At 43.5% G+C, this 68886-nt stretch overlaps 2 protein-coding genes, 1 long non-coding RNA gene and 1 other non-coding gene across 4 annotated transcripts in view; 2 read left to right on the forward strand and 2 right to left on the reverse strand.

The window, feature by feature from the left end:
• Window positions 1-12207: 12207 nt before the first annotated feature.
• LOC118975678 (uncharacterized) lies at window positions 12208-31076 on the reverse strand. Its single transcript, XR_005064110.1, has 4 exons — window positions 31066-31076; window positions 25317-25320; window positions 13116-13522; window positions 12208-12218 (listed from the first exon to the last, which is right to left on the reverse strand). It is a non-coding gene; the product is annotated as an uncharacterized LOC118975678 (long non-coding RNA).
• A 900-nt stretch (window positions 31077-31976) lies between these two features.
• On the forward strand, window positions 31977-34576 carry IZUMO1R (IZUMO1 receptor, JUNO). Its single transcript, XM_037029774.1, has 4 exons — window positions 31977-32249; window positions 33015-33203; window positions 33638-33773; window positions 33930-34576. Exons 1-4 carry the CDS (start codon window positions 32112-32114, stop codon window positions 34196-34198), a joined length of 732 nt encoding a protein of 243 aa, XP_036885669.1. The 5' UTR covers window positions 31977-32111; the 3' UTR covers window positions 34199-34576.
• A 26058-nt stretch (window positions 34577-60634) lies between these two features.
• Window positions 60635-68886, reverse strand: part of GPR83 (G protein-coupled receptor 83) — a 9961-nt gene continuing 1709 nt past the window's right edge. The window contains exons 2-4 of the mRNA XM_037029775.1: window positions 66276-66401; window positions 63926-64059; window positions 60635-61367 (exon numbers count right to left, since the gene is read on the reverse strand). Coding sequence (XP_036885670.1) covers window positions 60743-61367; window positions 63926-64059; window positions 66276-66401 — 885 coding nt within the window. The 3' untranslated portion in view covers window positions 60635-60742. The remainder of the gene's footprint in view (window positions 61368-63925; window positions 64060-66275; window positions 66402-68886) is intronic.
• On the forward strand, window positions 61933-62052 carry LOC118975730 (small nucleolar RNA SNORA61). Its single transcript, XR_005064121.1, has one exon. It is a non-coding gene; the product is annotated as a small nucleolar RNA SNORA61 (small nucleolar RNA).

The following is a 68886-nucleotide window of genomic DNA, read 5'->3' on the forward strand; positions in this document are numbered from 1 at the left end:
ATATATCAATGGTGACGTGACATCATTCAAGAAGGTACCTTCCAAGGTCACCACACACCAGTCGTCCAAAAGGGTCTTCACTATGGAATAATCCTCTTTATTATCTCAGAAGTGTTTTTTCTTCTCTGGATTCTTCTGAGCCTTCTACCACTCAAGCCTAGCTCCAACTCCAGCAGGCATTACCCTTCTAAACCCACTAGACGTCCCCCTTCTAAATACATCCGTCCTATTAGCCTCAGGACTTTCTATTACCTGAGCCCATCACAGCCTTATGGAAGAGAATCACAAGCACATACTCCAATCCCTATTTACCACAATCTGCTTAGGCCTATATTTTACCCTCCTACAGGGATCTGAATATTACAAAACCCTCTTCACAATTTCCGACGGAGTTGACGGTTCTACATTCTTTATAGCCACCAGATTCCACGGCCTCCGCATAATTACTGGCGCAACTTTCTTAATTGTATGCCTCCTTCAACAATTAAATTCCACTTTACATCTAGTCACAATTTCCGATTTGAAGCTGCTGCCTGATATTGACACTTCGTAGATACCACCTGACTCTTCCTGTGCGTATCCATTTATTGATGAGGCTCTTATTCTTTTAGTATTAATTAGTACAACTGAATTCCAATCAGTTATTTCCAGCACAATCTGGAAAAGAATAATAACATAGCCATCACACTACTGACAAACACATCACTGGCCACCCTACTTGTAATAATCGCATTCTGACTACCCCAGACAAATACCTATACAGAGAAAGTAAGCCCATACGAATGCGGCTTCGACCCCTTAGGGTCATTTTGCCTGCCCTTTTCAATAAAATTCTTCTTAGTGGCTATTACATTTCATCTCTTGGACTTGGAAATTGCATTCCTCCTCCCTCTAACATGAGCATCCCAAACTGATAACTTGCAAACTATACTCCCAATGTCTCTAATCTTAATCTCTCTCCTAGCTATTGGCCTAGCCTACAAATGACTACAAGAAGGACTAGAATGATCTGAGTAATGATAATTAGTTTAAATAAAACAAGTGGTTTCAACTCACTAGACTATGATAATAATCATAATTATCTAATGTGTCCTACCTACGTAAATATACCCCTAGCATCCATGATCTCCCTAATAGGTCTGTTGATATATCGATCCCATATAATATCCTTTCTCCTCTGCCTGGAAGGCATAATGCTATCTCTATTTGTAATAATAACAGTAACTATCCTATACACACACCTAACCCTAGCAAGCATACTACCTATTATCCTCTTAGTCTTTGCAGCATGTGAAGCAGCCCTAGGATTATCCCTCCTAGTGATAGTATTTACCACCTATGGAATAGACTATGTACAAAATCTCAACCTCCTCCAATGCTAAAAATTATCTTCTCTACTATTATACGTATCCCCCTCACATGATTATCCAAACCTAAAATGATCTGAATTAACTCCACAACCCAGAGCCTAATAATTAGCCTTCTATGACTTCCTCTCAATCAATTTACCAATAATAGCCTCAATCTCCCTCCCATGTTCCTCTCCAACTCTCTATCCACCCCCCTACTTATAGTAACAATGTGACTTCTCCCCCTAATAATTATTGCTAGCCAATCCCACCTCACTAATGAGTTTCTTACCTGAAAAAGTTGTACATTACTATATTAATCTTACTTCAAGCTTTCCTAATCATAACATTTACAGCTACAGAACTTACTATATTTTATATCCTATTTGAAGCCACACTACTTCCAACCCTAATCATTATCACACGATGAGGTAATCAAGCAGAACGCCTAAATGCAGGGCTCTACTTTCTGTTCTACACCCTAGTAGGCTCTCTCCCACTACTTATTGCATTAATCTACCTCCAAAATCTAACTGGTACCCTAAACTTTCTACTAGCCCAATACTGAACTATACTCCTCCCAACCTCCTTAAATACCGCCCTCCTATGACTAGCATGCATAATAGCCTTTATAGTAAAAATACCTTCATTCGGGCTCTACCTGTGATTACCAAAAGCCCACGCAGAAGCCCCCATTGCAGGTTCAATAGTCCTTCCAGCAGTACTGCTAAAATTGGGGGGCTATGGCATACTACATACCACAATTCTACTTGAACCCCTCACCAAATTTATAGCTTACCCCTTTATAATGCTCTCACTATGAGGTATAATTATAACCAGCTCAATCTGTCTATGCCAAACAGATCTTAAATCTCTCATCGCCTACCCCTCAGTAAGCCACATGGCCCTAGTTATCATTTCCATCCTAATTCAAACTCCCTGAAGCTTTACAGGAGCAACAGCACTAATAATTGCGCATGGCCTAACCTCATCAATACTATTCTGCCTAGCTAATTCAAACTATGAATGAGTGCACAGTCGAACTAGCCCGAGGCCTACAAACCCTCCTCCCCCTAATGGCAGCCTGATGGTTGCTAGCAAGCCTTACTAACCTAGCCCTCCCACCAACCATTAATCTAATTGGAGAATTATTTGTAGTTATAGCAATATTCTCCTAATCTAACTTGTCCCTTGTTCTCTTAGGATTAAACATTATTCTTACAGCCCTATATTCCCTATACATATTAATCATAACCCAATGAGACAAGCATACCCAACATATCAACAATATTCTCCCCTCCTATACACAATACCCTCATGACTATACATATCCTCCTCCTCCTCCTACTATCCATCAGCCCCAAAATTATCCTTGGGTCTTCCTACTGTAAGTATAGTTTAATAAAAACATTAGATCATGAATCTAAAAACAGAAACTCAACTCTTCTTATTTACCAAAAAAGTATGCAAGAACTGCTAACTCATGCCTCCACATCTAACAGCACAGCTTTTTCACACTTTTAAAGGATAGTAGTTATCACCCTGCCTGGTGTAGCTCAATGGATTGAGCATGGGCCTGCAAACCAAAGGATAGTAGTTATCCATTGGTTTTAGAAAACAAAAAATTGGTGCAACTCCAAATAAAAGTAATAAACCTAGTCCCATCTACAGTACTCCTATTGCTAATTATTCTAATTGTGCCCATACTAGCAACAACCCTAAACCCCCCAAATTACCCTAACTACCCTTGCTATGTAAAGATGATGGTCTCCTCTTCATTTTTTGTCAGCATAATCCCTACTATTGTATTTATCTGCTCTAACCAAGAGATAATAATTTCCAACTGACACTGAGTCACTATTCAAACCCTGAAACTGTCTCTCAGCTTTAAACTACACTTCTACTCAGTTCTATTTATGCCAGTAGCACTATTTGTAACCTGGTCTATCTAGAATTCTCAATATGATACATGCACTCGGACCCCAATATCAACCGGTTCTTCAAGTACCTATTAATATTTTTTTAAGATTTTATTTATTTATCTTTAGAGGGGAAGGGAAGGAGAAAGGGAGAGAAATACTAATGTATGGTTGCCTCTTATGAGTCCCCTGCAGGGAACTGGCCTGCAACCCAGGCATGTGCCCTGACTGAGAATCGAACTGTGATCCTCTGGTTCGCAGGCCCACACTCAATCCATTGAGCTACACCAGACAGGGCCAAGTACCTATTCTTTTTTTTTTTAAGATTTATTTATTTATTTATTTTTTGACAGAGAGGAAGGGAAGGAGGGAGGGAGAGAAGTATCAATGTATGGTTGCCTCTCGTGAGTCCCCTGCTGGGAACTGGCCTGCAACCCAGGCATGTGCCCTGACTGGGAATCGAGCCGCGATCGTGTGGTTCGCAGGCCCGCGCTTAATCCACTGAGCTACACCAGCCAGGGCCCTATTAATATTCTTAATCTCAATATTAATCTTAATAACAGCCAACAATCGCTTTCAACTCTTCATCAGCTGGGAAGGAGTAGGCATCATATCTTTTCTCCTAATTGGGTGATGATACGGACAAGCAGATGCCAACACAGCAGCCCTCCAAGCAATCCTCTACAACCTCATCCGAGATATTGGCTTCATCCTATCTATAGCATGATTTCTAACCTACTTTAACACATGAGAACTCCAACAAATCTTCTTACTCAGTTCAACCACAACCTCTCTCCCTCTCATGGGCCTAATCCTAGCTGCAACAGGAAAATCAGCCCAGTTTGGACTCCACCCCTGACTCCCTTCCTCCATGGAAGGTCCTATTCTCGTTTCAGCCCTACTCCTCTCAAACACAATAGTTGTAGCTGGCATTTTTCTCTTAATCCGATTCTATCCCTTGATAGAAAATAATTCTACAATCCAGACAATGGCCCTATGTCTAGGAGCAATACTACCCTATTCACAGCAATATGTGCACTCACTCAAAACGACATCAAAAAACTTATTGCCTTCTCCACTTCAAGTCAGTTGGGACTAATAATAGTAACCATCAGAGTCAACCAACCACATCTAGCATTTCTATACATCTGTACACATGCTTCCTTTAAAGCGATACACTTCATATGCTCTGGCTCAATTATCCTTAGTCCAGGCAACAAACAAGATATTCAAAAAATAGGAGGTCTGTAGGAGACAATACCCTTTACTACAACAGCTATAACCATAGGAAGTCTAGCACTAACAGGCACCTCTTTCCTAACAGGCTTCTATTCTAAAGACCTGATTATTGAAGCAGCCAATACCTCTTATATCAACGCCTGAGCCCTCTTCATAACCTTAATCGCTACCGCCCTTACAGTGGTATATAGCAACCAAATTATTTTCTTCGAACTACTAGGACAACCCCACCTTCCTTCCCTGCTTCTAATTAATGAAAACAACCCCCTACTACTCAATGCCATTAAACGCCTCCTTATTGGAAGTATCTTAACTGGTTTCCTAATCTCCAAAAATATTCTCCAATAACTGTTCTCCCAATAACTATACCCTCTTACCTAAAACTTACAGCCTAGTAGTAACCCTAACTGGATTTATCCTAGCCTCAGAGCTTAATTTAGCATCACTTAACCTACAATTCAAAAGCCCCTCCAATACATTCAAATTCTCCAACCTTCTTTGGTATTTCCCAGCTATCATTCACCATCTTCCACCACTAATAAACTTAACAATAAGCCAAAAATTTGCCTCTCTCCTTTTTGACCTCACCTGACTAGAAATCTTCCTCCCTAAAACAGTTTCCCTTATTCACCTAAAAAACTTCTATTCTAGTATCAAGTCAAAAAGGACTTATTAAGGTCTCCTTCCTATCACTTTTTTCTTTTTAATATATTTTATTGATTATGCCATTACAGTTATCCCATTCCCCCCTTCATCCCCCTCCACCCTGCACACCCCCTCCCCCACCATTCCCCACCTTTATTTTATGTCCATGTGTCACAAGTTCTTTAGATTCTATATTTCCCCCACTATTCTTGCCCTCCCCCCTATTTTCTACCTACTGTGTATGCTACTTATTCTCTGTACCTTCTCCCCCCTTCTCTTCCCCTGTCGCTAACCCTCCATGTGTTCTTCATTTCTATGGTTCTGCTCCTGATCTAGCTGTCCTCTTGGTTTGCTTTTGTTTTAGGTGTGGTTGTTAATAACTGTGAGTTTGCTGTCCTTTCACTGTTCATATTTTTCGTCTTCTTTTTCTTAGATAAGTCCTTTAACATTTCATATAATAAGGGCTTGGTGATGATGAACTCCTTCAACTTGACTTTATCTGAGAACTACTTTATCTGCCCTTCCATTCTAAATGAAAGCTTTGCTGGATGAAGCAATCTTGGATATAGGTCTTTGGCTTTCATGACTTGGAATACTTGTTTCCAGCCCCTTCTTGCCTGTAAGGTCTCTTTTGAGAAATCCACTGACAGTCTGATGGGTACTCCTTTGTAGGTGACTGTCCCCTTATCTCTTGCTGCTTCTGGAATTCTCTCCATTTTAGTCTTGGCTAATGTAATTATGATGTGCCTTGGTGTGTTCCTTCTTCGGTCCAGCTTCTTTGGGACTCTCTGAGCTTCCTGGATTTCCTGGAAATCTATTGCCTTTGCCAGATTGGGGAAGTTCTCCTTTATTATTTGTTCAAATAAGTTTTCCACGTACTGCTCTTCCTCTTCCCCTTCTGGTATTCCTATAATTCAGATGTTGGGATGTTTAAAGATGTCTTGGAGGTTCCTAAGCCTCTCTTCATTTTTTTGAATTCTTGTTTCATCATTCTTTTCTATTTGGTCGTATTTTTCTTCCTTCTGGTCCACTCCATTAATTTGAGTCCCAGTTTCCTTTCCATCACTATTGGTTTCCTGTGCATTTCCCTTCATTTCAATTAGTTTAGCCTTCATTTGTTCCTCTAATTTGTGACTAAAATCAACAAGTTCTGTGAGCATCCTGATTACCAGTATTTTGAACTGTGCATCTGATAGGTTGGCTATCTCTTGGTCGCTTAGAACTATTGGCTCTGGGGCTTTAAACTGCTCTTGAGCCATAATGTTTTGGTCTGTTTGTGCCTGTTACATATGAGGGGCAGAGCCTTAGATGTTCACCAGGGTGGGGCAATCCAGTTGCTGGGTTATGATGCTGTATGTAGGGGCAGGGTCAGAGAGGGCAATGGCATTTGTTCTGCTCTTTCTTAGATTTCAGTACCTTCAACTGCTTCCCACAAGCAAACCGGGTCCCCCTGGTGCTGGTTCCTGGGTGTGTGGGCCTGTGCACCCTCCAGAACCTGTGGGTCTCTCCAATGAACTCTCAGTGAGCCTGGGAGCTTCTCCTAACACCTCAACCCTGAAAGTTTTTCCAATGGTGCTTTTAGGCTTTAATTCCCATCCCTGTGGTCCTAGCCTGCATGGTCTGTCTCACTGCTGGCTCCCTCGCCTGGTTTATCTGCACGTGAATGTGTGACCATGGTCAGCCAGCCACCTTGTGCCCTCACTGGGTCCACCCATTGCCACCCCACTCCTGGAATCTGCCAGCCGCTACCTGCTTGCCTGTTGGTCCACGCTATGTCCGTCTGGCCACTTTTTCCTGCCCAACCCTGTTCTGCCAGCTGCTGACTCCACCCCTCTTACCAGTCTGGCTGAATGGTTCTTTGTTGTCAGACTGCCATACAGTTCAATTTTCTGTGTGTTGGTGGTGTTTTTGTTATGAATACTTTGTTGTCTTTAAACTTGGTTGTGCGAGGAGGCACAGTGTTTCCACCTAAGCCTCCATCTTGGCTGGAAGTCTACCTACTTCTTATCATTTTTAATTACTCTTTTACTAGCCCTTGTCCTATTTACCCACCACGTGTAGCCTCTATAACTACTATAACAGCAACTAGCAAAGACCAACCAGTCACAACCATGAATCAAACCCCATAACTACACAAGCCTGCAACTCCCACTACTTCTTTACTAACAAACTACTCTCGTCAGAAGTAACCCAATCTCCCAGTCTATTGAACTTAAAAACAACCTCCAACTCCACCTCTTTTAACACAACAAAAACTAAAACAAACTCCATCACAGTCCCCACAGTAAAAGCCCCTAAAACTGTCTTACTAGATATTCAAGCCCCCAGGTATTGCTCCGTGGCCATTGCCATAGTATAACCAAATATCACCAATATCCCCCCCAAAATAAATTAAAAATACTGTTAATCCCAGAGACGACCCATTAAAGTTTATTACGATACTGCATTCTGCACCCCCACTCACAATTAAACCTAAACCCCCATAAATAGGAGAAGGCTTTGAAGAAAATCCCACAAAGCTTAACACAAAAATAGTACTTAAAACAAACACAATATACGCTGTCATTATTCTTACATGGCTTCACCCACGACCAGTGACATGAAAAATCACCATTGTACTCCAACTATAAAAACAATAATGACCAACATTGGAAAAGTTCACCCCTTGTTAAAAGTTTTCAACAGCTCATTCGTAGACCTCCCTGCCCCTTCAAGTCTCTCATCATGATGAAACATTGTCTCTCTTTTAGGAGTATGCCTAGCCATACAAATTATAACAGGATTATTCCTAGCCATACACTATACATCTGATACAGCTACCACATTCAACTCTGTTACCCATATTTTCCAAGATGTAAACTACAGGTGACTCCTTCACTATCTCCATGCTAATGGAACATATATATTTTTCATGTCTTTATTTCCACGTAGGCTGAGGCTTATACTATGAATCCTATACATACTTGAAACATGAAACATCAGCATCCTTCTTCTCTTCACTGTTATGGCCACAGCATTTATAGGTTATGTCCTACCATGAAGACAAATATCCTTCTGAGGAGCCACTGTCATTACCAACCTTCTCTCTGCTATTCCCTATATCGGGACAGACCTTGTCCGGTGAATCTGAGGGGGCTTCTCCATAGATAAAGTAACCCTCACCCAATTTTTTGCCTTCCACTTCCTACTCCCTTTTATCGTAGCAGTTCACCTTCTGTTCCTACACGAAACTGGATCCAATAACCCAACAGGCATTCCATCAGACCCAGACATAATCCCATTTCACCCCTACTATACTATCAAAGACATTCTGGGCTTTCTAGTGATACTTACTGCCCTATCAACTCTATCTAGTCTTGTTCTCACCTGATCTCCTAGGAGATCCAGACAACTACATTCCAGCTAATCCCCTCCACGCCTCCACATATTAAACCTGAATGGTACTTCCTCTTCACCTATGCAGCCCTACGTTCTATTCCAAATAAACTTGGAGGTGTACTAGCCCAAGTATTATCTATCTTAATCCTAGCTGTCATACCAATACTCCATATGTCCACACAACAAAGCATAATATTCCATCCCCTTAGTCAATGTTTATTCTGACTTCTTGCAGCAGTCCTATTTATACTAACATGAATCAGAACATCCTTACATCATCATTGGCCAGACATCATCTGTCCTATATTTCCTAATTCTCCTAATCCTCATGCCCATGACTAGCATCATAGAAAACCATCTCCTAAAATGAAGAGTCCATGTAGTATATTTACTACACAGGTCTTGTAAACCAGTAAAGGGAATAAATTTCTCCAGAGACTCAAGGAGAAGGCACCAAGCCCCACCCTCAAGACCCAAAGGTGAGATTCTAATTAAACTACTCCTTGAACTACACGAGCCTATGTAATTCATGCATAAACTTATCTACCCCTAATTAATAATGTACATATATGTATTATAGTATATTAATATCATGTCCTCGTGAATATTAAGCAAGTAAATTAAGTTAATGTATTCATGACATCATACTGTAGAGTGACATTATATTAAATCAAGTGCATGTCTATGTATGAATGACTGTTTATGATTAATCAACTGGGAGTACATGCATTTAATAATGATACATACACCATTACATTACGTTTAATCCTTGTTCATATGACTATCCCCTACCAAAGGGTGTCCCTTGATCTACCTACCTCCGTGAAACCAGCAACCCACCCAATCAGTGTCCCTCTTCTTGTCCCAGGCCCATTTAACTTGGGGTTTTCTAACTTGAGTCATAAACGGCATCTGGTTCTTGCTTCAGGCCCATGGCACCTTAGAACTGCCCATCCATTCCCCTTAAATAAGATATCACGATGAATTAATGACTAATCAGCCCATGCCACAGCATAACTGTGGTGTCATGCCTTTAGTAGGATTTTTTTCAGGGGTATGCTTGGACTCAGCTAAGGCCATAGAGGCTGGGGGTCAGGAGCTCTTCCAACCTGCTGCACCTTTTAATGTACTTTCTCTACCCACATGAGCAAGCAGGTCATGAAGTCAATGATTCAAGGATATATCATGATTCGGTTGCTAATTTTTATTCCTCATGAATATGGACCATATGGGGATTATAGGATTCATGGTTCCAGGACATATACACATTCATATTCTCACCTGGGAATGCACCCATGTGTGCACACCTGCACCCACGTGTGCATGTGCTCGGCAGCAAGAACATGATCTTTTAAGTCAACAACCCTCCCTACCCCCCATTGAAGCCCTTCACACAATGCATTACTTAATCTTGCCAAACCCCCCAAACAAGGAAAATACTAAGTGTTTTACGAGCCTAGCCTAAAATAGACAATAACATTACTTGATCAAGTAAATTTCCCACTGATTGACCCTTACTAATTGAACGCTGCCACTTGGAGGAATTTATTTTCCTTAGACGGAAAATAAATTCACCTCTCTAGATTTGTCAAAATTTCTGAGAAAATTCTCTCCACACAGTCTATTGGCAAATGTTAATGTAGTTTAATCAAAGCAAGGCACTGAAAATGCCTAGATGAGTTCATAAAACTCCATAAACACACAGGTTTGGTCCCAGCCATTTTATTGGCTGCCAGCAAAACTACACATGCAAGTATCCGCCCTCCAGTGAGAATGCCCTCTAAATCACCTCAGTGATAAAAAAGAGCAGGTATCAAGCACACCACCAGGTAGCTCATAACACCTTGCTCAACCACGCCCCCATGGGAGACAGCAGTGATAGAAATTAAGCAATAAAGAAAAGTTTGACTAATTATGCTTGCAAGGGTTGGTAAATTTCGTGCCAGCCACTGCGGTCATATGTTTAACCCCAGTCAATAGACTTACAGCATAAAACGTGTTTAAGGACCTCCTCCATAAAGACAAACCCTAGACTTCCGCCAAGATGGAGGCATAGGTGGAAACACTGTGCCTTCTCCCACAACCAAGTTTGAATACAACAAAGGTTTGGAGAACAAAGACACAGCCAAAGGACAGAAAATTGGATTATACGGAAGTCCAATTACATCTACCCCTGCAACCGGGACGGTAAGAGGGGCAGAGCCAGCAGTGGAACAGGGTCGGGCAGGACAGATCCCCCGACCTAGGCGCACAGGCAGCCTGGACATAGTCAGGGTGTGGGGCAGACTGACCTCGGTTGCACATTCGCACACAGTGAGACGGACTTCGCAGGCCCCAGGGGACGAGGGCTGACGGCGGTGGCACACTTGCATGCAGTGGGACGAAACGCGTGGGACGAAATGCATGGGCCTGGTGATGGTGGCAGCTGCGGCACCTGTAGCTGTGGCGGCGAGAGGCGGCAGGCGGCAGACAGGACACCATTTTTCCTCTTTGACCCCGCCCCCACATACAACGTCACAACCCAGCGACTTAATTGCCCTGCTCTAGTGAACACCTAGGGCTCCGATCCTGATACATAACAGGCACGAACAGCCCAAAAGATGGTGCAAGAAGAACTCAAAATACCAGAGCCCATAACTCTCAGCAACCGAGAAATTGCCAGCCTCTCAGAAGCACAATTCAAGACACTATTTATCAGGATGCTCACAGAACTGGTTGATTATAGACACAAATTAGAGGAACATATGAAGGCTAAACTAATTGAAATGAAGGGAGATGCACAGGAAACCAATAGCGATGGAAAGGAAACTGAGACTCAAATCAATGGAATGGACCAGAAGGAAGAAAAAAACATCCGACCAGAAGGAATGAAGAAATGGGAATTCAAAAAAAAAAATGAGGAAAGGCTTAGGAACCTCCAGGACATCTTTAAACGTTTCAACATCCAGATTATAGGGGTACCAGAAGGGGGAAAGAAACAGCCATGAGTGGAAAACTTATTTGAACAAATAATAAAGGAGAACTTCCCCAGTCTGGCAAAGGAAATAGATTTCCAGGAAATCCAGGAAGCTCAGAGAGTCCCAAAGAAGTTGGACCCAAGAAGGAACACACCAAGGCACATCATAATTACATTAGCCAAGACTAAAATGAAGGAGAGAATCCTAGAAGCAGCAAGAGATAAGGGGACAGTCACTTACAAAGGAGTACCCATCAGACTGTCAGCGGATTTCTCAAAAGAGACCTTACAGGCAAGAAGGGGCTGGAAAGAAGTATTCCAAGTCATGAAATCCAAAAACCTACAGCCAAGATTGCTTTATCCAGCAAAACTTTCATTTAGAATAGAAGGACAGATAAAGGGCTTCTCAGATAAGGTCAAGTTCAAGGAGTTCATCATCACCAAGCCCTTATTATATGAAATGCTAAAGGGACTCATATAAGAAAAAGAAGATGAAAAATATGAACAGTGAAAGGACAGCAAACTCACAGTTATTAACAACCACACCTAAAACAAAAGCAAACCAAGAGGACAGCTAGATCAGGAGTGGAACCATAGAAATGAAGAACACATGGAGGGTTAGCAACAGGGGAGTGGGAGGAGGAGAAGGGGGAGAAGGCACAGAAAATAGCATAGAGGGTAGATAGAAAATAGATAGGGGGGAGGGCAAGAATAGTGGGGGAAATATAGAATCTAAAGAACTTGAGACACGTGGTTATAAACTGAGGGGGGGAGAATGGTGGGGGAGGGAGTGTGCGGGTGGAGAGGAATGAAGGGGGGGAATAGAAAAACTGTAATGGTATAATCAATAAAATATATTTTAAAAAAGAAAAACCCTAGCTACGCCATAAAAAGTCACAACTACTGTAAGCTCTGCTACGAAAGTGACTTTAAAATACCTGAACACATGACAGCTAAGACCCAAACTGGGATTAGATACCCCACTATGCTTAGTCCAAAACCTAAAGAATCAACCCAACAAGATTCTTCGCTGGAGTACTACTAGCCAAAGCTTAAAACTCAAGGGATTTGGCAGTGCTTTACATCCCTCTAGAGGAGCTTGTTCTATTAATGATAAACCCCAATAAACCTCGCCAACCCTTGCCAACTCCAACTATACACCGCCATCTTCAGCAAACCCTGAAAGGGAACTATAGTAAGCTCAATCACAATATGCAAAAACGTTAGGTCAAGGTGTAGCCTATGGGTTGGAAAGAAATGGGCTACATTTCCTACTACTAGGATACCACTCACCGCATGGAAAGCCCCTGTGAAACCAAGGACCAAAGGTGGATTCAGCAGTAAATTAAGAATAGAGTGCTTAGTTGAATAAGGCCACGAAGAATGCACACACCGACCGTCACCCTCCTCAAATACAAACAGTATCATCTAATCCTATTACTACCTATTGTAACTCCTAGAGGAAATAAGTCCTAACAAGGTAAGCATACTGGAAAGTGCGCTTGGGTAACTCAAAGCATAGCTTAACCTAAAGCATCTAGCTTGCACCTAGAAGATATCATACAAACATGACTGCTTTGAGCTGTACTTAGCCCCAAACAAAATGTAATTACAAGTCTTGTCTAAAACAAAACATTTATCACCCATAAAAGTATAGGAGATAGAAATTTTCATAGGCTCTATAGAGAAAGTACTGCAAGGGAACAATGAAAGACTATACTAAAGCAACAAATAGCAAAGCTTACCCCTTGTACCTTTTGCATAATGATTTAACTAGACATACCTTAGCAAAGAGAACTTAAGTTAACGTCCCCGAAACCAGACAAGCTTTTCATGAGCAGCCTCATAGGGCAAAGTCATCTATGTGGCAAAATAGTGAGAAGACTTGCGAGTAGAGGTGAAAAGCCTACCGAGCCTGGTGATAGTTGGTTGTCCGATAGAGAATTTTAGTTCAAATTTAAGCCTACCTATAAATCCTCTAATTTTACTGTAGACTTAAAGTATAGTCTATAGGGGGATAGTCACACCCACTCAGACTAGGGTGATGTAGATGTGCCAGTTTAACCAATGGGCACATCTTAGGGGTATGGGAGGAAACCAAAGACCCTGGGAGAAAACCCACACAGATGTGGGGAGAACATGCAGACTCCATACAAACAGTGGCCCTGGACAGGAACTGATTTTCTTTTCTCATCAACACTATAACAAAATGTTGAATGAAGTTGACAGTATTCCAAGACCTGATGCATAGTCACCATTAGGTCTCCAAAACTTGTTCATCTTGTAACTGAAAGCTTGTGCCTTTTGATCAGTGTGTCCCCTTTTTCCCCACCCCCAGCCTCTGGTAACCACCATTCTACTCTCTCAGTTCTTATGAGTTTGACTTTTTTTTAAGATTCCCCATATAAATGAGATCATGCAATATTTGTCTATCCATTAATAGCTTATTTCACTTAGAATAATGTCCTTCAGGTCTCACAGTGACTTCTAAACACATGGTAAGAAGTATCCGTTAGTTAAGGCAATACTATCAGCTAAAACAAGTAAATCCACCTAATCCTAGTAGCATAATGTATTTGAAACTTATTTCACAATTTCCAAGAGACCCATTGGTAACTGGGGGTGGGAATTCTCCAAGGTCGTTTAGGGACCCATATAGATGAAGGCTTCCTCTTCAAAATAGGGTTTGTTTCCATGACAGTCCTGGGCTCAGTACTTGGACTCTAGATGGTACATAGGAACAGAGAGAGTAGGGGACTATATAGCAGGTTGTTATGAACCAGTCCTAGAAGGACTTTTGTCACTTCCACCGATATGCCATTGCCTGGTGGTCCCTGCAGCACTTGACTTCTAAAATAGCTCTGCAGTGGGAGGGAGCAAACAACATGCTTGTTATTTAGCAGCAAATCCTTTAGGCCAGAGGAGGGGTAAAACCACATCATTTACATTCCAGAAAGTCCTAGCTGGGCAGGGGGACAGGCCCCAAGATCTCTGGGGCTATGACAAGTCAGGGACTCTGTTCAACAATTTTGCCTGGCTCAGTATGGGGAGTTCAGTTTATAAAACTGATAAAAGAGGTTCTTTAAAAAGTGCCATGGTCTGGGTTCACCTATATGGCAGGAAAGTTTTCTTGACAGACCTGAATTTGAATGAGGGTCTGGGTTAGAGTTAGGTCACAGGGCAGGGTGATGGAGACAGAGCACCAGGGACTGAGTATCCGCCACCTCTGTTACCGCTCCCACACCTCCACTCACTGGGGGAATGGTCTTTTGCCAGAAAATGTGAATGGGCTTAACAGCTTTACCTCTGAACCAACAGAGTTATAGAGAAGAGAAAATGTTACAGGATGGGAAAAAAAAGCAGCAGCAGCAAGCATAGAATGAGTTTACAAGTTTGGGAGACTTCAGAATGATGCAAGAGACTGTTTGAGAGGAACTGTCACACAGAAAAGATACTTAGTGAGAGAGAAAAGAAAAGAGTTTAATTTTTTTCTGAACATTTTGTTTCATCAAGATGAATAAAGTTTAAACTATTTTCATTAATTTTGGGATGATAGATTTCTGGTGACTCCAAGCCATGGGGCAATTGATCTACAAAAGTGCTAAATCATGAGAAGAAAGGCCAGAATTCAGTCCATGGCACTGTCATCAATAAATAATTGTTAAATGAAATCTTCCTTCGGCAAGAAATATTTTGAGTGCAGATGACATCCATTTCTTCCCCTTCATCTCAAGCTTCCTGATGCCTTAGCTATAGAGGGGGGAAAAGCCTCACTTGACAGCAGTCTTAGCTCTCTGAGATAGGCGCAAGTGATCCTCCAGCTGCGCCACTTATGCTACTACTTGAATCGACTTCTTGTCCTTTTCTCGCCTGTGGTAGCTTGCACTCTAAGCCTTATGTAAGGATACAAACACACTACCATGCAGAGAAAAAGAAAATCAAAGCAAATGGCAGAAACCCAACTCAAATGAAAGAACTAGGCAGGTCATGGATACACTACTGGGTCTTGAGAACATACAAAGCCAGGGAACAAAATTTTGTCAGGACATTTTCTTGCCACCTCATACCAGGGCTTGGCTCTAAACATCAGCTCTACTCTTCCTCATTGAAAACTAATTTTCTCTTCCTGACCAATGTGAACTTTTCAATTGGTTTATTCATTTAATTAATTTTAGCTATGGCAGAGACAGTAACCTGGTAGAGTTGATCTCATGTCCAAAAACATACAGAAGGATCTCATTTGTCCATCTTCAGGCAAGTCCCATTCCTGTGAATGTAACAATGGCAAGGAGTGGGGCCCTAAGGAATAGACCAGCTCCTCCGCATTAAGGGGGTGAAGGGAGAAGCTGTCTCCTGAAGAAGGGGATGACCAGACCCAACCCATAAGCAGTGTATATAAGTAGGTAGAGTGACAGCTGCTCATCACAGGGTGAGGACAGCAAGAAACAAGGACAGAGAAAGAGGGTCCAGGGCTAGTCCACTCCCTGCTTCACAGACTGAGACACCGAGGCCCAGGGAGGGAGATTAGAAGAGAGGAACTTCTGGCTGTTCACTAAGGAAGTATCTGTATTAATAAAACAATCAGAATATTAAAGAATTTCATTGATATACTCACCAATAATAACAGCATTCATTGGGGAGGAGAAGATAAGAAGACCATAAGTGTGGGGAGAATGTAAACCCTCACTAATTCACATCTGTTGTATGAATGGTTCTCTAAACTTTCACGACACTAAGAATCACCTGGTGGAGCTTGTTTAAAAAAATGAAGCTTTCTGGCCCGACCCAAGGTCTACTGAATCATAATCTGGGAGTAGAGTCCAGGAACCTTCATTGTAACAACTGCCTGAGGTCACTCTGATGCAGGGGTTTTTATACAAACTCTGAAGAAGCACTGCTCTGAAAGAGCTCTCCCCTTCTGAGAGCTGGCTGGCTTCCTCCATTTAGCGGCAGAATTTGACAAACAGATACCTTTATGATCAAGAGATGGTGAAATACAATAAAGTCTCCAAGAATGGAAAAATACATTGATGATAAATAGATAAATAGGCAGACAAATAAACAGGTAAAAGAAAACCTACAGAAGGCCAGTTTTTTGGACTTCCGCCAAGATGGAGGCATAGGTGGAAACACTGTGCCTTCTCCCACAACCAAGTTTGAACACAACAAATGTTTGGAGAACTAGGACACACCCAAAGACCAGAAAACGGAATTATACGGAAGTCCGACAACTACGAACTGTTCAACGGGGACGGTAAGAGAGGCGGAGCCAGCAGCGGAGCTGGGTCAGGTGGGACAGATCCCCCGACCTAGGCACTAGGCACTTGGGCAGCCCGAAGCCAGTCAGGGTGCGGGGCAGACTGACCGTGGTTGCACATTCGCTCACAGTGAGACGGACCACACAGGCCCCAGGGGGCGAACCCAGTGGTGGAGGGCTGAGGGTGGTGGCACACTCGCGTGCAGTGGAACGAAACGCGTGGGCCTGGTGACAGTGGTAGCTGCGCCGCCGGGGGGGGGGGGCGGCAACCAGCAGATGGGAAGCCATTGTCCCTCTTTGACCCCGCCCCCACATACAACATCACAACCCAGCGACTTAGTTGCCCTGTTCTAGTGAACACTTTAGGGCTCTGATCCTGCTACATAACAGGCACGAACAGCTCAAAAGATGGTGCAAGAAGAACTCGAAGTCCCAGAGACAATAACTTTAAGCGACCGAGAAATTGCCAGCCTCTCAGAAGCACAATTCAAGACACTATTTATCAGGATGCTCACAGAACTGGTAGATTATAGTCACAAATTAGAGGAACATATGAAGGCTAAACTAATTGAAATGAAGGGAGATGCACAGGAAACCAATAGTGATGGAAAGGAAACTGGGACTCAAATCAATGGAATGGACCAGAAGGAAGAACAAAACATCCCACCAGAAAGGAATGAAGAAATGAGAATTCAAAAAAATGAGGAGAGGCTTAGGAACCTCCAGGACATCTTTAAACGTTCCAACATCCGGATTATAGGGGTACCAGAAGGGGGAAAGAAACAGCCACGAGTGGAAAACGTATTTGAACAAATAATAAAGGAGAACTTCCCCAGTCTGGCAAAGGAAATAGACTTCCAGGAAATCCAGGAAGCTCAGAGAGTCCCAAAGAAGTTGGACCCAAGAAGGAACACACCAAGGCACATCATAATTACATTAGCCAAGACTAAAATGAAGGAGAGAATCCTAGAAGCAGCAAGGGATAAGGGGACAGTCACCTACAAAGGAGTACCCATCAGACTGTCAGCGGATTTCTCAAAAGAGACCTTACAGGCAAGAAGGGGCTGGAAAGAAGTATTCCAAGTCATGAAATCCAAAGACCTACAGCCAAGATTGCTTTATCCAGCAAAACTTTCATTTAGAATGGAAGGACAGATAAAGTGCTTCTCAGATAAGGTCAAGTTCAAGGAGTTCATCATCACCAAGCCCTTATTATATGAAATGCTAAAGGGACTTATATAAGAAAAAGAAGATGAAAAATATGAACAGTGAAAGGACAGCAAACTCACAGTTATTAACAACCACACCTAAAACAAAAGCAAACCAAGAGGACAGCTAGATCAGGAGTGGAACCATAGAAATGAAGAACACATGGAGGGTTAGCAACAGGGGGGTGGGAGGGGAAGAAGGGGAGAGAAGGTACAGAAAATAGCATAAATGGTAGGTAGAAAATAGATGGGGGGAGGGCGAGAATAGTGGGGGAAATATAGAATCTAAAGAACTTGAGACACGTGGTTATAAACTAAGGGGGGGAGAATGGTGGGGGAGGGAGTGTGCGGGTGGAGGGGAATGAAGGGGGGGAATAGAACAACTGTAATGGTATAATCAATAAAATATATTTTAAAAAAAGAAGGCCAGTTTTTAAAATGAGCAAAAAATATGAAAAACTTACAAATTAACATAAAAATAATAAGAGATAATGTAATGTTTATTAGGTGCCAGGTGAGTACTAGCACCTAATGCCAGGTGAGTACTTCTCATACAATAACTTTTAACCTCAAGACAATATTATGTGGAAGGTACTAGAAAGAACTACTAATTCAACATAAAATATTATTTAAGTTCAATAGATTTCCAGAATTGTATGAGCAAAAGTTTAAAAATGTTAACACTCACTGTTAGGAAGGTTTTGTAATAGTCATTCAAACAGTGATGATAGGAATATAAATTGTTTTAAAATGTGTCAAAAACTTTTAAAGAGTTGATCTGATAATTTCACTTAGAGGAATCCTCAAAATCTAGACAGGAACCTTCATTAACAAATGCTTATGGGACTTCCAGTCAAGATGGCAGCACAGGTAAACATGGCTTACCGACTTACAAAACCACACCAAAATTACAACTAAAACTATAGAACAACCATCACTGAGAACCATCAGAAACCTCACTGAATGGAAATCTGACAACTATGGAATTAAGGAAAACATTCATCCAGACTGGTGGAGGGGTAGAGATGTGAAATGAGCTGGTCCCAAATCCACATGTGGCAGATAAAAATTTGGGAGGAATATCTATGGAGTACAGACTCTCAGCCCAATACTAGGCTCCCCAGTCCAGAGTTCCAGCAACAGGAATATAAGACCCTATAACTTCTGAATGCAAAAACCAATGGGGGCCGAGTTGATGGAATAAAGTTCTGGAGTCCCAAGCAGTTCTTCTTAAAGAACCCACACATGGCCTGCAAGTGGCCTACTCAGACTCATTCCCTCTGAGCTCCAGCACCAGGGTAGTAGCTTGAAAGGCCCAATGGCCTAGAGGGAGGAACTGAAGTGTCTGGCATTAAGGCAAGAGCTGGCAAACAGCTTTCTCCCAAATTGAAAGGCAAGAAGAGGCTATTGTCCCTTTTCTGAACACTCCCCACACAGAGCCACCGAACTTGCAGGTGGGTATCATGTCTGAGACTACAGCAACTTGTCTAACACTCTTTGTTCCCACCCTGGAGATTCCTGAGACTCCATGCATCCCAACTTACAGGCCACCCAAGCTGTTAACAGAAATTTTTCCGTATGAATAGCTGGTTTTGGCTCATGCTTCACAACTTCGTAAATTCTTTCAAACAAGCACAGCTGGCCTCAGCAAGTTCTGAGCCCCCATACCTCATGCTAAGTGGTCCTATGCCCAGCACTAGCAGCAGCCAGCCTAGATCCACAACTTGTCTTCACCTGGGAATCTCCAAGCCAAGCACAAGTAGCAACCATCTCAAATTGCTTTATAGCACAAGCAGGATGTCCCCAGCCAGAACACAGGCAGGGGCTGACTTTGGTTGGCCTGCATCACCCAAGAAACCCCAAGCCTGCACACCCAGTGGACAGCTACAGACCACATTGGAGCACCACTACCCTACCTCTGCATAGCTGATCCTCCATGGAGGGTGGAAATCAGTGGTCAGTGGCGACAGCCAGTCCTTGCAACTGACAGGCCTGGGTAAATCCATCCCATTGACCTGTATACAGCAGTCAAGGCTCAACTACAAGAGGAGGGTATACTCAGCCCACACAAAGGTCATATCTTGAGTACTCAGCTTGTATGAGGGTGAGTCTGTTCCACCAGACCCTATAGGACAACTACTACATTAACTCATGCTACCAAGACAGGAAGTCATAGCAGCTCTACCTAATATACAGAAACAGACACAGGGAGGCTGCCAAAATGAGGAGACAAAGAAACATGGCCCAAAGAAAAGAACATATCAAAGCTCCAGAAAAAGAACTAAACAAAGGAGAGAGATCTACTACATGCAGAGTTCAAAACACTAGTTATAAGGATGCTCAAGGAAATTAGTGAAGACCTCAACAGCATAAAAAATATCAGTCAGAAATAAAGAATATACTAACTGAAATAAAGAACAATTTACAAGGAAACAATAGTAGAGTGGATGAAGCCAAGAATCACATCAATGACTTGGAACATATGGAAGCAGAAAAACAACCAATTAAAACAACAAGAAGAAAAAAGAATCCAAAAGAATGGGGATAGTGTAAGTGGCCTCTGGCACAACTTCAAGCATTCCAACATTTGCATCATAAGAGTGCCAGAAAGAGAAGAGAAAGAGCAAGAAATCAAAAACCTAGAAAAAAATAATGAAAAAATAATTGAAGAAAACCTCCCAACTTTGGTGAAGGAAATAGACATGTGAGTCCAGGAATCACAGAGTCCCAAATAAGATGGATGAAAAGGGGACCACACCAAAACACATCATAATTAAAATGCCAAAGGTTAAAGAAAAATAAAGAGAATCTTAAAGCAGCAAGCATTGAGGGAAGCCATTAGTTACCTACAGGGGAGTTCCCATAAGACTGTCAGCTGATTTCTCAAAAGAAACTTTGCAGGCTAGAAGCGATTGGCAAAAAATGGTCAAAGTCATAAAAAGCAGGGACCTACAGCCAGGATTGCTCTACCCAGCAAAGCTACCATTTAGAATCAAAGGACGGATAAAGAGCTCCTCAGACAATAAAAAACTAAAGGAGTTCATCATTACCAAACCAATATTATATGAAAATTTAAAGGAACTTAAGAAAAAGAGCAAAACTATGAATAATAAAATGGCAATAAATAGATATATATCAACTGAATCTAAAAAACAAACTAAGCAAACAAGAAGAACAGAGACAGAATCACGGTTACAGAGAAGGTTTTGATGATTGCCATGTGGGAGGAGTGTGTGGAGGAATGGGTGAAGATGTGGAGAAATAAAGAAGTACAAATAAGTAGTTACAGAATAGCCACAGAATAGTACAGGAAATTGAGTAGCTTATAAACTTATATGGATGAACCATGGACATGAACAAAGGGGTGGGGATTGCCTGAGGTTGTGGGGAGTATTGAGTGGAGGGTGGCAAAGGGGGAAAAACCAGGACAACTATAATAGCTTAATCAATAAAATATAATCTAGCCCTGGCTGGCATAGCTCAGTGGATTGAGCTCAGACTTGAGAACCACATGATCTCGGTTCAATTCCCAGTGAGGGCAATTGAATTCAATACAATTAACACATGCCTGGGTTGCAAGCCAGTTCTCAGCACGGGACGCATGAGAGGCAACCATACATTGATATTTCTCTCTTTCTCTCCTTCCCTTCCTCTCTAAAGATAAATAAATAAAATCTTTAAAAAAAGTAAGCAGCTGGAAATGTGCCTGTGGGGCAAGTCACTTTAAAAATAATAATAATAATAATAATAATAATTTAAAACATGCAAGAATGAAATAAAAAGAAATGCTTATGATAATTTTATTTACAGTAGAAAATTGGAAAGAACTAAATGTTCAACTGTAAGGAAATAATTGACTAAATTATTGTATATTTATGTTTTAGAATATAATGTACCATTAAAATGACATGGAAAAATATACACTATCAAAAAAGGATAAAAATCGGGACATGGTCTAAAATGAAGGGCTTTCTCCAAATCTTCCTGTGGAACTTAAGGTACATAGTGGTTCATGAAATAAAAATATCTCAGTTCAAAAAGAGTTTGGAGGACTGGAGCCCCCAAAAATAGTGAAGTGGGGAGCTTCAACTATCCACACTTCCACTGAAGAAAACATAATTAAGCTGTAAAAACTGTCAGATAAAGGAATGCAATTTAAAAAACCTTACAACTCTCAGGAGAATACTTAATAAAGAAGAGGCTGCTAAATTCTAAATTTTGATAAGACAGTGTGTGAGGTTTAACTTACCCATCTCCCATTCCCCAGCTTGGCCAGTGGTCAAGATGATGGTGCTCCTGTTTCTGGTGGTGCAGCCTGCTGGTACCAGAGGGAGCAATTCAGACGTTATTACCAAAGAACTGTGGCCGTGCATTTTTAACTGTCTGGTGGCTTCCTGAGGCATTGGCTCAGAGGCTTGCTTTTGTTTTGCCACCCTTGGAATTCTCTTAGTGCTGGCATGGCTCCCTGGGCAGCATTTGTCAAAGTATTTAAAGACATTTTATTACTAACTTCCACTTGGGGCAGGGGATAGAATTAGGACAAGCAGCAGACACACCAAAAATCCTAGGGAGGAAGAGGCTGACAAGGAAGACATATAAGGGAATAAAGGCTTTGAAAGGCTCGCAGGTATACCAGAGAATCTGGAGGGTCAGGCACATGGCCAAGTCTGAGGGCATGCTCAGAAAAGGCCTAAGGTGACCCTACGCTTGCACGTCTGGCTGGTCTTCGGGCTCCGTGTACCAGGAGGTAAGAGCTAAGACTGAGTTGCAGGTAGTCTAGCATACACTAAAGGGTTCCAGCTCAGAGACAATCTGCAAAGACTGAAAATACTGCGAAATATTTTCCATGTTGTTTTCTTTTTGGCTACAGGCACTGAAGAAAACATCTCTCAAGTCACTGGCTGACTGCCGAGATGATGGAAGACAGACACATATGACAGCACACGATGAAAAAGATAGTCTTTGTGACATCATGTAGAGAAGTCACTAAACAAATGGATGACAGCAGCCCATGGGTAACAGAAAATCATGGCAGGGGACAGAATTTCCAGACCCTTCGAGTGATCACATCACAATATTCAAAATGTCAAGTTTTCAACAAAAATTATAAGTGTGCAAAGGATCTGTGGTCCATTCACAGGAAAAAGAAAATAGATAGAAATTGTATCTGAAGATGCTCAGACATTTGACTCACCAGACAAAGGCTTTATATCAACTGTATTGAATATACTCAAAGAACTAAAGGACACCATGCACAAAGAATTAAGAGAATAATGTCCTAACAAATAGAGAATATCAACAAATACAAAGTCAAAATAAACCAAATAAAAATCCTAGAACTGAACAATGCAGTAGCTAAAATGAAGAATTCACTAGAGAGGTTCAATAGCAGATTTTGCAGGCAGAAGAAAGATGGATCCATTAAAGTTATTTGGTCTGAATCTAGCTGTCAAGACCTGCAAGACACCATTAAGGTGCTAACATACACATTATGAGAATCCCAGAAGCAGATGAGGGAAACAAGGAGGCAAAAATATTTATATTTATACATATAAATATATGGGGAAATGTTTAAAAAGTCCAAAATTTAATGAAATACATGAGTCTATACATCCAAGAAGTTCCATGAACTCCAAGTAAGATAAATTCAAAGACCTTCACACCAAGAAACATTGTAACCAAATTGTCAAGTCAATCTTGAAAGTGGCATCTACAATGGATTCTCAATACAATTAACACTTGATTTCTCCTTAGAAACTATGAAGACCATAGGGCAACAGGGTGATGGGTTTAAAATGCTTAGAGAGAGAAAAAAAATCCTGTCAAACAAGAATTTCATATCTGGCAAAATATTCTTCAAAAATGAAAGAAATTTAGACATTCTCAGATAAACAAAAACTAAGGGAATTTATTGCTAGTGGACCTGCCCTACAAGAGATACTACAGGAAGTCTTTTAGGATAAAATTAAAGGATACTAAATAGTAACTCAAAACCATATGAATAAATAAAGAACACCAGCAAAGTTAACTATACAGGAAAACATGAAAAACAGTAGTATTAAATTTTTGGTTTGCACCTCTTCTTTCTTTTCTATGTGATTTAAGATGCAAGGTCATAAAATAATAATGGTAAGTTGATGTTAACAGGCACACAACATGTCAATGAGAGATGTGGGGGAATAACAACATGAAGGGGGTGTGCTGCCATCCCGGAGCAGAGTTTCTGTATGCTGTTAAAGTTATATCCATATCAACTCACACCAGATTGTTAGAAATCTAGAATGTTAATTGGAATCCCCTAAATAACCACTAATAAAATAATTTTTAAAACACACACAAAAAATAACAAGGGAATCAAAATGGCACACCAGGGAAAAAAAGAATTTAGAGGTTCACTGGCTCATTCTGCCAAAAGATGCAAGACTTGCCTTTCACTGGAACCTGACATGTTGCCTGTGGGCAAAATGAGGCACCTCTGAACAGAAATCCAGCCCACATAAGACTTCTAGCAAAAGTGTAATATAAACAAGTGCAAAGCATTATCTAAGTACTGTGCATGAACCAGGAGTTTGATACAATCTGAGCACTTTTGCTACTGGTGCTGCCAGCGAACTGATGACAAGTGCTAGGGAGCAGGCCAGCATTTTCCTAAATGTGGTCAGCAAAAAATCATGCCATGACCTTGACAGGTACAACACAGGCAGGCATGCTGTGGCTAGACATGCTTGGAAATGCTGGGCTAAGTGGAGTGCAAGAAGTGTCTTTACTGTAGGACCCCTCGGAGTCTGTAACGCAATGTGCACGTACACCGAGTCCTCAGGAGGTGGTCACAGTATAAATATTTTCCAAACTTCTTGCTCATGGGAAGAATCTGTCATTTTGAAAACTGGAGCTTTAGAGAAAATCCTCCCAGGAATGCTGCTGGAAAGAGTTGAGCAGAACATGGAGGTTTTCTATGCCCCACTTTCTCATGCCCATGACTGGGGTGATGGCATGTGGGGCCACTCTGTGGGCACCTGAGTGGCAGACGTGGCTCTGTGCCTGCCACGGGGCAGGCACTCAGTACTTCCCAGATTGTATTATAAGATTTAGGTGCCAAGGAATAACTCAATAGACCCTTTATCACCTGTTTAATGTAAAACAGGAGAACACAGACTCTGAAGCTAGATAGACCTAGATTTGAATCCTTGTTCATCTCTCCCAACTGATACGGAGTTTAATATGTTCTCCAAAATAAGTTCATACCAACACCTAGACTAGAGTTTGATAAAATAACAGGAGACAATAATCTAGACAAGCTGACACATATAAAACTGACCATCACAGTCGACTCTTGTCAACTTGGCACCTACACACATCTTAAACCATACTTAATCTCCAAGTAAAGACAATGAAATAGATTTCCACATGATACATCTATCCTATATACACCAGAAAATGTGCTAATCCATTCCCCAGAAGAGGATATCCTATAACTTAAATACAGTGATGCAAAGTTAACTATTACTAATATCTCTCATGTCAGTTGATGATAAGGAGATACGACTTGAGCAACTTAACACCCCTGGGGTCCTCTATAAAATGGGTTTACAATATCTAGGCAGGAGTATTTACCCATTGATTCAGCAATTACTTGTATCAATCAATATAAACTATGTAATATTCAGTATTGAACTAGACATAATCTTTGCCCTTGACTAGTAGACAAGACAGTGAGATGCAGACTATCAAGAGTTTGGCATGGAGCCTGGAAGAGAGCAATGCTTGAGGAAGCTTAGTTGGTTTCCCCTTCCTCCTAGAATGATAAAGGTACTTTCAGAATAACCACAGGCATGGCTGTGTCTCTTTTCTCCACCCAAAGGTACCGTTCATTCTACAATAGATATAGCCTGAGGAAACTCCCAGATTCAGGGAAATGACCATGCCAAGGAATTTAGAGAAGATAGAGTATGTTAGGTGTCAAGAAATAACTTGGCACCTAACATACTATAGGTGTTGTTAGGTGCCAAGGAATAACTTGGCGCCATAATACAGTATGTCCACATTTCTGCAGATGAGTGCAATGCTTTAAGAACAATCCCATAAGATATCTTTTTAAGACCCAGTACCCATGGCATCCAGACACTCCACACTCTCAGGGGTGTCCGACCCATGGCCTGCAGGCTCCATGANAAGTTTGGCATGGAGCCTGGAAGAGAGCAATGCTTGAGGAAGCTTAGTTGGTTTCCCCTTCCTCCTAGAATGATAAAGGTACTTTCAGAATAACCACAGGCATGGCTGTGTCTCTTTTCTCCACCCAAAGGTACCGTTCATTCTACAATAGATATAGCCCGAGGAAACTCCCAGATTCAAGGAAATGACCACGCCAAGGAATTTAGAGAAGATAGAGTATGTTAGGTGTCAAGGAATAACTTGGCACCATAATACAGTATGTCCACATTTCTGCAGATGAGTGCAATGCTTTAAGAACAATCCCATAAGATATCTTTTTAAGACCCAGTACCCATGGCTTCCAGACACTCCACACTCTCAGGGGTGTCCGACCCATGGCCTGCAGGCTCCATGAGGCGCAGGATGGATATGAATGCAGCCCAACATAAAATCATAAATTTAGTTGAAACCCCTTTTTTTTTGCTCATCAGTCTTTGTTAGTGTTTGTGCATTTACTGTGTGGCCCAAGATAACTCTTCTTCTTCCAGGGTGGCCTAAAGACACCAAAAGGTTGGATACCCTTGCTCCACAGGCTTGGATTAAAAGAAAACAGAATGATCAACTTCTATGCGAGGAGATACTCATCCAGTTAAACTCTAGTTTTATAAACTGGAGTTGTTGTACCTTCACAGCCATTAACATTTTCTAGACAATTAAGTAAACATAAAACATTCAAGAGCTTGGCATAATGTTATATCACATTGATTTATAACAGAGGTCTTTGAACAATCACAAAATTCACTTTTCTAGGAATGGCAACTGCGTAATCATTGCATTACCAGAGGAGGATCTCCCCAAAGACTCTTGGAACACTGATTCCCAGCCCCCATCTTTTCATTTGAGGGCACAAGGGCATAAGGAGTCAAATATTGGCCACCTTAAAACTGTTTTCCACCATTTTCTGTAAACTACAAAATGTTACAAACTTTCTGTGCACTTTTTCAGACATTTTCGATGTAAGACAAAGATGTAAAGACTAAAACAAATCTAGAAGATGTATATTTCTTTAGTGTATGAAATATAAACTGATCCAATTCCATTCTTTGAACTTGAAATTGTGTGCATGCCTAAGAAACAATTCGCCAAGCACAATTGCCAAACTCATGGTTACCAGAGCTGTGGGGAGTCAGTAAGAAGAGCAAACAGGACCCTCCAGGTATAGGTCATCTAGTAATAAATAAGGGGCGAATGAAGGACAGAAAAACAATTTCTTTAAAAGGGTGCAAATCCACAAGCTTGTGTACCACATACACATAATACTTATAAGTGTGATCACTCACAAAAACTGAGGTTTCCCAGAATTTTACCTGGTATGATTCTTAGTAAAAATGAATCATAGGACAGAATCTTTTTTACCAAACAAAAACAAATACTCACTAGTTCACTTGAATACCCACAGAGAGTCTGTCTACCATGTAGCAGGCACTGCAGTGACCACAGTGAAACTGACGGACTGGTCTCCACTGGGCCAGGAGCTTTCAGTCAGCAGGCAGTTCCAGAACAGTGTGGACTGTGAGAGTACCAGGAGGTCACCTAACCTAGACCTGAGCCTCACTGAATGTGGACTACTCCAAACTGAGACTGAAAAAATGGGGTGTCAGCTAAGGGAAGGCCCTAAGAGTGGTAAGGAAAGAGGCTAGGTCCCAGTTGAAAGGGAAAATAACATGCAAAGGTTTGAAGGAAGAGTGATCCAAGAATGTTAAAATTATTAAAGATACTTCAGGTTAGCTGGAGTTTCATACCCTATCTCTTTCTCTCACCAAGGATAGAATTATGGGTACATTTCTGAGGCAGGTGCGAGTCTGTCGGCAGCCATTTATAACAACAGGTGGTAAGTTCAATATCCCAAGAGAACAGCTCACCAATATTTGGGGAACAAAGAAAGCTTCCCTGAGGAGCCATTCATTCTTTGAGCTGAGGGATAACTGGGAGTCCCCAGCCATCAAGGGTGAGTGAGCTATGAGCCAAGTTACAGAGCAGGGCAGTATCAGATGTCAGGGTAATGAGCGCTGGCTGTGCAGATGAGACAAAGGAAAGCTCAGAAAATTTATTTATTTATTTCCTGGGGCAGAAAAATACACAGGGACCAGATTAAACAGGGTCTGTGTGCCATGTTAAGGTTTTGGGATTTATCTTAAGCCTAGAAGTGTCTTAACCATGTAGTATCATAACTATCTTTGCCTTTTAAAAAGGTCCAAGTGCTTTTGAGAGAGAAAAATGCCACAGGCAAACATTGAACTCTGGTTACTGATATGCATACTTAAATTGTATAGGAGGAAGTATGCTGATGTCTATGATTGCCTTTGAAGTGCATGAAAAATAAGAAGATTGATGGATGACTAGAGAGTTGGATGATTGGCTAGAGGTGTGATAAAGAGAAAAAGTAAAATGGTAATGGTAAAATCGAAGTGTTGGGTACATGGGAGTCCATTGTAAAATTCTTTCAATTTCCTTATGTTTGAAATTTTTCACAACAAAATACTGGAAAATTAGATTATTCTGGCTGCTGCTTGGATAAAGCTTTGGAAAGGGGCGAGGCAGCCAGTTGGGAGATTGTTGCACTAATTAAGGCAAAAGGTGATTATGGTCTAGACCTTAGGGGGAGAAATAGGGATATAAGAACTCAGCCCTGGCTGGTGTAGCTCAGTGGACTGAGTGTGGGCTGTGAACCAGAGAGTCACCGGTTCAATTCCCAATTAGGGCACATGCCTGGATTGTAGGCCAGGTCCCCAGTAGGGGTCACTCCAGGCAACCACACATTGATATCTATCTCCCTCTCTTTCTCTTTCCCTTCCCCTCTCTCTAAAAGTGAATAAAATCTTTAAAAAATCTTTTTTAAAAAGGTGAACTCAAATGGTATTTACTAAGTTAAATTAATCGCTTTGGTGATGGGATAGATATGGAGTCAAGGAACAGGTGGGGATAAATGATACTCCTGTTTCACCACTCTCAGTACAAACCACTTCTGACATGAGACATGGATGCTCCATAGATTGGGGGTGAGAAGGACTCATATGACCCACTAAGAGCTCTGAATCACCATGTCCGCTCCATCTGGCCTCTGACTTCAGATTCTTACAGGGAGATTCCTAGCAATTGTTCTTTACTTTTTTTGGTCTGATCTCAGATAGTGGGCTTCAGCACCGTGGGCAACCTCCTGTGGAGGGGGAGAGTGGGAGAGTCATGCGCTGTGGCCCCAGACCAGGGAGGCTGGCTGCTGCTCCCACTGCTCTGCCTGCCTCCCCTCCCCAGAACCCTCTGGATGCTCCTGTAGCTCTGCTGCTGACAATTTAAGGGCTCTGTTTTGTTTCGTAGAACAAAACTGTTTGAGATCAGCAGCTTCATCCACAGCCAGCCTTGATCTATCCACTTACAATCAGAAAACAGATTTCTCTGTAAGACTCAGTCACAGTAAGGCACAAATGAGTTTTCCTCAAGGGCAGCACACGGCCTGGCTGGGGAGCTGTCACCCTGATGACATCTGAGAGGCGGTCTCCCCACTCCCTTCCTCCCCAGCACCACCGTAATTTTAGTTTATTTCCTGCAGCCTTGTCCTACAGAGCATTAGCAAATCCCTCCCATCCCTCCCCCACTGCATGTGAGGGCCGTTTTCCAGAGGGTCTGTTTTCCATCTCAGTAATCACCTCCACGCTCCTTTATGGAGTCTTGTCCCTGCCACGCCCACAGCCATCTGAGACTTAACGTTAAACTCAAACTCTCTCACCTCGTCAAGCCTTACAGCCTCCCAAGTACAGTCGACCCTTAACACAGGTTTGGATTTCCCGGGACCACTTATACTCGGATTATATTCAATAAATGCAATCAGCCCTGCCTATCCTGGGGTTTGCATCCATGGCTTTAATTAACCAACCACGGATCAGAAAGTGTATTTTCACATTTCCAACGGAAGATTCCCAAACACACATGGAGAAACTGTTTTCCATTCGTAGTTGGTTAAATCTGAGGATATGAAGGGCTGAATGTAGTTACATTTGGAGGGAGTCAAAGTTATGTGAGTTTTCAACTGGGGGTGTTGTGTCATCTCTTATAACTACCCTACCTTGTCCAAGAGTCAACTATGCCCCCCAAGGGGGTATATGTGAGGACTGAACAGAGCGCACACCCCTGAACATTCGCTGAATGTTCATAGGAAGAGTCATGCCAGAAGAAAGCCATTACCTCCTGATCTCAGACCCTGAAATGGAGACCCCTGGCTCCACGTAAGGCAAGGACATGGGAGCCTGGACTGGTAACCATCACTGTTCCCAAAGAAAGCCAACACATGCTTCCCAACATACAATCTGATTATGGCATTTGATTTAAAAAATAAAAATAAATAAAAGACATCACTCGAGACCCAGACAGCACCCACCGTTTCCTCCCTGGAGCTCCCCCTCACCTGAGTCTCGTGCAGCAGACTGAGTGGTGTCTACCCCAGCTCGGATCCTAGCTCTGCCACTGCTCAGCTGAGCTTCGCTCTTCCCCCAGTTTAAAAGGGCAGGGGTGGGGGTGGTCGTAGGAGTAAGCCACACTATATACAACAATATCATAGATAGGCCCTTGGAAACTGACACTTTAGCAAAACAACATCTAATGAAGCCAATTTTACCACAGGCGAATTGACATAAACTGGAGTTAAGTTCCTCTAGCATCTCATCAACGTTATAACAAAACAACGTTGAATAAAAAATTATTTGACAGGACAGTGGCCCCTGCACACTAACTAAGGAAGGCCATTACATGGACTGTGGAGGGACTTTTTAGTTTTGTTTGTTCTGGCTTTGTTCACACATTTAAATTCTTGGGTCCCCAAAGCCCCACTTTATCTCTGCATCTCTGTGCTGCTGGGTCTGCTCTCCAGAGGGAACCTCAGCTCCTGGGGACCCAGAGAGGTCACTGTCACTGTTACAACCCAGGGGGCCCATCCCAGGTAACTGCTGAGGGAGGGGCAGGTAGAGCTGTGGAGCAGGGCTGAGAAGGAAAGGCTTCCCAGGAGAAGAGGGTAGGAAGGGAAATCATCAAGACTCACTCTGTGCTGGGCATGATGCCAAGTCATTTTCATGAACTTTCCCTTTCATTTCTTTCTCTCAACATTTCCATCATAACAGCCCCCTTTACAGACATGGAAACTAACACGTAGAGAGTTTCAGTCCTTTCCTCAAAGGCATCCAGCAAGCAAGTAGCAGCGCTGAGGGCGGAGCTCAGCAACTGACTGAAGAGCTCATCCACTGTGAGGTCTCTGTTTCTCTGAGAAAGAAAAACCCTTTCTCCAAAACTCTGGGCTCCAGTCACAGGAGGGCCCTACACTGGGCTGTGGTGGATGCTGTTTCAGTGGAGACACCTGGGGTTCTGCTTCCGCACGTGGACCCAGCAGGAGCTGAAGTGGGTAATAAATGGGCGTAGAAGTAGAAGTCTCCTCAGCTTCACAAAACCTGGAGGTGAGAGGAGAAGGCCCTGCTTTGAAAGTAAGTATGAAAAAAACACTAGAAGGGGTAGCACCTTTCTTCTTTCTACCTGACATACCTGGTTCTTTAAAAATACTCTGCTTGAAATCTGTGCTTAACCGAGAGAGCAGCCTTGGATTTGGGCCCAGAAGGTGGGGCTGGAGTCTCTACCACAGATATTTGTGGTTGTAAACTCAGGCTAGGCCAGAGGTTTCCAATTTCACTGTGATGGGTCCACAGCCACTTCCTGCACCATGGGACTGGTTTCTTCCCCCTCTGGGCTTCCATGTCTGCATCTCTTGGGGGTAGGAGTCAGACCTCTAAGGTTTACTCACTTGCTCTGACATTTTATGAAGCCACGTCAGGCAGAGGTCCTGGGAGCATCCAGAGCATCGTGGCCACTTGAGTCTTGAAGCTCATACTCAGTCCCTGGGACAGTGGAGGAAACAGAGCACTGTGTCCTCTCTATCACATAAGCAGGTGGGTCTCTGCTCTGCAGTTGGCCATGGACTGGTGGTGGCAGCTCTCATTAGGGCTGTGGATAGTCACACCCATCTGGGCTGGGGACAAGCTGCTCAACGTCTGCATGAAGGCCAAGCATCACAAGCAAGAACCCAGCCCAGAAGACCAGCTCTATGAGGAGGTAAAAGGGCCAGATCGGATCCAGGGTGGAAGGTGGGCTGCTTTGGAAGGTCAGGGAAGGGTCACAAATGCCCAGATGATTTCTGAACCCTCATCAACCCTGATTTGTTTGGTTCCCCACGTTGGAATTTGGGCAAAGCCACTGGGAGAGACATGAACTTTTGAGACCATAATTGCTGAGTGATTCCAAGTCCCTGTCTCTGAGCTGCCCTGCCACTTGGGAGCAAGGGCAGGTGGTGATCCCAGAGGTCCATCATTGGTCCAGTGTAGATTCAAACAAACACAGTCCTCTTCCTCTAGCCTTCCAACCAATCGGCCTTGTGGAAACACAGGGTTTAAGTGACTCCTTCTCATACTTCTGAAGACAACTGACAGGGACGTGGGAGGAGGAGCAGAGCTGGCATCTACCTGGCACTCACTGAGCCCTTCTATGTTACAGTGCCCACCCACTCAGTGCAAACCCCCACTCCCCTGGGTCTCATGGGTTTCCTCTGCTGCTCCTCAGGAGCTGAGAGCCTAGAAGTCATGTGTCTAAGGGACTATGGCAGCCTGTGGCAGGGAGGTCAGCATTCAGGTGCCCGTGGGTGTGAATAGTGATGAAGTGTTAGTATTCCTTCTATACAGGTATGCTGGCCTAAAGGCATTGCACTAGCCTGGGTCTGCCTCTGGAGGACATCTTTTCCTTTCTATCCTAGATACTCACCAACCCCTTCCTCTAACCCCCACCTCCACCCCCAATACCTTTTGCTTCTTCCTCCACCTTCAGTGCATCCCCTGGAAGGACAATGCCTGCTGCACAGCCAACACAAGCTGGGAAGCCCACCTGGATGTGTCCCTGCTCTACAACTTCAGCCTCAATCACTGTGGATTGATGATGCCTGACTGTCAGAAGCACTTTATCCAGGCCATCTGCTTCTATGAGTGCTCCCCAAACCTGGGGCCTTGGATCCAGCAGGTAGGAAGACTGGGCTGGGCACATAAGAGGCACAACTGTGCCACACTCTGTTACTAAGAACCTGAGTCTCAGCATGTGAGTAGGAACAGGAATAGCTGCCCCCTAGGGACAAGAGCAGAGTCAGGGGTGGCTGTTGGGGAAAGGGATGGAGAGGAAGCTGCCTCTGGAGAATGGCCCTGGCAGGAGACTGGCCAGATGAGAACAGTAGGAGGAGGGACTATTTGAATCCCATCATCTGTATTAGGAACAGAAGCTGTGGAGCCTGGGACAAACTATGATCTCTTAGCCTCATTGTTCTCATTGGTAAAATAATCCCTAGAGACAAAATAAGAGAATATGTCCAGTAGTACCTGGCTCAACAGTATCATTGTAGCTACTGACAGTCTTCATATTTCAACTGTTCGTTTCTTCTCTCTGGCTACGCATGGACCCAGGTGGCCCCAAGGGGGCAGGGAGAGCGAGTTTTGGGGGCACCACTATGCCGGGAGGACTGTGAGCAGTGGTGGGCAGACTGCCACACATCCTACACCTGCAGATCCAACTGGCACAGCGGCTGGGACTGGAGTCGGGGTGAGTGGTGCTTGACAGAGCCCAGGGGGGAGCAGGGCCTGGGGGATCCCCACCTGGGGGCAGGTGCCAGCCTTCTATGCTCCCCTGAGGCAAAGGAAGGGGATGTGAGGATGATAGGAGTGAGAAGTAAGTTTTCTGTGCCTTCATCCCCCACAGGGAAGAGCCGCTGTCCGGCAAGGGACCCCTGCCGTCCTTTCCCCCATTACTTCCCCACCCCAGCTGACTTGTGTGAGAAGATTTGGAGCAACTCCTTCAAGGCGAGCCCTGAGCATAGGAACAGCGGGCGGTGTCTGCAGAAGTGGTTCCAGCCTTCTCAGGGAAACCCCAATGTGGCCGTGGCCCGCCTCTTCGCTAGCCCTGCCCCATCCTCGGAACTCTCCTGTGCTCTCATGGCCTTCTCTCTGCTCCTGTTATTTCTTTCCTGAAAGGTCCTCTTCTCCTGCCCACACCCCTGCACTCCTGCAGCTACCGGCCAGCCTGGGCAGCCTCCTTCCTTGGTCCCGCCCTGAAACAGAGCAGCACAGGCTGGGGGACTGGTGGGACATGAGGCTGCAGGAGCTGGGGAGGGGGCACTGAGCCTTGCACCTTTAGTTCTAGATCCCCTCCACTGCTCCACTCTGCCTTTCCCTGCCTGGAAGGAGCCAGGGGTGGGGAGTGCCAAGGCAGCTCGCCCAATCTTGCCTTTAAGGCTGGTGATGGGCCTCTGACGTGACACCCCAGGCTCTTCTCATTCAGTGAACGCCCACCCTTTCCCTGGCCCAGCTGCTGGTGGCAGCCCTGGGCTCCCCTCCCACGATGGGGCCTCCTCTCTGTGGGACCTACTCTGTCCCAGCTCTGTGGGCAGGAGTCGGGCTGCACAAAGAGGGGGTGGTTTGCCTGCTGCACTGAAGTCTCAGAGTTGGTTGCTCCTTACCTCATAATGATTAACTTCTTTAGCGCACACCAGACCCCCTCATTATAACCTTACACTTCTCAGGTGGGAGTACTTTGAACACACCCCTTTCTTTTTTTCATCAAGTGATACACTGCACAAAAGACCTAAAACCAGAGTGAGGGTAGGGCTGCCCAGATCATTGGCTCTATTTCGGGCACCAAGATTGAAGCAGCAGCCTCAGCTGCTTTTGGCTCTCCCTCAGCACAGCCCAGAATTGTGGAAACCTGAGTTCTAATCAGCTTTCCCACTTTCTATAGCACTTTTAGCAATTCATCTAGTCATCTAAGACTGTCTTGGCTTCCCCATCTGCTAAGAGGAGTGAGGCTTTGGAACCAGAGGATCTTAAATTACAAAAAGAATATGGAAACAGTAAGTGCCATTGTTTGCTGGAATACAGTGCATGCTTCTTAGGCAGCGCCATGTCCCAAAGAACAAGACGGAAGAGTCAGAGCCAAACTACAGAAGGTGCCCTGAGGAGGCCTTCACATCCCTCTTGTAAGTGGACTGGCAGCTGACTGCGCACTCAGAACTTTCCGGAGCCTGGAGCCCAGTAGCTTCCCAACAGAATGGTCCCTTCCATTCAACCTGTTTTTCCTTTTTGGCAAAGAGAGGCTTCTAATGTTTCTGTACCTGAGTTAGTTGGCTTTTCCAACAGCAACCCATTCTTGCCAGATACCAGCAAGCCCTGCTCATCATTTGAATTCCACCACTATTCTTCCCACGCTCCCCTTGAACATGCTCCTCACTGAGCAAACCCTGCTACAGAGAACTCGTGTTCTAAAACCAACAAAAGGACATCCTTTCCAAGTGAGATGCTCAGAGTCCAGAGTGTCGGGGACAGACAGCGGCAGTTCTCCGAAGTCTGCAAGAAGGAGGGGTGGGGGTCCGGGAAGGCCTCACGAAGGGAGTGAGGCTTAAGCTCCACTGAAGAAGGGTCACTTCATTGAGAAGAGAAAGTAAATGCTAGGCATGAACTATAGGAAGCAGGACCTTTAATGTCTCCTAGTCAATAAATTGTGACTTCAAAAACATAGGTAAAATGTCTTAAGAATTGAAGACTATTATGAAATGTCTGAGAGTGTGTGCTTAGTAGTAATAAAGCTGAGAGTTGAATCATTTTTTTAGTATTCTTAGTTATAAATGTAGAAAATAGTCAAAGGGGTTAAAATTGAGAAAAACAAGACTTGTTCTCAAAAAACAAGACTATTTCTCAAAATAGCCCCCCTAATGGGGGCCCTATTTATTGGTTACTCACACTGTGCCTGGGGCTCCACTAAGCTCCTGTCACTCTTGTTTCAAACCTCACAGAAGCCTTCAGAGGTACTCTTGTCCCTCGCCATGTCTCGAATTCGGACAGAAGCATGTGGGGGTTTGAAACCAAGCAAGTCTGACCCCCGGTCCCAGCTCACAGCACACAGCCCATTAAATCACTGAGTGGAGCTGGGGCAAACATGGGGACTGAAGCAGGAGGGGGCTGGCTCCTGGCTGGTCATGGTCAGAGAAGAGAGAATGAGCTCTCTCCCCATTTGTAGCTGGGAGGAGTGATGAATTTGAAGTAGTGGAATGAAACTATCAGATTTTCAGTTAAATTATCTCTTTAATCAGAGTAGTCCATGCACCCATCTAAAATACTTATGTTTAAAGATCTCTAACAATGACAGAGCCCCACTCACCTAGCCCCTTGGTCTCAGGGCCCCTGCCAAGGGGCACCCACTTTTAACCATCTCTGGATTTAGCTGTGCAAAAGTCACAAAAGGTGGTATCTTTTCTGTCACACATGTAGACTGTTTTTCCTCCCCTCTCTTTTCTGTTAGCGTTTCTCAGCTTAATCTTCCAATCTTTTTAATTTTGGCAATTTAGTTTTAATTTGCAGGAGACTTTTTATTTTGTATTCCCTTGTTATTCTTCACAGCCTGCTGTTTTCAGTTTTATGGATGTACTATTTTCTCAAATCTCGCTGAAGATCTAATTGGACTTTGTTTTGTAAGCTTTTTTGTAGTCTCTGAATGACCTGTTTGCTCCAAGGTCAATCTGTTCTGTTTATCTTGGTCTCCTGTGTGCTGCTCGTTTTCTCTGTGTCTGGTGACCTTGGCCACATGTCCCTATTTGAGAATGAGGGCCAGGTCAATTCTTCTATTTAAGTGCTATGGGGTCCTCCGTGGTCGTATACACAGGTCTCCTCCTTTCCCCTGACTAGCAAAGCGAATGGGGAGTTCAGGGTGCATGTGGGGGGCTTGTTCATTAGAAGACTTTGCTTCAGAGTGTAAAAATAAATGAAGACCAACCAAATGTGAACAGGCAATTCAGAGCTTCCCTAACAAGGAAGTCAGACACCATCACTTGTGTTTTGGCAGAGGCTCAAAGGTTGGCAGAGCAGGGGGAAAGCTTGTTTCAGTGAAGCTGTAGGCAGGCTGACCAGAAGTGGGGCATCCTGTGTGATTGGGTAAAGGTGCATATTTGGCTTTCTCTTGTTGGCCCTCAGTTGGAAACAGGGATTAAAAATTAGGGAAGCTGTCGGTGATTAATCAAGTCCTGGCTGGGGTTAATTGTTAAAGGGGTCATTCTTTGGCTTCCTGGGCTAGTTGCTAGAGACAGTGATCTAACTTCCTGAAAGTCGGAGCTGATTACTGCAGATAATGAGTTAGAGTTCTGTTGTTATGTACAATGTCTCTGGTCATTGTCCAAGTGTACAGAGTCCCTCAGGGTGGAGCTGGAAGATGCTATGTTGGAGTGCAGACCCAGCAAATGCTGGGGTAAGTGTGATTCTCTCTGGGGTGCCAACACCACATATTTCACCACATGGGAAGCTGCAGCATGAGCCAACATTTAATTTATGTAGAGAAGACCTTTTCCAAGTCCTTCATGCCCCAGGGGTTTGCAGTTGGGTTGCCTGAACCCTAGATGTGGGCAGAGGACATGGGAGCAAGCATGTGTAGACTTTCTGTGTCTGCCTTCCATGCCTGCTAACTCCAAGCCTTCTTCCACTGTGGCTGCCTTCTCCACTTCCTCTGGCCACCTCCGTTCCCTTTGGTGGCCTTGTGTATGCTTTCCATCTTCTAAATATTTGTTGAAATCTCTTGCTCACTGGTGGTTTCCTTCAGTCTTTTAGTAAGGAAACACTTAGAAACAACATTTCAGTGGGGTCCCAGGTATTCCTTCTACCTTCTATAACCAACAGCTGCAGATTTTAAAATGACATTGTTATGTAAAGAGCAGATGAAGAGAGGGCTAAACCAAAGACAGAGGCCGAGGACAACTAGTAGCGTGAATTTGCAGGTGGGGAATGAAAGAGAAAGGCAGGGGCTAGAAACCTAATTGTGAGACGTGCTCTAGGAGGAACTGAGTCCGGCCACCAGACAGACAGCAGACCAGCAAGGGGCAGATTCAGGAGCTACTGGGGAAATGGAGCCCAAAGAAATTTGGACTATAATTTTATAGGCAGTTCCACAAAATACAGTAAGTCCTCATTTAATGTCTTTGATGGATTCTTGGAAACTGACTGTCAGCAAAAAGATTTAAACAAAAAGGAATTCACCCTGGGCTAATTGATATAAACATGAGTTAGGTTCCTAAGGCAGACTTCTGGTCACAAAAACATCAGCCAAATTCTCAATAAAGACCCAAAACCCTTCTAATATTAAACATTGAAACAAATGTGAGCTATACATATATTTAAGAAAGATTTATAAAAACAAGTCAGACCAGTATCTGTCAGACCTGCTTACTGCACTTCAGGGCAAGGGTGGCGGGAGTCTCCCTGACAGGTCAGGGTGACAGACCAGAACCCACCCTAGACAGGACACCCTTCTATTGCAGGGCCACTCACATACCCACACACACCCCTCAGGCTGGGATGGTTCAGGCCTGCTGATTCACCTGACACACACATTTGGGATACAGGAGGAAACCAGAGTCCTCAAAGAAATCCATGCAGACAGGTCCTGGTGCGAATTAATTTTTTTCTCATCAACATTATAACTGAATGTTGAATGAAACATTATTTGAAGACCTCCTATAGATAAAATGTGGGGAAGAGAGAACTATCACAAAGGAAACAATAACTGTGGATACCTCAGTTCTGAAGCTTCCATTTGGAAGAGGTACGTTCTCCAGCCTACATCGTACCAGGTCTTGGGTGGGAGGAAAGATGGTGAAGGACATTCCTTCTACTGGATGCAGCCCAGTCATGTTCCCACTATGGGAACATCAAACCCTGTTCAAGTCCTTCCCTAGAGGATGCCAGGAAGTGCTGAGTGGCAGGTGAAAAAAAAAACAAAATGGCCCCCTTTTGTATGCATCCCTTGCTTTAAGACCCCTTCCTGAGTCACTTTCTTCAATAAGACCCTTACATGGGGGCAGAAGCTGCGATAGCCTGACACTTATGCCCTAGGATCTTGTTCCCAGACTACCTCTGCAGCCTGAAAAGGAGTGCTGAGGGCACTGGAAAGGAGCACTCCTCCAGCTCCTCCTTCACCACCTTCCTGCCCACTCCTTTCCCTACTCCCTCCGTCCACCAAAATGCCGCTTCCATTGGTACCATTCCCCAGCTCCAGCCCTTGCAACAGCTTGACGGTCCAGTCTCTTCTTTGCATCCCAGAGAGGCAGTGTTCCTGCCAACAAAGCCAAGTACCCACTTTAAGATTTCAATCCTTCCCTCTGTTATGCTCCCATCCATTCTCAGGTTAACCTTCTTACAGAATCAGAAATCACTTTTAGTAGTGCTTTGGCCACAAATTAACCAAACAGAAAAATCTGCTGGAAGAGAGAGGGGCTGGTAATGGGCTTGGAGATGCTGGTGGGATGTCAGAATGGCGATGTTCACCAAACAACGGACTTGGGGTACATGAGAGAGGTCAGGGCTAAAGGTAAGAACTTTGGAATTGCTTTCCTGGAAATGTTATTTGGGATTGTGGAAGTAGAAAAGTTTTCTAAGAAAAATGTAGAGAGGGAAATGGAAAGCTTAGGGAGAGTGTCTAACTTCCCACAGTTTGGAGGTGACAGAGGACATGTGGCTGCTGAAGAGGCAGAGAAGCAGAAGCCAGAGTAGAAGAGAGATGAAGACAACTGTGTCTCTGGGGCACAAAGTCAAATTCTGAGTCGCCATCCATATATTAACTTATAAATAACTATGGAGTCCTTACTCTGTGCTAGACATTGTGAGGGTCCTGGGGACCGAAGAACTGAGTGTAAAAATCAAAAAGGACAGACTGTGTATAAAGATAGGATTCTGCACCATAATCTGTAAGAAGCAGCCCAAGAACTCAACCTACTATCTGTAGTAACAAGTCCAAGAAGTGAAACTACTATCTATTACAACCCATCCAAGAAGGCAAATAATCCCTCAAACAACCATCCCCAAATGGCCAGGACTTGATTAATAACTGACAGCTACTCTATTGTTAGCCCCTGTTTCCAACGTAGGACCAACAGGAGAAAGGCAAATGTATGTGTGTCTCTAACCACTTTCATATAACACCTCATTTCTAGTTAGCCTATCTACAGCTTCCTTGTGCAAACAGCCTCCAATCAGACCATACCTGAATCCTTCTCTTTTTTACATTCTTCTGCCTGCCTTTGATTCTCTGCCAAAATTCAACTGATGGTGGCTGACTCCCTTGCAAGTTCTAGGTAGCTTTTGCTTCTTCTCATTTGGGTTGGTCTTTATTTCCACAGATAGAACAATGAGTAAAATATATAAGGTTTCTCTCTGCAGGGAACTTACATAGTATGTAGAGGATACATGAAAAATATAAGTAAATAGTAAAAATTAAAATAAAAACAAATGAGACAATTTTAGGAGGGAAACATAAAGGACTTGGAAAGGGTTGGGGGAGGTGGGTAATTTAGATGCAATAGATACTTTAAAGAAGTAGCAGCTTGAGGGACCATTTTGAGGACTGTAGAGGGTGTCTACAGACACACAGTGGACATCGCCATTCTGACATCCCACCAGCATCTCCAAGCCCATTACCAGCCCCTCTCTCTTCCAGCAGATTTTTCTGTGTGGTTAATTTGCGGCCAAAGCACTACATAAATGGGAAGTGCTGGCAGAGGTGAAGTCAAAAGAGGGAAGAAGAACTGACAGGATGAGTTCAAGATGGACAGCCGATCCAGGGTCTGAACACAAAAGACTGACCTTGGCAACGAGGTAGGATGCTTTCCCCTTTGAGACAACTGGAAAAGAGAAAAAAACATGAAAAAGTGATTTCAAAATTAAAATGCTTCCAATAGAAACCATTGACTCAACACTAGGGTTTGCCACCTGCTGGGAGATTGGGAGCTCAGACCACTAGGCTGGTGGAAGCATTCTGGCCCAAAGGTGGGGCCCGGGCAGCGCCTCCTCACCTCTGGCTTTCCAAAGGCACAGCCTAGGCAACTTGTCTATCCTGAGTTACATGGTTAGTGTGAAAATTCCAAGGATTAAGATCGACCCAAGGGTGAGATTCAATAAACAGAGATAGGATTATTTTCATGGTCAGGACATCTTATGAGTAAAGAGGCTCAGAGTTGGCACCAGCAATGAAAAAGCAAACATTTTAAATTCATGGGTCCCCAAAGCCCCACTTTATCTCTGCATCTCTGTGCTGCTGGGTCTGCTCTCCAGAGGGAACCTCAGCTCCTGGGGACCCAGAGAGGTCACTGTCACTGTTACAACCCAGGGGGCCCATCCCAGGTAACTGTGCTGAGGGAGGGGCAGGTAGAGCTGTGGAGCAGGGCTGAGAAGGAAAGGCTTCCCAGGAGAAGAGGGTAGGAAGGGAAATCATCAAGACTCACTCTGTGCTGGGCATGATGCCAAGTCATTTTCATGAACTTTCCCTTTCATTTCTTTCTCTCAACATTTCCATCATAACAGCCCCCTTTACAGACATGGAAACTAACACGTAGAGAGTTTCAGTCCTTTCCTCAAAGGCATCCAGCAAGCAAGTAGCAGAGCCGACGAGGGTGGGCGGGGAGCTCAGCAGCTGACTGAAGAGCTCACCCACTGTGAGGTCATTGTTTCTCTGAGAAAGAAAAAAAGAAATAAAATAAAATGAGAAAAACAACTCAAAGAGTAAATAAAGGTAATATTATCTTTCAATAAAAAGAAAAGAAAAACCCTTTCTCTGAAACTCAGGCTCCAGCCACAGGAGGCCCCTTCACTGGGCTGTGCTGTGATGGATGTTGTTTTAACTGGAGACACCTGTGGTTTCGAGTGTGCACCTGGACCCAGCAGGAGCTGGAGTGGGTAATAAATGGGTGTAGAAGTCCCCTCAGCCTCTCCAAATCTGGAGGTAGAAGGGAATAGGTCCTGCTTTGCAAGGAAGCATGAAAAAAAAAAAAAAACACTAGAAGGGGTAGCTCCTTTCCTCTTTCTACCTGAAATACCTGGTTCTGTAAAAATACTCTGCATCTGTCTACAGAAAAGGGGCTGTGGCTTCCAATCCCAGAACAGCCCTTCATGGTGAAGCTTCCAGGGTCAAGCCCTCTAAACTCAGCTTCATGGAGGAAGAACCTAGAACCTACCAGGCCATGCTTACTTTAATCCAATGGTAATCGTTGGAAGGAGGGGGCAATTTTCCCTGAGGTGGGAAATGGCCCCTGAGCAGATAGTTCCCGGAAGGCAGGTCACAAATGGGAACAAAGAGAGGCAGCCAGAAGAGGCCCATTTCTCACCAATGGCTAGATTAAGTTTAGATTTCATCCTCGGTGGACATAAGTCAAATGTAGTTTTCCTTTTCCCTCCAGAAGCATCAAAATAGGCAGAGTGAGACACTGGAAACTCTATGTTGCTGTTTTCATTATAAGTAAGAGATTTAGCAACACCCAATTCTTAACTCATTTTCTACAGGTGAGACAAAAATATCTGTCCTGTGTATGACTTAATAATTTTTTTAAAACTCAAAATCTCATGGTGTGTAGAAGTAATGAGTAATATGAAAATTTGGCAGAATATTTTCATAATTTTGTTGAGAACTTTCTTAAGTCAGTAGTTATAAAGTAAGTAATATATTCACTAAGATTTTACTAACATTTTTCAAAGCAAGAAATGAAGGAAAGAAAGGAAGTTTTTTAAAACACACAAAATTAAAAGAAATTTTAAAATACGGGGAAATATCTATAATATATACATATAGATGTTAATATTCTTAGTACAAATTTTTTTTACAAAAAACCAATAGTAACAATATGCTCTCATTGAGATACAGCAAAGGATTTGTATAGGGAATTCACATTTAGAATAAAATCTAAACTCCCTTCTATGCACTTTCAGGTTCCATTTCTTTGCTGCTGCCTGGGTCTCTGATCTCAACTCCTCAGACTTTCTTTCCTGCCTCCCCGTCTCTGGCCACATGGTTCTCAAATCCTTCTTGTTGGCAAATAGACTAAGCTCCTTCCTGCCGTAGAACATTAGCACTTGCTATATCCTGTTCCTCTGATGTTTTGCCCTTTATCTTTGCATGTCTAACTCTTTCTCATAATTTGGGTATTAGTTCAAATATCACATCTTCTGCAATTACCCAGTACAGAGAAGGTCTCATGCTGAGTTGTACTCCAGGACATCAGCTTGTCTTATTTTTTTCATAGCTCATAGCACCATCTGAAATTGTGTGTGTGTGTGTCCATGCTCTATTTTCTCCCACTGCCATTAGAAAGCAAGTTTCATGAAGGGAGAACCTCATATCTTGTATTTATTGCTCTGTTCCCAGCACATAGAACACACCCTGGTGCAAAGCAAGAGCTCAAATGATCAAGTGAATAAAGAAAACTATGAGAAAACATGGTCAATACCTGTGAACAAAGGATTCCACAGGTAAGAAAAAAATAGAAATTAAAATAATGAGAACCTTTTTTTAACCAATTAGATTGGCAATGATTTAAAAAATATGTAAGATTTGTCTGCTGGTGGCAATGTAAATTGGTCCACAGTTTGTGGAAGGTAAATTGGTAATGTGTGTCAAAATTTTTGATTTTCAAATTTTTTGAACTCACAATTATATCTCTATAAAAAGACCTAAGAAAACATCACTTCTACTTCATACCAAAATGATACACTCATAGATCTAAGAATCTCAATGAATCCTCAGCACAACAAACCTAAAGACAAGACCAAAACAAATCATAATAAAATTCCTCAAAATCTGGGATAAATAGAAAAATTTTAAAGCAGCAAGAGGAAAAAAGTTTTAGTATATTCAGAGGAACAAAATTAAGGATGATGGCATATATCTTATAGAAAACTATGCAATTATGCTGAGTGAAATAAGCCAGGCGGTGAGGGACAAATACCATATGATCTGACCTTTAACTGGAACATAATCAACAAAAGAAAAAAGCAAACAAATATAACCAGAGACACTGAAGTTAAGAACAATGTAACAACAGCCAGAGCGGGGGGAGGAGGGCACAGTGGATAAAAGAGTTTTCAGGAACTGCTATAAAGGACACATGGACAAAACCAAAGGGGAGGGTGGAAGCAAGGGAGGGAGGTGGGTTTGCCTGGGGTTGGGGAAGTTGTGGGGGGAGAATGCAGACAACTGTAATTGAACAACAATAAAGTAATTAAAAAGAAAAGGGTACTTTCCCCCTGAGATCAGGAACAAAGCAAGATTATCTACTGTCATCATTTTTATTATTATTATTTTTTACTTTCCTAATGCTCTACTTACATTCCTGTATTTATAACTGGCAGTTTTTACATCTTAATCCCTTCCTGTTTTTCATTATTTTTATTCAACGTAGTAGTAGAGATTCTAGTTAATGGATGAGGCAAGAAAAAGAAGTAAAACACAAATTAGTAAGGAAAAAAAGGAAAGCATGCAAGTGAGATGAGAGTGGAACAACATCCTTAAAATACTGAAAACTTGTCAACCTAATATTGTATATCTGAAAAACACATCTGTGTTGGGGTAAACTGTGCCCCCACCAGCCACCTAGTCATATACTCGGGTCCTAACTTCCCAGTTGTTCACCATATGAATGTATTTAGAGAAATGGCTTTTAGGAGGTAATTAAGATAAAATAAGATCACACTGGTGGACCCATATCCACTATGATTGATGTCCTTATAAAAAGAAGAGACTAGGACACAGGCACAGTTCAAAGAACAACCATGTGAGGACATAGTGAGAAGGAGGCCATCTGCAGGCCAAAGAGACGCGCCTCAGAAGAAATCGAACCTTCCAACACCTTGATCTTGGACTTACAGCCTTATGAAATGAGGGAAAATAAATCCCTGTTGTCTGAGACATTGTCTGTGGTATTGCTAAGTCAGTCCTAGAAAACTAATACAATATATTTTTTAAATGAAAACAAAGTGAAGACTGTCTTTTAGATACACCAAGTCTGAAAGAATTCATCACTAAGAGACCCATACAATAAGAAATGTTAGGCAGAAGGGAATTGATAGATTGAAGTGTGGACCTATACAAAGTAATATGGAATACTGAAAAGATTAAGTGTGTGAGTAAATATGAAAGAGCTTTAAAAATTATTTAAATATCAAAAAATTATTGACTGTTTAAACCAAATAATAACAGTGTAGTGTGGGATTTATAGCATCTGTAAAAGTAACATGTATGACAACAATTGTATAAAAGCTGGAAGGAGAGAAATTATATTATTATAAAGTTCTTATACTATGTGTGAAGTGGTACGATATGACTTGCTAACGGATTGTGATGAAATACAAGGCGCGGGCAAAAGTAGATGTACAGTTCTTCACATGGATAATAATATAATAATAAATAATACAAGAATAAACTGTCTCATGTGCTCACAACTAATATATATTGAACACTAAGATAATTACAGCTAATTACATAGGAGGTAAAAATAAATCATACAATCATGAAAAATAATCCAAAAGAAAGCACAAAAAGAGAAAAAAGGAACAAATAGAAAACACTTAGTAAGTTGATAATACTTATATCTCATTGTATCACTAATTACATTCAGTATAAATGATCAAACACTACAATTAAAAAGCAGAGATTGCAGGCTTTGATTAAAAAAAGAAAGACCCAACTACATCCCACCTACAAAAATGCCCTTTATTTTTTTATTAAAACTTGTTTATTCATAAAACAAGAACTAAAGATTTTTTCAAGCTTTTTTAATGTATTGGCATTCAGAAAGCTGACACAAAACAAAATTTCTACCTTGATTAATTTTACCAAATCTTACCTGTAGAATAAATTTATAGAATTATTTACACTGTATTTTATATTTATTAAACATACACACACATCTGTATATTTTGTTACTCACCTAATATTTAATTTGGCAGTGAAACTGATTTATAAAGATATAAGCTGTATTTCAATGGAAATGTGGAAATTTCAATGGAAGTGTGGGTCTTTTTGCCAAACAACAAAACATTTATTAGCTATTAAAGCCATATTTTATAATCTTGGATTTTTATAGTACCTTGATAGCTTATGGAATGATTCATAAGAATTCTCTGGCAGGCTTCTTTTTTTTTGTTACCTCTTGGCTAGCCCATCTTTTTTTTTTTTTTAACTTATTTATTTATTTATTTATTTATCTTTAGAGGGGAAGGAGAGGGAGAGAAACATCAATGTATGGTTGCCTTTCATGCGTCCCCTGCTGGGAGTTGGCCTGCAGGGAACTGGCCTGCAACCCAGGCATGTGCCCTGACTGGGAATAGAACTGTGATCCTCTGGTTTGCAGGCCGGTGCTCAATCCACTGAGCTACGCCAGCCAGGGCCTGGATTTTTATAGTACCTTGATAGCTTATGGAATGATTCATAAGAATTCTCTGGCAGGCTTCTTTTTTTTTGTTACTTCTTGGCTAGCCCATCTTTATTTTATTTTATTTTATTTTTTGTTCAAGTACTTGTCTCCATCTTCACCCCACTACATGCCCCCATCCCACCCATCCCTGCCTCCCACCCTCAAACCGAGTGAGAACTAGAGCAGTACAAAAAAGGAAATAGAAACTGTAAACTAGAAGGAATTGCAAGAAATGCACTTCAAATGTAAATGCACAAATAGATTAACATTAAAAGAAAGAGAAATACCATGTTAAACTAAGCAAAAGAAATCTGGATTGGCTGTATTAATATCAGAGAAAGTAGATTTTGGAACAAAGACTATTACCAGAGACAAAGAAGTTCATTTCATAATGATAAAGAGTTAATTCATCAGAAGGAAATAACAATCCTCAATGCTTGTTTACCATAAATAACAGGGCTTTCAAATACATTTAGCATAAACTGACAGAACTGGAGGAGAGGTAGATACATTCATAATCCCAGTCAAAGATGTCAATCCCTGCCTCAGTAATGGGTATAGTATGTAGACAGGAGGTTTGTAAGCTCATAAAAGATTTTTATAACAGAATCAACCAACTAGACCTAAGTGACATTTCTAGAACACTCCACCCAGGAACAGAAGAATATATACTTTTCAAGTGGATACAGAATATTTACCAATATAGATCACAGTCTGGACCTCAAGTCATCTTGATATATTTAAAAGGGTTCTAGTCATACCAAATTTATTAGAAATCAGTAACAAAAAGATCTCTGAAAAATTCCCAGATATGTGCAAACTCAATAATGCACTTTAAAATAATAAATCAAAGAAGAAATCAAAAGGGAACTTAGACATTATTTTAAACTGAATTAAAATAAAAACACAATATATCAAAATTTTATGAGATGGTGATGAACTAGTACCCAGGGGAATGTTCATAATACTATGTGTCTATATTAGAAAAGAAGAAAAGTTCTCAAATCAGTGACTTTAGCTTCTACTTTAAGAAATTTTAAAAATATATTTTATTGATTATGCTATTACAGTTGTCCCAATTTTTCCCCTTTGCAATCCTCCATCTGGTATGCCCATCCACTCCAGCAAACTCCCTGCCTTCAGTCATGTCCATGGGTCACACATATAAGTTCTTTGGCTACTCCATTTCCTATACTGTTCTTTACACCCCCTTGTCTATTCTGTACCTACCCATTTGTACTTCTTAATCCCTGCATGTTTCCCTCCATCTCTCCCTTTCCCCTCTCAGCTGATAGCCCTCCAAATGATCTCCAAATCTATGATTCTGTTGCTGTTCTGGTTGTTTGTTTAGTTAGGTTTTTTTAGATTAATTTGTTGACGGTTGTGAATTTATTGTCATTTTAATGTTTAGAGTTTTGATCTTCTTTTTCTAATATAATCCCCTTTAACATTTCATATAATAATGGCTGGGTGATGATGAATTCATTTAGTTTTACCTTGTCTGGGAAGCTCTTTTAAAAAAAAGATTCTAAACCTGGCTGGTGTAGCTCAGTGGATTGAGCACGGGCCTGTGAACCAAAGGATCGGGGCTCGATTCCCAGTCAGGGTACATGCCTGGGTTGCAGGCCAGTTCCCGGCAGGAAATGCAAGAGAGGTAACCATACATTGTTATTTCTCTCCCTCTCTCCTCCCTTCCCCCCTAAAAATAAATAAAACCTTTTTTAAAAAAAGAAGTAAAAAAAAAGATTCTATTTATTTATTTTTAGAGAGAAAGGAAAGAAAAGAGAAAGAGAGGAAGAGAAACATCGATGTGTGGCTGCTTTTTGTGTGCTCCCTGCTAGGGACCTGGCCTGCAACCTAGGCATGTGACCTGACTGGGAATTGAACTTGGAGGTTGGCACTCAATCCACTGAGCCATGCCAGCCAATGCTGGGAAGCTGTTTATCTGCCCTTCCATCCTAAATGATAGCTTTGCTGGATAGAGTAATCTTGTCTGTAGGTCCCTGCTTTTCATTACTTTGAATACTTCTTGCCAGTCCCTTCTAGCCTGCAAAGTCAGAAATCAGCTGATAGTCTTATGGTAACTCCTTTGTAGGTATCTATCTGCTTCTCTCTTGCTGCTTTTAAGAATCTCTCTTTAACTTTAATCTTTAGCATTTTCATGATGATGTGTGACTCCTCAATGTGGGGATAGCTTAGTTTTAAGAGCCAAGATAATCCTGGGGAGGGCAGTGTCCAAAGTCACCTCAGAACAGAGTCTAAGCCCCCCCAGTGCCCACAGTGTGCTCCAAGTCAGTGACCTTCAAAGACATTTATGCAGATGCTCCTCCCTAAACAAACCAATCACAACCAAAACAAAAGCTTCATGAATGGGAACAAACAGGGGTAAAGAATGGGAAGAATCAAGCTTCACAGGGAAGTTGTGGAAATTAAGTGGGTAAGTGAGTGAATGGAAAGTCTAAGCACAGCCCCAGCCCCAGTCTTTAGTCCACTGACATATATTCCTTTCATCCTTCCTTTCTGAGCTATGTGGGGAAGCTTATAGGCAATGACAAGGGCTATTACCACTTATGAGCGATTACAAATGTGTACTCACATTACATGCATTATTCAATGACTACAACTACCTCATTTTACAGATAATGGAATTAAGGCTCAGAGAAGTTCACACAGTTGCACACATGGCTGAAAAGGATTTACACCCCAGCCTGTCCAGTCCTACTAGAGCCATGGCACCAACTACTATACTCTCCTGCCCTACCTGGCTTCAAAGACAAAGACCCAGCAAAAGACTCTTCACTGAGCCCCACTCTCCAGACGAACAGCTCCAAGAAGAGAAATTTCTCAGTCTTCCTGAGGAAACAATTCTATGTTTTAGAGCCCCCCATGGGGACTGCTCTGAGAGCTTCTCTCTTTTGTCAAAATCTAATTGCTTCTAGTTGTAATTTCAACTCATTTCTTACTTAGTTTAGTTAGAAAGACTTAGAATAATTTTAAATTAAAGTGTTATTTAAAAATACTTATGACACTGCTCTTCATCAAAAACAGCTCCACCTTCCTTTGGACTTGTCGACAGCAGTGATTCATTTCTCACTTCCAAGATCAGACTCCAGCTAGTAAAAATAAAATGGGGAGGGGATAGCAAGATGAAATTATCCATTGCCAAGGGACTGAGGCTCAAAAATAATTTTTCCTTGAATAGAATTAATGAAAAAAATACTTAGCATGTTTTCTAAGCTATTGATTGATTCACTCACTCTATTTTTTGTAAACCACTGTACTTGTTTTTCCTCATGCTAAAGTTTGAGGGCAACCTTAAGTCCTACACATCCTCAGATATGTCTATTTATAGCATCATATGGTTCCAATGACATATATTCACCAAACTACATATACTGAACTGTCATTATTTGACCTTCAAAAGAAGGGAAAAACAAGCTCTTAGGGCTGACTGACACAAGACAGCAGATCCCTGATATTTTTGAGGGGTATTCCCAAAACTTTGGCAGATCCTTCAGAATGACATGCATGAAAATGTTAATGCAACCAACTGTGGGGGTGCTCCGCCCACAGGGCCCCCCCAATCCCAGCCTCCAGGAATGAGAATAAGTCTACAAAGACATGATCTCCTTGGGGAGGAAAAGTGGCTAATCCTTCAAAACAGAAGGTCCCAGAGCCTTTTCTTCAATGGCCTTTTATTGGGTTCATTTTGCACAGGAATACAGGTAAAGCTCATCAATCATTGTCAGACAGTGAAGATCAAACAATAGATAGCATACAAAGAACTACAAGGGCTTATTTTGAGTCAGCGTCTGTTAGCTAAAGGGCTATAAAACTTTGGGACAAACTCATTTCCTGCTTGGACCCTTATCATTTAATTGAGAACATTCTGAGCAAAGCAGGTTTTCATAGGATTTTATGTATTCTTTCTTAGGCCTGATCACCCCAGGAGCCCGCTCTTTCCAGCACAGGGCTGCATTGCCCTCTGTCATTGTTTCAGGCTTAAGCCAGGCAGGGGGAGTAAGGCAGCCAAGAGATTAAGAGACTTCTCAAAGACAGAATGAGGACTCAGGCTATGTCAAAGCCGAGGGGCAAGGGTCCATCACCCCTTTTTGCTATTGCCCCCCAAGTCCTTCCCTGGGGGCCCCCATGATCATGCCTGTTTTGAGTTGTCCCTCCCTTGAGGAATCTTACCCGTCATTGGGCAACCAATCATGCACTGGGGGCCAGGCAGGGTGAAGTAAAGGGGACAGAGGCAGTACCCCTACCAGGGAGATAAGCTTTGTCTCCTTAGTAGCTTACGGTCTCAAAGGTCACTCAGTCAGCCTTAGCAATGGGGTGTGGGGGTCGGGTTATAGTTTCTGAAACTAGGCAGGGTGGTTCCCAAGAACCACCTAATCGCCTTCCAAATTACATTTTAGCCCAAACTCATATGTTTCCTATATACAACCTCACAATCTAAGTTAATTAAGTTTTCATTTTTCATTCAAGTTTTATCTTCTACTTATTAGACAAATTAGGTCTCACTCAACACTCACTGATAGTGCCTAAAATTCTCTTTACATTTTTTCTGTATGAATTGGTCCTGTTCACATTAAACACTTAAATCCTTCCTAATATGCCCCTCGTTTGACATAACCTGAACCTCTAATCACTGGGCAATTACAGTTACTTCCTCTTAGAAGTAAGCATAGAAAGCTACGTTAGTCATTTTTCATAGAGAGTAATCAAAGTAAGTGGTATAAATGTATCAGAACAAGAAAAGAGAGTTTTATCAACTTATTTATGATATTTGTTATGAACAGAATGTGTGCCCCCCACCCCTGCCAATTCATATGTTGAAGCCCCAACCCCTGACAAGAATATATTTGCATATAGGGCATTTAAGAAGGCAAATGAGGTCATTCAGGTTAAGCCCTAATCCAATAGGACTTGCATCCTTATAAGAAGAAAAGACATCAAAGAACTACCACTCTCTATCCCTACCTGCTGCATACAGAAGAATGGCCACATACCAGGAATAGAAGCCTCACTAGAAGCCAACCCTGATGGCTGGTTTGATCTTAGACTTGTAGCCTCCAGAACCATCAGAAAATAAACATCTATTGTTTAATCTGTAGTATTTTGTTATGGCCGAGCTAGCAGACTAACTACCTCTCTAGTTGGATTTTAAATGATTTGTAACCAACAAAAGTAGGAAGTGCTGAGGGTCTTGGAAAGAGTCCAGGAGAAGAAAGGAAATAGGGGATTGTGAGCTAATCACTCATGTTTTAAGGCAAGGAATCAACAGATGTTGGAGCAAATTCTAGCAAGGGGAATTTTGTGTTTTTTTAACAATAATTTTATATTTTTCAGTTAAGAAAGGGAAAATTTAAATATAATATTTAAAGTTAGAGAGGTGAACCATTTAGGCATGCTTTAACTTCCATTAATGAGAGATCTGATGATTGTGGACAGAAGACCACCCCTCTCCACAAACCCCCACAGCACGCATGTCAGGGGAAGCAGTTGCTGACATAGTTCAGAAATACCCATTGTCAGAGCCAACTTCACAGCAATTCTTTGGCCTTTTCTTCATGCTTACAAGTTGGACATTGCAGTTCTAGCCATTAAATCCTAATTCCAGACAATAACAAGAAGTAAGAGAGAAAAGATAGCCCCAGCAACCTAGATTATATTTTTAGCAGAAACCATAATGTTTGGTTATCCTTAGCTGCAAGGGAGACAGGATTAGAAATGAGTATTATATTAACCCTACATACTTTACTTGCTGTCACTGAAATGGTTAAAAGTAGCTGCCTTTAAAATATGAAACAATGGATAAAGGCAGTGGGTCCAAAGACTTGTTTTTATTTTGATATTTTCCGTGTTCAATAATCTTTAAAACTTTCAACATAATATTGAAAAACTTGGAAAAAAATCATGTCTCAGGTTTGTCAATTACTACACACCATGTCCTTAGTGTATTGTTGAAGCCACAAATTTACATTAGTGACTGTCAAGAATCTACTTGATGTAGGGTTTCCTGGTTAGCCCAGGGAGGCTCCAAACTCAGTTAGCATCCCCAGGTGTATCAAAGCCAGGTATGTAAACCACCCTTTAAGTCCACTTCCCCCTTGCACTATCTACTTAAGGCCTTAAAGGTGCTGCTGGGTAACTCTTGGCAAGACCCAGAGCTGTACAGAACAGTGATGGAAAGCATGACCACCGGGACTAGAAAGTTGGGTCTGACATCCAGTACCAACTTCTTACCAGTTGTGTGAACTTGGAAAAGTCACATCAGTCTCACTTCTCTGAGTTTCTATGTCCTCACTTGTAAAAGAGGTAGTAACACTTCATACTAAGGGTTTGCACTGAGAATTCACGACTGTATTTCTAGTACTTACAATGCCTGGATCAATAAATATTTATTAAATATTTTCTGAATGTTTTCATTTATCTACAAAATTACAATTTTTTTCGAGTACTCATGTCTAAAATGTACACCTCATTTTTGGTGTATGGTGACTCTTAAGCAAGCTTTTAATTGATTAAATTGCATACCATGTCTCAAGTGGTTAATGCATAATAGAAACTAGGTTTAAAAATTTTTCAGAAATCCTTATGGAAAATGAATAATTGGAATTTTGTTCAAAATGTATGACTGGGCTGATGCAAGATGCTCCAAGATGCTCCATGAAACATGTAAATTCTATCAACAAGAAGTAAACTAACAGGCTGGCGAGTAGGAGTTGATATCAGAATGCCCATGGGGGAAAAAGGGTTGAATATATGTGTCTGATGCTGAGGTTAGACTGCCTCTGGGAATACACAACCCACATTCATGGGGGATGGAGGGTGGAGAGTCAGGGCTGCAACTGCCTATGTAAAGCTGAAAGCCTGTAATTGATTGTGCTGTCTGACTGAATGGTGGAAGTGGAACTAGAATACTGACTGGCTGGAGGAGGTAATATGGAAGCCTCCCACTTATCCTGGACCCACAAGAAATTAGAAGTCTAAGCCAGCTCTGTTTCTGGATGTGAGGCCAAATCCACACTTCTTACAGGGTATGGAAAGCTTTAAGTCAAGAAACCACCTTCAAAACTCATTGAGTGGTGATGGCAGAATAGCTTGGTCAGATGAATGTTTCTGTACTTACAACTAATAATCTAGAAAAATATCTTACAGCAACTAAATGAAGGCACTGGAAAGCATGTGAGAATTGGATAAGAGCTCATGCTTAAAATACATTACAATTTGTGTGATTTGAGAACTTGAGGCTTGTCTGCAGACATTTCCCAATATACATGAAGCTCAAGGTGGCCAAAAGCCAGTGCTTGGGAAGTGATTAGAAAGTTAGGGCACAAATTGTGGAGGAGATGGTACTGCAGAAGGGGTGAACCACAAAGTCTGAATATAAATGGAGCCAAAATCCTTGCCAGACCACTGACCTACATGCGTGTTTTGAAGACCCCAGAGAGCCCACCTAATAAATAGCAGGTGGAAGTTGAGGAAATTGAAAACAATTTCAGCTGCAGCCCACCACAGGCAATATCAGGATCAAGGGCCTCCTAGACCAAAACAAACAAAAAACAAACAAAAGATCCCTCCAAACAAACCAAAAAAACACTTAATCAGAGAAATATAAAATCGAGAGTGTCGTCATCATACCATCATAATATTAATCGATTAAAAATCACCAGAAAGGCAAACAGAAAAAAGAAAAATATGACCCATACTCTAGAGAAAAATCAACCAATAGAAACCAATTCTAAAATAACCTAGATGTTGAAATAGGTAGACAAGGAACTTTAAAACAGCCACTAATTAACCATTCAAATATTTCACAGGAAAATATACTCACAGTGAACAAACAGATTGATAATCTCAGTAAAAATGTAGAAATTATAAAAAATAATCAAACAAGGGAAGGAGGAGATGTCTGTGGTGGCAGAGAAAGTTCAGACAATTGCTCTTGAAGATAAAAAGCATAAAGACGGGGCAAAATTATTTGACACAACTTCTTCTCTGTGAAAGATCATGTCCAGAAAATGAGAAGACAAACCACAAACTTGAAGAAAATATGTGTGAAAGACACATCTTGATGAAGGAGTGTTGGAAAGAACTCCTAACACTCAACACTAAGAAAATAAACCCGATTAAAATATGGGCCAAAGCCCTTAAAAGACACCTCACCAAAGAAGATACATAGACGGCAAATCAGCATATGAAAAGACACTCCCTATTATTTGTCATCATGAAAATGCAACTCAAATAAATGAGTTAGCACTACACATCTATTACAATGGCCAAAATTTGGAACCAATTCAAAAAACTAAACAATACATTTGAAATTCACTTCTATTCACTGCTGTACAGGAAAATCTAGTTAGTACAATAAAATGAAGACAAGATATGTAAGTTGCATAGAAGTGAAGAGATAGAAGAGAAATTGTCTTTATGGACAGATGACATGACCATGTGCACATACATTCCTAAAGAATCCACCAAAAAATCTCCTAGAATGAAGTCTGGTTTAGTACGATTGTAGGATAAGAGCTCAACATAAAGTTTTTATATATAAGGGGGGACTCAAAAAAATCCCAGAAATTATTTATAAAAATTTATGTATTTATTCTTACATGTTTAAATCTGTCACCTTCAAAGTACTCTCCATTTGATGCAATACATCTATCAAGACGTTTTTTTCCACTGCTCAAAACAGTTTTTGAACTCATCAATTTTGATGCCTCTTGGTACTTCTGCCATTTTTTTGTTTTAACTCTTCCACATTGGCAAAATATTTCCCTATGACTTTTTCATCAGGGGAACAAACAAACAAACGTCACTTGGGGCAAGATCAGGTGAATAGAGAGGGTGGGACATGGGGGTCATGCCAGTTTGGGGTCATAAACTACTGAACTATGATAGGCAGGTGCACTGGTAAATTACCCATCATGAAATGGGCAAATGCACTGAAAGTCTTCAAAACAAATTCACTGAAGCTGAACGCAGCCTCTTACAACAATGCCAGCTGGTCCACTAACACAGATGGTTTCCTAGAACACCCACCTAGCAGGGGAAGCCTGTACTACAAGGGGCCCATGCTTCAGAAGATAATTCTGGTGTTGAGGGGTAGATAGAGGTAGAGACTATAGATAAGTAGATGATATAGAGATAGAGACGATATAGATACAGAGATAGGTATATACTTATAGGCAATCTTGGATCTACAAGAAGGAATGAGAAGTCTCGGAGTGATAACCAAATAAACGCTCTTAGGATCTGACAGAGGTAAGGAACTTCAATAAAACAGAAATTCAGGTGAGAAAAAGCACTTCAGCAAAACTTCCCATAAGGAAAAATAGAGACACCCTGGCTGGTGTAGCTCAGTGGATTGAGCGTGGGCCTGCGAACCACACGATCGCGGTTTGATTCCTGGTCAAGGCACATGCCTGGGTTGCAGGCCAGTTCCTGGTTCCCGGCAGAGGACGCATGAGAAGCAACCATACATTGATATTTCTCTCTCTCCTTCCCTTCCCCTCTAGGATAAATAAATAAAAAATCTAAAAAAAAAAAAAAGAAAAGTAGAGATGACAGTTTCCCTGAGAAGAAAACCAAGCCTCTAGCTGAGAACAGTGCTTCCTGAAGAGCAGACCTAGACAGCTCTTCCTCTGACCTGGCCACGTCTGGGCTGACTGCCTGCCCTCTGCCAAGCACAGAAGCCTCCAAACCCAGCATCTAGGAATGTTACATGGGACTTTACAGCTGGACCCTTCTGGTTTCAGTTTCACTGAGGGACTGGTTCTTTGCTTATCAGTTGGACACCACAGTGAACATGAGACAGACTTTAAACCATACATTCTTTTCTTTAAAAAAATTATTTAAAGCCTCATTCAAGGGTATGTTTATTGATTTGAGAGAGAGAAGAAGGGAGGAAGAGAAGGAGGGAGAAAGAGAGAGAGAGTGAGAAAGAGAGAGGGAGAGAGAAAGAGAAAGAGAGAAAGAAGGGAAGAGAAACACCACTGTGAGGGAGAAACATTCACCAGCTGCCTCCTGTATGCACCCTGACCGGGATGGAACCCACAATCTTTCGGTGTACAGGATGACATTCCAACCAACTGAGCCACCTGAGCAGGGCAATACATTCTTTTCTTGTAAAATCAAAGTAAATCAAGCATATAGAGTGGGCTTGGATTTGCAGAGAAATTTATGGGAAAAAATTCTTTGGAGAGAGCTGGTACCCCCTCCCCATTTAGATGAGAAGTGTGAGGTTCTATATCTTCATCTCAAACCTAACCAAGGAGCTTCCTTGAGAGCTTGATATATGTCCTCTGGGGCCCGGGGACACAGTGGACAGGTCTGCTTGGCTCTAGAGGAGCCTAAGGAGACCCAATGACTAAACACAATATGGTATCCTGGATGGGATTCTGCTCACAGCAAGCACTCTGCCTCCATGAAGCAGCAGACAGCTTGTTCTCAGCAAGAGAGGCAACAAAACCTCAGAAAGGGACTGAACCCCAGGGCTTTCTCACATTAAACACCACTGTTGTTTTGTTTTGTTTTTCAAAGTGCATCCAACATTGCATGTATCTTATTTACGCCTTCCGTAACCACTCCTTGAAATGAGAGCAAGTGGTGGGGCAGAGGATGGGGGACAAGCACACAGAGATGCCAAAGCAAGGTGCTGACATGATCCCACAGCAGCCAGCGCATCTTCCACCACCTTCAAGCAACCTCCTAAGACAGTGGTTGCTCAAGACCTAACCTTCTCAGTTTCCCACCAGCCCACCAGCCCACTCTGGCACAGCTCCCATTACCCTGGAGCCCAGAGCCTGCACAGAGGCTCACAGGCCCCAGAGGCACATCATGACCAGCCTGGGGCACTGTGGACTAGCTGAGGTCTGCCTGTGCCAGCTGTACTGTTTGCCTTGGCAGCCTGCCATGGGCAGGCAAGCAGGGCACCAGCAATCTGGGAGGGTCACTTAGGGCTTGTTTGGAAGTAGCTTTTCACCAGAACTAAGCTCACAAGGCAGCATGGGGTCCTGCCTCTATTACAACCAAGGCCTCATTGGCCACGGAGCTACAAGGGGTCTTGGAACAGTCAAGCACTTCCCAGAGGATGTAATCCAAGCACCGGTTTTTAGGACAGTTAACAGGTTTTATCCAAAAAGCATCTCATAATCAAGGAAATTTATAAAACATTGGATTTGAAACATATTAAGATCCTTTTCCATACGTCCTATCAGAACCTAATCTCCAGGAAGGAGTACTTCCCCAATTTTGCCGTGTGTTTGTTAGCTGAGCCTCGGTTTCCTCATCTGCTGTGTAGAAATAGTAATGTCCACCTTGGAGAATTGCCATAAAGATGAATGAGATCATGAGCTCACAAACATTCAGTACTGTATCTCACATAGTAGGTGTCTGCAAATCTCAGTTCCCTTCTCCTCTGCTTTTAATTTTTCTTTCAAATTTTCTCTGAGGCTCGGTAAATTACCCCTACGTACAACCTTCTGTGAAATGACTTAAAATCACTTTCCCAGGTTGTAGATGGCATCAGGGTAATGATGTACACAACGAAGGCTCCTGCTCAGCTCATCTGGTGGCACAGGGGGATCCCAGGCCCAATAGGGCAGACATCCTGGTCCACACGGGAATGTGGTACACAATACGCACTGCTAGTGGGAGACCGGCTCTCAAGGCCTGAGTGGCAGCTCACCTCCTCCGGAATCACCATGGGACAAATGGAGCCCCAGTTGATACACAGCACAGATCCCTAATCACGAGAGAGGGGACTTGGCAGCCAGCTCAATGGGAGAAGCACCACACTGAGTCTGAGGTGTCCAGTTGGCTCTTTGCCACCTCAGTGTTTGCGCTGCCTCAGCTGTAACATGCAGGGGTGTGGGCAGGGGCTCCCCGTGCTCGCTTCGTCTAACCTGTGTGGATCGCCCTTTTAGAAGTAACTGAGTGTGGCCTAGTTACACATCTCAGAGCACAGTCCACACACCCAAAATGACTTTACTGGGGCTGGAACAACTCACAATAAAGTACTCATTGCAGCACATTGAAAAGACTTAAGTTTGACAAAATTCACGTTCACAAATACAAATCACTTTTTGCTCTGAGGCATGTAGGGGACAAGGGGAGAGGGGCAGACAAGGTACAGGTGGGAAACAGTCCTAATGGGCCTGCAGTGAGTGTCCTTCCCCCCAAAAGCCTTCCCTGTGACTCGGCCGTACTTCTAGATGCCGTGAGAGAGGGGGCAAAGTTAACTGACATTGTGGCTCTGCTACCCACTCTCTTCCCGGTTCATAGTTTCCATGGCAGCATTAGGACAAGATTCTCGACACTACAGAGACAACAGGCACAGACGAGCCAGCCATTTGGCCAGAAAAAGTCCATTGGGGGATCCTGACGGGCTCGGAAAGCACTCTCTGCTCCATGAAAGCCACCTTTTTACCACTGTTCAGAAGATGATTCCTCAAACTTTATATCCTGAACTTTCCAAACATCCTCATGAATAGAAGAGTCTAACAAAATACACTCTTGGTTCATTCTAGGGAAGCAAGTGATAGGACCAAATTCAGGTTCCATTAGCCATGAGACCTAAGTGAGCCGTGAACAAACCTCTTCCCCCCAAACCTCGGTTTTCCCCTTAGCTCCGTATCCGTGCTTTGCTCCCTGGGTCTGCCTGGTGCTAGAAGGAAACCTAAAACCAGCGACAGTGGCAATTGTGAGGGTCGGTGAATCAAGCTCTATTCTGCCTGACACGTCTCTCTTCTGCGTGACACAGTGAGTCACTCGGGACCAGAAGGCAGGTGATGAAAATTCTCAGTCTCTGGAATGAGATTTCTCTGGCAGGTTGAGTCCTTAAGGATTATCCGGATGCCACAGGTCTCTGTAAGTGACGCGTGACCTGCCAGGATGACGGCGACAGCAAAGAGGCCTCATTATTCAGACAACACAGAGAAATGGCCTGTGTACGCAACTCGGGAGGGGCGGGGCGAGGTGTCTAAACACAATGATTCCCAGCATGTTGAAGGCCTGCTCCCTCATCCCCTGTGAAAGCAGGACAACGTTTCCCACCTCCTGCTCTGTGTGATTGCAGGAGAAAAGGACATACTCCTCGTGGATGAGTTTTGTTCCCTGGCTCATCACAATGGCTGCCATCTGAGAAGAGGTAATTCAGCCAGGCCCCTCACCACTGACTACAGATGAAGGCAGTCTGTCCACTCCATGACAGTCTTCTCCTTGGGTTCCTCTCCTACCTCTCCTCACTCTCCTGGTGGACACTATTCCTGGGAGAGACACTCCAGAGTTCTCTGCTCTGCCCCTGTAGCTCTGCATGGGAAAGTGCAATTCATAATGAAATGAAAAGTGCACACACAAAAGAAAACTTGCAAATAAACCCACAGCTAACAACTTATCACAGTTGGTGGGAGAAGGGGATGATTTTCATTTTCTTCTTTGTGCTTTTCTGAATCTTCCAAAGTTTTAATAATCATTTTCCTTTTTTGTGGATGTTATTAAAGAACCAAATTGGTCCTTTCTTGTCACATATCAGGACAAGCCACAACAGAATTCTGATCCGTCCTGGTCCAACGACTTCAGAAAGTGAGGTGTAAAAACCTCCAGGCTAGCTCTGGCTCCCTAACCTTGCACTGGCCAATGAACCTTCTCCAAACACAGTTCTGTGCATCTGGGTCAGCCACACCCAGGGTATGAATCAGGTGTCCTTTAATGGATGCTCAGTGGCAGGGAGGGTGGTGAGGCAGCTTCCTGACTCAGCCTCCATCTGCGCTGAAGTTGTCCTGTTCTCTGGCTCAGTGAACCAGGCTGATATGCCTCATAATGTTTCTGAATTCATAACGTTAAGGAATTCATAAACATGTGTCTAGTTGGTAGGTGCCTTTTAGTTTTTACATCAAACATGGCTTAGGAAGCTAAGCGGGTTCCTAAGAATTCAAGAGTCCTACAGCTGCTGCAGGAACTCGTTTCCAGCATGATGAAGGGCACGTATGAGAGGACAGGCTCTTCCAGGCCCTGCCTTCAGGCCCTTTCCCAGTCTCCACTGGAGACAGAGCCCTNAGGAATTCATAAACATGTGTCTAGTTGGTAGGTGCCTTTTAGTTTTTACATCAAACATGGCTTAGGAAGCTAAGCGGGTTCCTAAGAATTCAAGAGTCCTACAGCTGCTGTAGGAACTCGTTTCCAGCATGATGAAGGGCACGTATGAGAGGACAGGCTCTTCCAGGCCCTGCCTTCAGGCCCTTTCCCAGTCTCCACTGGAGACAGAGCCCTGCCCCTGCCTCTTCCCAACCATCTAACTCATCACCACGATGGGTTCCGCAGACGACAGGTATGTCTTCCCCGACTGCAGCTGGGGGGAGGGCAGGAGGCTGTTGGCTACTGGAGACCTCCAGCCATTGCCCTTCTCAGTCCAAGCCACCCTGAAGGAAGGGACTGGGGAGGGTGGCTGCTCCTCCTGAGGCTTGGGCAGCCTCTGGCACATGCTCAGTAATGCCTTCAGCTCCACTCTGAAGTTCTCGTTAAGCCAGCAGTAGATGAAGGGGTTGTAGCAGGTGCTACTCATGGCAAACCAATGGAAGATGAAGTAGAGGGCATTGTTGGCGTGGATGACCTTGCTGGACAGGAGAAGGACATAGCAGTTGAGGGGGAACCAGCAGAGGGCAAAGAGGACCACCACCAGCATCAGCATCTTGATGGTCTTCTTCTTCTTGCGCCGCAGGGCCAGGTACTGCTCTGTGGTCACATCGCCAATCGTGTTGCACAGCCACAGCTTCTTGGCCACACGGGCATAGGCCACAGAGATGATGAAGAGGGGGAGGATGTAAAGCAGGATGAAGGTGGCCAAGTCCAGGTACTTCCAGAAGAGGTCAGCTGGCTCAGGGAAGTCCGGCAGGCACAGGGAGCGGACACTGTCCTTGCTGGAACGAGGGAAGAGGGAGAGAGAGACACAGAGACAGAGAGAGAAGGAGGGGCCGCAATTAGTCTGGAAAGGCCTCGGCCCCAGAAGCACTAGCCTCCCCTCCGCTGGGCCTTTGGTACATCCGTTCCAGCACTTTTGATGCTGCAGCCTAATTATCTGGTTACATTTCTGGGGTTCCCACTAGGCTGGGAGTTCTATAAAGAGAAGGAATAGACCTGGATCTCTCTGTGTCCTCTTAACGTTGTATCACCGCTAGCCCATAATAGAGACCGAGAAAATATCTGTTCAGTAAATGAATGCAACGCTAGTGTTCTTCATGTTAGAACCAACTCGTCCTGGGAGCACAACGCATCCAGGAATTCCCCATTGGACCACCTATTCCCATTGTAGAGGGGAACTAAGGAATGGGCCAAAGTACACGATGGGTCTTGATGATGGAAGTAGAAATACCAGAATAACATACTTATTTTCTATGCAACCTACTCAGTCCTCTTCAAGCTTTTTAGGAATCTTCACATGGGTTGGAAAACCCAGAGCTGGTGTTCTAAGAATATGCGGGTTATACCTTCCAGTTCCCTTTCCCATCAGATCTGAACACCGGTCTTGGTGGGTGTAAAAGGAGAGAAAGTGACACTGAAGCTGGCCTCACAGCTCTGTAGTGTGTGGGCTCATTTCAAACAAGGTAAAAAAAAAAAAAAAGAACATGCAGGTTATGACCTGCTGAATGAGGAGGTGCAAGCCACCCACATGGGGCAGCGGGCAGCTCCCTGGGTCTCCAGGCTCCCATTTTGGGGAACTGAAAAAACCCTGGGTCATTTTAAAGGCATTATTTCAATACATTCACACCAAGGAAGTAAAGTCACAAGATTCTGGACTTACAAATCCCAGAACAGGGGTGCAGTGAGCCGGCGGAAGGGCAGTCCTCCCCCCAGGTCATCAGCCAGCAGGAGACAGAGAGCAGGGCAGTAAACACCTAGTACAAGGCGGCAGAGGGAGCAGTCACTCATTTTTTGCAGGCTCACCTCTGGGGGGTCATTTTAAAAGGTGCCCCTGGAAAAGCAATGCAAGACTTTGTGGCGGGATCCTCAGCTCCGGTCCTTATCCAAACGTCCAGACTCCATGTGAGAAGGTTCTCAGACTGTAAAATACCTGGGTAGCAACTCACACTGGCTGTTTTCTTATCACACCACGTGCCTGTTGCTCTTGTGATAGTGATGATGGCCATCACTAGCGAAAGAAAGACAGAACTCTCCTTGCTTTCATTAGTGGGGGAAAAATAGCCCCCCATGTGTGAAGGCAGATGGGGAGTCCGCTGGCCGGTGGGTTTGGGGGTGTGTCTCATCCCTGTATCCTAGAATCCAGGTGGGAGCCTTTCAGGTGAGTTGAAATCAGCCTTCAGAGTTTGTTCTCTTGACTCTGCTTGTGTCACAGGAGAGTGTGTGTTTGTTTCAGGTGGGGCAGCACATGGCCACTGGGGGACACACAAGCAGTTCCCCCCCAGATCCCCTCAGACCTGCTTTACCTGTCTAGAGTGCTAGGCCCAGAGCTCCTGCCTACCCTCCCAAAAATAGCTGGTCCCTGTGACCTTCTTAGGTGCCTAGGACTATCCCAGAGCTGCTGAAGAAGACACTTCCCACAGATCCACTAAGAGCCTGAGGGCGTTTGACCGAGGGAGGCCTGGAAATGAAAGCCCAGCTCCAGCGGCCTCACAGCTGGCAAACTGTCACCAGAGCTCCCTGAGGAGCGAGCTGCAGCTTCCTCCCAAATCACACCCTTCCTGAAGCTCTCCCACCGCCTCGTGAACCCCCGCCCCACCCCCCACTCCCCACTTCCTCTAAAAATCACAGGCACAATGGCCTTCCTTTATTTCAAGGTTTCTTTCTAAGGAACCTCATCTAAAACTACTATGAACTGACAAAAATCACTCCAAGCTCATTCATTCATTCAGTAAATATGGGTTCAGGGCTTGTTATATGGGGACAGGGAAGTTAGGTGCTAGGGACACCGAAGCAGCAAAATCAGAAATGGGGCCAGCTCTCCCCAACCTGACAATCTAGTGGGGGTGCTCACCTTTATAAACCAGTAGCACACACGAGTGCTTACACTTAAAAAAACTGGGTGCCTTGAAAGAAATTCCCACTCTGTGAGAGCGTGTGAGAAAGAAACCTGGATGGGAGGAGGCAGAGCATCCTGCCCCAGACACACAGATACATATTTTGTTTGTAGGTTGTACAAGAGAATTTAAACAACCCCACTTAAGGAAGACCCGGTGATTTCAAAGCTTCGTCTGTGAGAGTATGTGCTCCCTGTGACAGCAGCTAATCAATACTGCTTTGACCTTGAAGGCCAACAGATCAGAGAATAAGGAGGAAGCTAAAGTTGTTAAGAAGGAAAGACAAGAAAGAGCAGAAAAAAATGCAGAGAAGAGAAAGTGAGAGAGGCAGAGAGCACAGCTCGTGCATCAGGCACTGGCAACTCTGAGACTGAGGGAGGGCTCCACTCCCCTCTGCCAAAGTCCCCCCACAGCCCAGGCTGCTCCCTACTAGTTGATCTCACCTGTACTTGAAGGTAAATAGTTTCTGGCAGATAGCATGTGGGAGTGAAAAGAAGGTAGCCAAGGTCCAGATGACTGCAATGTAGATGATGCCTTTGGTGATGGAGATCCGGGGTTTTAACGGATGCATAATGACCTGGAAAACAAGCAAACTGCACCACTGGCTGAAGAAGTTTTGAATCAAATGAGAAATCCAGATGATGCGTCACACTAAAGCATGTAAGTTTTATTCATAAGGAAAAGTGCCCATTAATTTATTATTGAGCTCCTGATTTATTATTACACCGCCCTGCAGCCCACCTCCAGGGGTGGGAAGATGTCATCTGGACTCAGAGACTCCAGGCTGTCCAAATGCCTCTTGAAGGTCCTATGTGGCAGGACCAGAGTACAGTGAGGGGGTGAGGAGGGACAAAAGGAAGGGGTCTGCTTTCAGGACACCCACAGCCCCACAGCAAGGCTGGCAGAGGACCAGACCAGCCTTGGCCAGCCTTCACCTCCAGATCTGATCTCATCTCCCTGGGATTCTAGACCCCTTAGGTTACAAAGGGCTCCAAGAGGGTCTGAGGGTGACAGTCATGGTGGGCAGACTCTCACCACTGATCGTGGGAAGCTGCACTGACAATTACCGGGAGGTTCACAGCACTGCTTATAAAAGCCATCACTAAAACTGCAAGGGGCCCCAGCTTTCCCAGGCGTGTAATAAAGCCAGTGTTACAGGCTTCAGGCTGAAAAGCATCTTGTTGCTACTATTTGCCAACTGGTTGTTCTAAAAGTTTAAAAAAACAGGAATTTAACAGCATCCTCACGCTAAGATTAGAATCATTATGTCTTGAATAAGGCAGTTTGGGACAGGTGAGTCCAGGGTCAAGGGAAGAGGTCACAAAAGTGGCTGCCACCACCTCGGGACCCCAAGCCAAGACACACTGGATATTCTGCATGTGTCCTCCCAAATTTTTCTCCATGTTTTTTAAGGTTTTAGAGGAGGAAGTAACTAGGCTTTAGAAGCAGCCCAGCACCACTCTGGACTTTGCCATCTTTGCCCCTCACACTCCTTTGCTGTTCAAGTCAGTGAAGGAAGTGGAAGCTTGGGTCAGAGGCCCAAGACACTGCTCAAAGACTCCACTGGCTTTGGGACTGGGCCCCATGTTCCAGTACATGTCACAGCCACGTGGTCGGTGTGGGCAAGACTTCCCCTGTTCCTCAGACCCACCTCTACAAAGGTCAACTCTCAGTTAGCTGTGCACCCACAGGCCAGGCAAAGGCAGTCCAGAGTCCTTCTTGCTGAATTAAGGGAGAAGGTTAAGAAAAGGCAGGAAACATTTGTGTGCAAACATTTGCACCAAAGCATCTGCAATATAAATGTCAAAATGATGGCACTGCAAGGGTCTGCCAAGTCCAGTTCCTCATCAGACACATGAACGTCGTCTAAAACACCCCTTTCAGACCTTGCATCAATATGACATAAAACTCACTGCCTCCCCAGGCAGCTTTGTGCACCTTCAAACACTTCTTTTAGAAAACTCTCCCTCGTATTAAGCTGCATCTCTGAATCTGCATCTTGAAGCCTCCTGTCTTTTAGTCCTTGTGGCACCTTGGAGCTACGCAGAACAAATCCTCTCTCTTTGTCCTGGTGGCCCTTATGATATTAGCCTGTAGGTGTCCTTGAGCCTTCTCAGAGCAGGGTGAACTATTAATCAGAGCATGCGCATGGAGCCCGACAGACCTCAGTCCTAACCCTAGCTTCAGCATTCGCCAGGCATGTGATCTTGTAAAAGTTCCGTATGCACTTTTCTGAGCCTCCATTCCTTGATTCAGCAGAGACCCAAGTATACAGCATGGGTTCGTTGAGCTCTTTAGTGTAAGACGCCTGCCATCGAGCCGTCCTCTTCTGGGATGGACACTCTAAGGTCCTCTTCAGTTCCCTTCACCACATCCCCTGATGCGTGTCCAGTGGGGCAGGCCTGTCCCAGCCCAATGCCTGCTGATGCCCCCGGTTGCCCTAGATTGTTTTCCTCCTCAACAGCTTGGGCAATGGAGTACCCATATCTCAGCCAGGAGCCCTGTCTCCAACCTACAGTGATTTACCACTCTCTTTTCATCTGTGATTTTCCAGGTTTGCCTATCTACCCATAAAGCACGTTCATTAATTTCTGAGATGCTGGCAACAAGGCCAATTTTTTGCAGCACCTAGCACAAAGAGATTAATATACCTAACCTAATCACTCATACTGGTGAATGAGACAAACGCATTCATGGGAAAATGGGCCAAAATACTGTCTTAAGGACCCCACACCCCGCTGGACAACCAAGGCAGAGAGGGAAGGACAGGGCGCTGGGAGTAGGGACCCTCACCTGGTGGCGGTTCACGGCAATGGCTGTCAGGGTCAGTACTGAGACGTGCAGGGAGCAGTACTGGGCGAAGCGGCTGACGTGGCACATGCCCTTCCCGAACACCCACGTGCTGTTCACAAAGCGGACCTGGAAACAAGTCCACCGAAATGAGGAGACAGACTCAGACAGCCTCCACCCAACCCTGTGGTCTCTGTGGAACATGCCTTGGAGGCCTCTTCCACCTCCCTCTGTTAGTCTTCACAGCTGAACTGAGGGTCACCCATGATTTCTCTAGCATGACTCATTGATGATTATTCAATTAAACAAACTCTAATCATGTGGCTGGGTCCAGGCACCGTTAGGTGCCAGGAGAGCGTGGAAAAGACATGGGCTTTGGCTTCAGTTCCAAGGTCATGGCCCCAGTGAAGTCTGCCATCATCTCTCACCTGGACTGTTACAGCCTCACTTCAGCTTTCCTTGCCCTCCAGTCTTGTCCCCTTGTAACTCGGCCTTCCTGCCTCTATATGTTTCTAGTTGTGTGACTTCGAGCAAGGTATGTCATCTCTCTGAGCTTAATTTTCCTCATTCATAAAAAAAAATTAAGGCTTAAAAATCTCAACCTTGTAGGCTTATATAAGGGTTAAGTGTTTTAAACATCAATAAAGGGTGGAACACGTGTTTGGCAGACGGCTAGAAAGATATTATTAGAAATAAATAGTAACTATTTTTTAAAGATTTTATTTATTTTTAGAGAGATGGGAAGGGAGGGAGAAAGAGAGAGAGAGAAACATCAATGTGTGGTTGCCTCTCACACAGCCCCCACTGGGGACCTGGCCCGCAACCCAGGCATGTGCCCTGACTGGGAATTGAACTGGTGACCCTTTGGTTCGCAGCCCGCGCTCAATCCACTGAGCGACACCAGCCAGGGCAAAAATAGTAACTATTTTTAAATAAAATAAAATGAAAATCTGGCTAGTGTGGCTCAGTGGATTGAGTGCTGGCCTGCAAACCAAAGGGTTGCAGGTTCATTTCCCAGTCAGGAAAACGCCTGAGTTGTGGGCCAGGTCCCCCCAGTCGGGGGGCACGTGAGAGGCAACCACACATTGATGTTTCTTTCTTTCTCCCTCCCTTCTCTCTAACAAATAAATAAATAAAATTTAAAAAAGAAAAAAAATAGTAGCTATTTTTATGGCAATAATTAGTTAATTCTTGGCCTACATTAGTTCAGAATAATGGGGAAGACACACTGAAAATTTACAGCACAGCACATGGGCTATGCTCTCAAATGTTGGCTAAGCAGGCCCTGCAATATATTGTTTGGGAAGCAGAGCCAGAGGCCTGAAGATGTATGGGCAGGGGCAGGATCAGATGCGGGGTGGTGGGGGAGAAAGGGAAGACAAGCCCCCTGGGACAGTGCAAGGCTTTAGGGGCAGGTCTGGGCCCCATCGCACATCATCCAGGGCTATTTGCTCGCTCTGTCATGCTTGAGCAGCTCCTGTGAGTAACGTCCCATGTCCAAGACAGGGAAAGCATTGATTCTGATAACGGAGCTTCCATTCTGGGCAAAAGAGGGCTCAAGTACCTTGGGTAAAAAACAGAAGGTACTTAATGCCCTAGAGAAGGCTCCGGCAAAGGGGACTGGGGCCACCAGGCAGGGCAGGAGTGGACAGAGACAGAAAAATGATAGAAATAAACACAGCAAGTCAGCCCAACAGAAGAACACTGTGTGGTTTACGGCAGAGTGTTTACCACTTATACCTGTCACCTTGAGCAATGCACTTAGGCCCCATGAGTCTCACTTTCCTCATCTATAAAATGGGGCTAACCCTCTTCACATGCTTGTTAGGAAAATCAAACAAGAGATGCCACCTACAACATAGGTACAACAGTCCCTACCTAGTCCATAGCACTGCCAACAGTCGTTCTTATGACATGAGACATTTGAGATAAGCTTTAAAGGACATGTAGGATTTGCACATGTGGAAGATGTCCTGAAGTCAGGACATCTTATCCAGTGGAGAAGACTGGCAAGTTTTAGAAGACCCTCCTCTCAGCACTTTCACTCTCCCTGGTTGCCAGCACCTTGGAAGCTCTGATGGGAGTTTGGAGTGGGATAGGTACATGGGTCAGGTTGAAGGCCACATTGCCTTGGATCAACCCAGAAATGGTGCTTTCAGGACCTTGGCATCCCCTCTCTCAGAGGAGACCCCCAGGGCAGGGGTTGCCAGCTCTTGGCTGCAGCCTGGCCTGGGGTCGTCGCCTCCCTCCTCTCCCATCCTCATGTCTGTTACATAGCTAGCCGTGAATCCTGCTCTGGGAAGCAGCACAAGTTCATGCCCTGGAGTCCTCCAGTTCCCAGCCTGGGTGGCCAGGCCAAACCCAGCACTGCAGATTATCAGGTCAGAAGCCAACCAGAAGTCAAGGGGAGTCAGAGATGCACTCTCTCGTGCTTCAAGGCAGCAGAGGGAGTGGGAAGGAGGGAGGCAAGGGTATTTGGAAGCCCCTTTGTCCTTGGCTAGTGCCTAGAGGATCCTGAGTGGCCAAGAATCCTTTACATGTAGGCTGAAAGGAGGACAGGGAAAGGCCATGGTTCGCAGTAGTAGAAGCTTAACATGGTCCAAGAGTGGTGACT

Source organism: Sturnira hondurensis, unplaced genomic scaffold (genome assembly GCF_014824575.4).
Source record: "Sturnira hondurensis isolate 20B ecotype Veracruz unplaced genomic scaffold, ASM1482457v3 Scaffold0020489, whole genome shotgun sequence".
Classification (NCBI taxonomy): Eukaryota; Metazoa; Chordata; class Mammalia; order Chiroptera; family Phyllostomidae; genus Sturnira; species Sturnira hondurensis.

Excerpts from the sequence above, each read along its gene's own strand:
- IZUMO1R (XM_037029774.1), top strand. The coding sequence starts at position 32,112 with ATGGACTGGTGGTGGCAGCTCTCATTAGGGCTGTGGATAGTCACACCC. Across the intron at positions 32,250-33,014 it reads AAGACCAGCTCTATGAGGAG|TGCATCCCCTGGAAGGACAA; the intron begins GTAAAAGGGCCA and ends CTCCACCTTCAG. Across the intron at positions 33,204-33,637 it reads TGGGGCCTTGGATCCAGCAG|GTGGCCCCAAGGGGGCAGGG; the intron begins GTAGGAAGACTG and ends GCATGGACCCAG.